This window comes from Quercus robur, chromosome 8 (assembly GCF_932294415.1).
Source record: "Quercus robur chromosome 8, dhQueRobu3.1, whole genome shotgun sequence".
NCBI lineage: Eukaryota > Viridiplantae > Streptophyta > Magnoliopsida > Fagales > Fagaceae > Quercus > Quercus robur.
Window position 1 is genome coordinate 33,400,997 of NC_065541.1, and position 71,007 is coordinate 33,472,003.

General features: G+C 35.3%; 1 protein-coding gene and 1 long non-coding RNA gene across 4 annotated transcripts in view; both read right to left on the bottom strand.

Moving 5' to 3' along the window:
• The window catches only part of LOC126695262 (uncharacterized), a 3,040-nt gene extending 2,285 nt beyond the window's left edge, over positions 1 to 755 (bottom strand). The window contains exon 1 of the long non-coding RNA XR_007646005.1: positions 429 to 755. This is a non-coding gene — a long non-coding RNA (uncharacterized LOC126695262). The remainder of the gene's footprint in view (positions 1 to 428) is intronic.
• Positions 756 to 55,690: 54,935 nt separating this feature from the next.
• LOC126695264 (zinc finger CCCH domain-containing protein 3-like) lies at positions 55,691 to 60,678 on the bottom strand. 3 transcript variants are annotated; one of them, XM_050391939.1, is made up of 7 exons: positions 60,250 to 60,678; positions 59,338 to 59,504; positions 59,083 to 59,136; positions 58,278 to 58,394; positions 57,833 to 58,153; positions 56,670 to 56,945; positions 55,691 to 56,420 (listed from the first exon to the last, which is right to left on the bottom strand). In XM_050391939.1, the coding sequence occupies exons 1-7, from the start codon at positions 60,311 to 60,313 to the stop codon at positions 56,064 to 56,066; spliced, it is 1,356 nt and encodes a 451-aa protein (XP_050247896.1). In that variant the 5' UTR covers positions 60,314 to 60,678; the 3' UTR covers positions 55,691 to 56,063. The 3 variants fall into 3 exon arrangements, with proteins under 3 accessions (XP_050247896.1, XP_050247895.1, XP_050247897.1); XM_050391938.1 differs by having other exon boundaries at positions 59,338 to 59,507; positions 60,250 to 60,676; XM_050391940.1 differs by lacking the exon at positions 59,338 to 59,504 and having other exon boundaries at positions 60,250 to 60,677.
• Between the last annotated feature and the right edge of the window lie 10,329 nt (positions 60,679 to 71,007).

The window sequence follows — 71,007 nt, forward strand, 5'->3', positions numbered from 1 at the left end:
GATGCCAAGCACTTGACTAAAATCTTATGCTGTGAAAAGTGCAATTCTTTACCAAAATACACTATATATATATATATATATATATAGACGAAACAAATAGCTTTAGAAACCCAATGTAATTCACCATCCAAGTACAACAATAAGGTTTGTCACAAAACTAAAAACCATATAAAATTACTTAATACATATTATCCATGTCTATTATTGATTCAAGTGAAAACCAAAAAATTATTTTGGCCACAGTACATGTTAATCTATTCTGTATCAGCCTCATCAGCCTGAATTGCCCGGTTACATACTGAATTATGTTTGCAAGATCAATAAAACACGTAAACATTGATGATTGATATTGTATAAATACCCACCAACCAAAATCAACAACACACAAAAAGAAAAGCAATTTGCTGATGGAAAAAACAAAAACTTACTTTGTTTGGTTTGGAGGCAGACCCTTCTGCCGATGGATGAAGAGACCGAGCGAGGTTTGGAGGCAGACCCTTTTGCTGATGGATGGAGAGAGAGAGTGACTGAGAGAGAGAAAATCAGACCCTTTTGCTGATGGATGAAGAGAGCGAGCGACTGAGAGAGAGAAATAGAGAGGCGCTTGCGAAAAGAGAGGTTTATAATGGTTTTCTTAGGTTTCGGTTTTTTTTTTTTTTTTTTTTTGGTTTTATTGTTTTATGTTTTATTATTATTTTTTTAATGTTGTGCTGACGTGGAAAATTGTGGGAGCTTCAAAAGCTTCGGTTTTATATATATATATAGATAAAGAAAATATATAGTAATAGACCAATAGTAGTACATCCTCTGGACTTGATAAAAATTGAATTTAACTTCCATTATTTTTGTCATATTTTTTTTGTGTTAAAACTTATATAATGTTTAATCTTTTAAAATTACTAATCAACCTTTTCAATGGACATCCCTATAAAAAAAAATAAGAAATAAAAACTTTTTTCATGGACATCTTATAACTTATAATCCCATGTTGACTTTAATTTTGTCCTCAAAAATCTATGAAATATAATTTAGAGGTGTCAACAAATCAGGTTTGTGCTCAACTCGCTATTAACCTAATGACATAGGGTTTCCAGTTGAAACCCACTGCCAACCTCAAAAAATCATGAGTCTAGCCGGATTGAACTCAGTTGGACGATGGTCAGGTTAGTCGAAGCCAATGAAGATGCTAGCGAAGATTGTGCTAGGTAGCAATCTGTATTTTTTTGCTGGATCTAAACAAACTGGGTAGATCCGACCTCTTTCAAAGGTTTGGTCAGTTGGATCGGGTGGCTCAAGTTTTGGAGAATGAAACCGGTCACTCGGCCCACCAACGTCAGTCATAAAACTCTAGACCTACTACCAACCGTCTCTCTGCTTGTATCGGATAGTTTCAATTCAAGTAGTTCCGAGTTGGACAGGTTCATCAGGTTTTAGTTGGATATGGACCACCCTAAAATATATATAACTAATAGTCATAGGAGAGAGAAAGAGAGAATCATGATTCCCTCCCATTAAGAAGGAATATTCATGAAAGTAGTTATTTCCTGTAACAAAAGTGCAACCAAACAATTAAATACCTATTTCATTATATTTTTAATTACTGATTGCACCATTTTCTTATAACTTAAAAGTTTTCATTAAAAAACTTTTACATAAGTTAAAATTTTCTAATTTTCTCATATTACAGTAACTTTTCCAGGTGAAAAACCTTGATAATCATGTTATTCTTTTCGACGATTATAACAAATGAACCATGGAGTTTCGACAAACACCTTATGGTTTTACAATGCTATAACAAGGATTCAAATGGGGAGGTTATGCCCTTCAACTCTACTCATTTTTTGGTACAAGTCCATGGTATCCCAATAAGATGAATCCATAGGTGGCAGCAGGGCTGCACGAAACCGTGAGATAGGTACTATGTCAACCAAAATCACCAATTGAAGACAGGAGTGGCTTTATGAGAGTGTGTGTACTTATCAACATATCACAACCTTTATGTCAAGGTTGGGTGGTTGCTTTTAAGGATAATAAGGAATAATGGGTCTACTTCAAATATGAGCGACTTCCCAACCTTTGCTACTGGTGTGGGTACCTGACACATAATGATGGAGATTGTGACTTATGGATTTATAGTGAAGGTACTTTGGAGGAAGCAGATAAATGCTATGGTCCTTGGATATGAGCTTATCCATTTACAGATTCATGCAGGGCAGTAGTTATGGTCCCAGGATTCTATGTGAAGAAAGATGTAGTTCCAAAAGATACCACCTTCGTTGGGTTTCCCTAGACCCTAGTGGCCGCAAGCGATAGGTGTACCAGCAAATGACCAAACACCCTCCCATCCCAAACAGGTAAGTACTGTGAACATGGAAGCTCCAAATTCAAATTTCAAAAATCCTTTCCTAACAAAGAATAACACAGCTGACCTTGCTCAACCAATCCCGGATTTGATGCACACTCATAAAGGCGTGGATACGTTTGAGAAATGTATTAAGGAAATAGATCGTGACTTACACAAATTTGAATTACCTGGGGAAGAAAATCACGTTGATGACACGTTGACAGGTAACAGCTTTTCCCAAAATAATCCTCTAACCACCCAGATAACCCCTTAGCCCGAAACATCCTCCCACATCCCAGATTTTGCTCATTTTAATTCTCTAAAGCCTATCCAACCAAAAAAATCTCCCCAGAAACCTAGCTTGACTCCACCTCCTACCGAAAATCCCGAAAAACCCTCTGATATTCCCAATCCAGAAAAACTTCCTAACAATACACACCCCTCAACCACGTGGAAGAGAATCCTTAGGATTGAAGGGCAAAGATATTCGACCATGGTTGAAATTCTGAGACAAAAAAAAGTAGCATCCTACCACTCACATCAATCTATGTTACCTAACAAAAAATATGTGGTTACTCAAATTGATAATGAAAACATCCATATATTAGCAGAGGCTGGTTTCAAGCCCTGCCAGAAGCAATGAGTCTACTGGTATGGAACTATTTGGGGCATGGGAACCTACATACAAATTATCAGCTCACAGACATGGTATGGGTAAAACATCCATCGATCGTGTTCATAACTGATCCATCGGTCATGTTCAATTCAAGCACATGTTTGAAGTTTCAAGAAGAAATAAGGCAAGGGATTTGGTATTTTTTCTGGAATGAAGACTTTAAGTTAGACATTGAAACCTTTTCTCCCAATCATATTGATACCACAATTACCAAGAACCAAGTTGATGAATGGAGATTTACGAATTTTTATGGTGAACCAGATACACAAAAAAGACATAAATCCTGGACCAAGTTGTGATAGTTGAAGAAAAGGGGAGTTTCACCTTGGTTGTGTGCTAGAGATTTCAACGAAATCACCCGGCAATCAGAAAACAAGGAGGAAGATCAAGACCACATACTCAAATGCAACTGTTCAGGAATATTCTAGATGAATGTGATTTCATGGACCTAGGGTTTGTGGGCTTTTCCTTTACCTGGAATAAACATTATTCTGACTATATGGGAGAGATTAGACAAAGTAGTGGCGACAAATGAGTGGTTCACAATGTTTCTGGGAACTAAAATTCACCACTTGGATACAACAACTTCTGATCATAAACCTCTGTGGATAGCTCCGGAAAGTATGGATTCTGGTTTTCAAAAACCATTCTGCTTTAAGCAAGTGTAGATGACGAATAAGGGTTGTAGTGACATGATAGAAGTAGTATGGACAGAAAAAGTGGCAAACCCATGGGATACAAGGGTGTTAAAAAAAATTGATGAGTGTGGAATTGAATTATCAAGGTGGAGTAAGAAGTCTTTTGGAAGTGTAAGAAGCGAACTTATAAAAAAAGAAAAATATTGCAACAGGCCGAGAGAGCCTTAGTTTGAATAGGTGATTCACGACGGATGAGGTTTTTGGAGTCAGAGATCAATATGCTTCTTGAAAAGGAGGCAAAGATGTGGGCACAACGATCTAAAATTATGTGGCTCAAGGATGGAGATCGAAACACTAAATTTTTTCATAACAAAGCATCTTAACGACAGCGCCATAACTATATCACCAAGCTGCATGACCAAACAAGTAGGTGGTGCACAAGGCATTCCCAGGTTAACGAGATTATTTTTAACTTTTATCAAGACCTTTTCAAATTTGCAAATCTGAATAGCTTGGCAGAGGTTTTGGAGGTTATTCCCCATATGGTCACTAATGATATGAATGAGAAGCTGATCATAGATATAACAATTGAAGAGGTTGAAACGGCCTTAAAACAAATGGCATCTTTGAAATCCCCAGGTCCCGATGCTATGCCCCCATTATTTTACTAAAGTTATTGGTCTTTGATCATATCCGATGTTTCTCAAGCCATTTACACTATCTAAACATAGGTACTCTGCCACATTCCCTTTGTCATACTTTTATAACCTTAATCCCCAAAGTAAAGAATCTGAAAAATGTGACACAATTTAGACCTATAAGCTTGAGTAATGTGTTGTATCAGAATTTTTTTTTAAAGTCTTAGCTAATAGACTGAAAGATATTATGCCTCATATTATTTCGGAACACCAGAGTGCTTTTTTATCCGATTGCTTGATTTTTGACAATATTTTGGTGGCTTCTAAAACTTTACATCATATGAGAAATCACAATAAGGGGAAAAACAAGTTTTATGGCTTTGAAACTCGACATAAGTAAGGCATATGACAGAATAGAATGGTCTTACATGGAAAAAGTTTTGGTAAAGATGGGCTTCCAAGATAGGTGGGTGAAACTCATGATGTTATGCATTACCACTGCATCTTATTCAATTCAAATCAATGGAAAGCCTCATGGTGATATTTCCCCCACTAAGGGACTTCCACAACAGGACCCCCTCTCCCCCTACTTGTTTCTCATGTGTACTGAGGGGTTACATGGCTTGATAAGAAAGGCAGCCACTAAAGGTGATATCCGAGGAGTTTCTCTTTGCCAGAATAGACCTAAACTAACTCATCTCCTTTTTGCAAATGATAATTTGATTTTTAAGTGAATGCCAAAGTTTGCTAGGTACTTTGGCGACATATGAGAGAGCATCTGAGCAACAAATTAATCAAGCGAAAACTACACTCTTCTTCAACAAGTCAACAATTGAGGATATGCAAACTTTGATAATAAAAAAATTTAAAAAAAAAAAAAATATGCTAGGAGTTACAGTTATACAGCAATATGAAAAATACTTGGGTCTCCTCTCTCTTGCTGGCAGAAATAAGAGAGTTTCACTCACATTAAATAGAAAATCTGAAAAATAAATAATAAAAGAAAAATAAAAATTACAACGATGAGAAGCAAAGCTCTTATCTCAAGCAAGATGGGAAATATTGATCAAAGCTATGGCCCAAGCCCTACCCACCTATACTATGGCATGTTTCAAGCTTCCAACTACTCTATGTCATGAGATTGAGTCTTTGATTTACTGATTTTTTTAGGGCCAAAAAGGTGAGAGTAGAAAAATTCATTGGGTGAAGTGGCAAGAGCAGTGTAAACCAAAGAATCAAGGAGGCATGGGATTCAAAGACCTTGCTTTGTTCAATGATGCACTTTTAGTGAAGCAAACGTGGCATCTTCTTCATGATACCCAACCTCTTTTTTATCAAGTGTTCAAAGCCAAGTTCTTCCATAACTCCCTGGTGATGGAAGCAAAAACTCCAGTTGGTGCATCCTATGCTTGGAAGAGTATAATCAAGGAAAGGGAAGTCATCAAGCGTGGGGCTTCATGGCATATTTTTTTGGGTAACTCTGTGCAAGTATGGGGTGATAATTGGCTACCTAAGAAAAACTGTCCAAGAAGATTTAGTTGAAAGAAGATTTAGTTTAGGGACTTCATTGATCCGATCTGTAGGACATGAAAAGAAGATTTAGTTGACAGAGTTTTTTATGACTTCGAAGCCTCAATTATCAAAAACACTCCTCTCTGCAGATCCATCCAAGAAGATGTTTTAATCTGGCCTTTTAATCCAGACGAGGAGTACTCAGTCATGTCAGGTTACAGGTTCTAGCTTGCAGGAAGCCTGTATTGCTCCACAGCCTGGCTTATCAACCTCGAATCCCTTGAAAGCTCAATGGAAAAAGCTATGGAGCCTCGACATCCCAAATAAAGCAAAAAACCTGGTATGGCAAGCATGCAAGAACTCACTCCCCACCAAGACTAATCTGGCCCATCGCAAAATCATCTTTGATGGCCTATGCGAGGTTTGCAAGCAACATGAAGAGGATGTTTTGCATGCCCTCTATCGATGCCCAAGATTGTAGAGCCTCTGGAACAAAACCCCATCGTGAAACCACAATATCCTCAAGCCTTGCTTTATTGACTTTATTGATTTTGTTTTTGCAGGTACAAAGGAACCAGAGCTCATCACCATGGTGTTGTGGAATTTGTGGAACCGCAGGAATAATCTTCGCTTAGGGAAGCCTACACTCCCTCTAGATAAGGTGCTAGAGTACTCTCGGAAGCGACGGTTTGAGTCCCCCTCCAGCCCTTCGATAGCAACAATTCCTCGGAGCAAGCAGCTAGCCACATGGTCTCCACCACTGGAACACTAGTACAAAGTCAATTTCGACAATGCCACGTTTGCGGATGAAAACACTATGGGACTAGGCGTCGTTGTTCGCAACAGCGACGGCCTTGTCATGGTGTCACTGGCGCAGAAAATCCGCCTGCCATCTTCGGTAATTGAGGTCGAGGTAGTAGCAGTAAGAAAGACACTCAAGCTTGCTATCGAACTAGGCATTGATCGCATCATACTTGAAGGAGACTCTGAAACTTTGTACATGGCTTTGAAAATAGAGGGCAGCAACTTAGCACCCTATGGACACTTAATGCGACATGTTATTTCTTAGTACACACTTCTCAGCTTTTAAAACATCTCTTGTACGTACACTTGGTAATAGTTTGGCTCATTCTTTAGAAAGGAAATCAAAATTCCTAGCTCATATGTTAGTCTGGGTGGAAGATCTACCACCAAACCCCCTATCTATATTATAAGTTGATTTCACTGGTCTCCCTTAATATTAAGCATGGACTTCTTTTTCAAAAAAAAAAAATGGTATGAGATATATTGTTATTTCAACAGAAAATGTGTAATTTTGGAAAGGTTATATATATATATATATATATATATATATATATTATATAAAATTGTAATTCTCGAAGGTATGTAATCTTTATTCTTTATTAAGCTATTTTATGAGTATTTTGTGATCTTATGATAAGATATAATTTTTTATACAAAATTCTAAATTTTTTTTCCTTGAAAATTCAAAAAGATTTATTAGCTATTCAAAATATTTATTTTAAAAGGACCCAATTGGTTAAGATTTTTTGAAAAGAATGGAACATCAAGGAAGGAAAATAGGATGAAGATCTATTTTCATCTATTTGGTATGACTGAAAGCTTAGAGAATGAAAAACATGAACATGTGGCATTTTCCATGTAGAACCATAAACTTAATCCCAAATCGGAGAGAAAAAGATAAAAGAAAATAGGGAAAGAGTATACAATTACATTTTTACCCCTCTATTTACCATATGCTTTTTTAATATACATTTTTTTAATAATTTTTTTTTTTTTTTTTTGAGAAACTTTTTAATAAAAAAATTGTTGCTTCGCTTTGGGATTACTAGTGCTTCTTTTTCTTTTTGTTACTTAACGAATATATATACATGCCTTGGTTTTGTGGAAAGTATGAAATTAAAAAAGAAATCTCCATTTATACATATAATCCAGACTACCAGTACTCTTCTTAATAAATGATGTAACTATTAACCTACCCAATAAATAAATTGATGTAATTATTATTTTATTGCACATATTTAACAACAAGTCCATTGTTAGCCTTTTGATTCTAAAAATATAAATAAATAAATGAAAAGGTATATTACACTTGATCTTAGCTAAAAGGCCGAGAAAGGTATAATGAAAAGGTATATAGTTAGCCCATGACAAAGCTTGAGCATCAATCCTAATATTCATTTTTAAGTTTTAACATTAATGAAATTAAATTTTAAATAAATGATATGAAAAATAATAAATAAATAAAAGGTTTCTTTTATAATAGGAGTGTGGGGGGACGAGGATCCAAGAATACAAACAAAGGAATTAAGGACAACGCTAAGGAAACGAACTTCGGAAGGCACCAGAAGAATGTCCTCGGAAAAATACCAATGACCTCATGCAAGTGCAAAAATATTACAATGGACAAGAACTCTGAGGATGCCAACATGCCCTCGGGAAACCGAGAACCAAGGCTAACGGTTGTCAAGTGCAAATTGAGGGCAAAGAGAAAGATTTGTTGCCAAGCAGGGAAGAAAGGAAAGAGGATAGATAAAGCATCCATCACCTCCGCATTTAATGCACTGCAACCACTTAACTGGCCGCATTAATGAGGAAATGACCTCTAAACAGTGTCCACCCAGCTCATACCTTAGTGCAGAAGCCTTTTTGTAAGGCCCTGATGGGACAAGTATTAAAGAAATCCAATCCTGACCTTCCAAATGTAGGGCTTAGATACATCTTGGCTGATTATATAAAGCCAAGAAGCCCCTGAAGCGGGGGATGGACTTCTTGAAACTTAAAAACTACTTGTAATCTCTATCTTGGACTAAACCCGAGGACCCTAATATTTTAAGACTGTTTTGTATCCAATATCATCTATCTACACTTGGATCTTTTCATCTCGTTAATGGCATTTAAGGTTGATTGAGCATCCCACCTCTTAAAAATTAATTGTGTGAGCAAGAGTAGCAAGTTTGTATCAAACATAATCCTTACTCACTTTTTGCCCACCACAAGGGGTATAATAGTCATTAACATAATATTATTATTGATTTCCTTTATTTTTCCTTCCCAAGTATATAAAGAAAGAAAAGTTATATATATTAGTAGTATATATATGTGATGCGTGGACTAATTAAAAATTATACGTAAATAAAAGAAAATTTATAAATATAATTAAAATTTTATTGATAATTAATAAGTTACTTAAAGCTTTAATAGAGTTTCATCTAGAATAAATTAGTATCTTCATAATTAATGAGACAAAATACAAATGCACATCAATTTTATAATTTGTAACACTTATAATGTACTACTTAATGTAAACAGAAAATGTAAGACTAACTTTTATTATATTATCTTCTCAAAAAAAAATTTATTATATTAAAACACATAATTATAATATATGATCAAAATAAGCAAATTAAATTGATGGTTTTTAGACCCCTTAAAACACAATTGATTTAACCTAGATAATTAGCCAAGTTGTTACTTAGTCCAATTTAACAAATCTAGGTTATCACAATCACAAAGATCATATCATGCAAAGTAGCGGAAAGATAAATAACACAAGATATGATCACCCAGGAAACCAAACCGGTAAAAACCTAGGGAGGATTTGACCTAGCTATCCTCAAGGTAAACTTGAATCCACTATCTTGAAAGAATCGAAGTTCATACAATAAGACTTACAAGCCCCCATGCTCGACTTCTTATTGCTACCAACCAGTAGAACTTACTGACACAACCACGTGCAAGCTCCAAATCCACCGACTCCTTCTTTCTTGGATTCACCACCAGATACAAGCACACCCGATTGTGCTTTCTTTAAGCTTCAATGGCAGCAACCGAGTTGATCATCAAGGTGTAGATAAATCTTCTCCTTGAAAACCCTAAGTTTGTGTAAAAGAAAGCTCCTCTAGATCTCACAAGAGATTTACACAAACCGCAATATGAACAACACTAAAACGTGGCTAGGGTTTGCCTTTTATACTTAGGACAAATTAGAAAACCCTAAAACATTTTAAACAACTAGGACTGAGTTGGAAATCTGCTAAAAAAAAAACATTCTGCCCGAGATTTGATCGATCGAGTCTAAGCTTCGATCGATCGAGTCAGGCCGAAATGCATAATTCTTTCTGCATTAGCTCGATTCCAACTTTACATAAATTACACAACTTTGAGCAAGACTAAAACACTTCTAAACACATTGTTTTGATCATGGTTTGCCAATAATACACATTAGAGTTCTAAATACATAAATACCTAAGTCTTTAGAACCTAACATAAATAATTTATTTCTTTAATATTTATTGAAAGTTCTGTAATAAAGTTCTAGTTGAAGTAAAATTATATACATGGACGGTTCAAATTTCAAAATAGAAGTGGACAAAGTGTAACATCCTAAGTCTTAAAAGAAAAATAGTGGGTGAATCCCACATTGGAAAATGAGTGTGAGTTAAAGAGGTTTAAAGCCTGTGCTGTATATTCAAGAGTTAGATCCTTTTGGATATACATTACTGTAAGTTTCTTTAAAACCTTCTCCCCTCTCCCTCTGTGTGTGTGTTAAAAATATATAGTATTCTCAAAAAAAAAAAAAAAAAAAAAGTCTTAATTTCAACATAAGCACCAATTCAACGTATTCTCTTATAAGAAACAAAAGGGGGGAAAAATACACACACATAGGGTTTCAAAAAGTAAACTAAATCCCCAATCCATGTTAATTAAACTCTAAACACAATGTGATTCCACTTTAAAATCTGACACTTACTATATTACTTTTTGGGAATATTATGTTTTACATTGTTATTTTTGAAACTTTAGGATTGAATCTATTATTTTTTGAAATATTAGAATTTAATTTTTTGATTTTAAGACGAATAGTGAACTAAAAAATTGAACCAACTCCAATTCGTCCATAAGAGTCGTCCAGATCAGAAAGGTTATCCTAGCATAAGAAGGTCATCCCTCGTAGGAGGGTCGTCCATGGGCATGATGGTCGTCCATTAGGAAAGCTCCAGGACGACCCCCAACACTTGGGAAATTTCCAAAAGAGGATTTATCTACAAAATCTTGTAAATCGAACCACGTGCTACTATTTTGAAACATGAGAAAGATCCTTATTCATCGCTATAACTTCCTACTAAATACTTAACTTCCAATGGCAGTTGTAGAAGATAATATTGAACATTCTAACTTCTATAGCAGTTGTGGAAGTTAAGTCTGAACCTTCTAACTTCCACAAATATTAGGGAAGTTACGAAACAAGTAACCACTCCAAAGCTCACTATATACGGACTCATCCACATCAAATGGAAGTAAGTTTTCACTACTAAATTTCCAAAGAAAAAACTAACTTAAGCATCGGAGGGTTTTTGGCCGATTCATTCCGGTCACCTTTGATCTTGTGTCTTTTTCTTTTCAGGCCTTCCAAGAAATCACTAGCCCATTGAAGCCTGGAGCATTCAACCTACTAATTTTCTTTGCATCATTAGAGACTATAAGGTTTAATTTGTTAAACACATAAATTAAAATGTTTAAAATATAATTTTTCCAAAAGATATTAAAAATTATAGCTGTATAATAAAAATGGTTATCGTAGATTAACATAATATATTAAAATTTTATCATATATATCTATAGAAAAGATGGTTTTTGCTTTAGAATATTTGGCCACTTTTTAATAGCGAAATATTATAGCTATTTACTATATGAGACATTTATAATGTCTATCATAAAGTATATAATTTTGTAATTGACATGTGGAGGGACAAGCCTAGAGTCAAGATGTTAGAGAAGGAGAAAATGCTAAGCATGAGAATCAGTCAAGAGGTATCGCTTCATGAAGAGTGCCACACTTAGAGAGGGAGATGGATCAAATGAGGAAGGCCATGGACGAGATGAGAGAGAATGTTAGAAAGCCGAATCCCATAGATAATTTAGTTCATCGAACTGATTCCCCTTTCATGGCTTCCATCAACAATCATCCCTTGCCTTCTAAGTTCAAGATGCCTTCCTTGGACTCATATGATGGAACACGCAACCTATGTGATCATATCGCTTCCTTTAAGATTACAATGCACCTTCAAGGGGTTCCAAACGAGATTATGTGTAGGGCCTTCCCTACCACCCTTAAAGGGCCAACATGAGTGTAGTTCAGCAAAATACCTCCAAACACTGTGGGTTCTTTCAAAGAATTGAGTAAGTTGTTTGTCAACAACTTTATCGAAGGACAAAGGCATAAGCGCTCCTCGTCTAGCTTGTTGGCCATAAAGCAAGGGGAAAATGAAAGCTTACAGTCCTTCATTACTCGCTTTAATAGGGAAGCCATAACGATAGATGAGATGGACGACAAGTTGTTATTGGCAGCCTTCTATAATGGAGTTAGTTCTGATTTGTTCATTCACAAACTCTATGACCAAGAGCCACAAACCATGGCTGAACTTGTCCATTCAGCCCAAAGCTTTATTAATGTAAAGAATACAATCTTTGCTAAGAAAAGGAAGAGTGCTGAACGAATGGAAGCATCCCATGTCATCCTGAACAGGGTACTCGTCCAAAGAAGTCCTGGATGGGAGAAAAGAAAGATCGAGACAATAGGAAGGCAAGTTCGTCTTCAGCAAGGAGTCAACACTATACACCTTTAAACACTCCTCTTGAATAAGTACTTATGCAAATCAAGGATTTGAAGTGGTCAAAAAAAATGAAGGGAGATCCCAACAAGCACAATAAGAACAAGTATTATCGCTTCCACAGAAATCATAGGCATGGCATGGACGAGTGTTTTGATTTGAAGCAGCAGATAGAGAATCTCATTAGGCAAGGAAAATTGAGAAGCTTTCTCGGACAAGATCACAAGGACGAGAAGTTGAAGGGAAAAGTAGAAGAGTCGTCTCGGCCCCACTTGGAGAAATAAGAATTATTATAGGAGAAACCTCAGCATGGCAATCTTCCAAGTCAAGGAAGATGTAACTGAAGGTAGTGCAAAATGTCCAACTCTCTGGATGACCCCCAAGGACGAGGGGGGCAGATGAGCAAGCCATTACATTCACGGACAAGGACGCCGAAAAGGTTCACCACCAACATGACAATGCAATCATCATCTCCTTGCTCATTGCTGATTATACGACTAGAAGGGTGCTGGTAGACAATAGGAGTTCAGCAAACATCTTATACTACCCTACCTTCCAACAAATAAGGCTTGGACAAGATCAACTTCGTCCAGTGAATTCGCCCTTGGTAGGATTTGGGGGGATGAAAGTGCAACCCGTGGGTACCATTACATTACCAGTGGTGGTAAAAGCATATCCACAACAGATAACCAAAGAAGTAAATTTCCTCGTTGTGGACTGTTCGTCTTCATATAATGCCATCATTGGAAGACCAACTTTAAACAGTTGGAAGGCAGTAACATCGACCTACCATTTATCTATTAAGTTCCCAACAGATTATGGAGTAGCTCAAGTGAAAGAGATCAGTTAGCCACCAGAGAATGCTATCTAGCCATGTTGGCTATGGATGAGCATGTGTAAACGATGAATATAGATGAGATAAGGGTTACTGCAAAATCCACAAAAGTGCTAGAAGATGTCCTTTTGGATGAGAATAAACCTGAAAAGTTTACAAGGATTGGAACAAGCATGGAAAAGAAGACGAAGCAAAACCTTGTCCAATTCTTAAAGAAGAGCATTGATGTGTTCGCATGGAGTCATGAGGACATGCCAAGTATTGACCTAAGTGTCATTACCCATCGTCTAAATGTGTATCCTTCCTCCAAGCCCGTACGTCAAAAGAAAAGAGCGTTCACTCCTGAGCAAGATAATGCCATTAAAGAAGAAGTCCAGAAGTTGACCACGACAAAATTTATCCGAGAAGTTTATTACCCAGACTGGTTGGCTAATATGGTCATGGTCAAGAAGGCTAATGGTAAATGGAGGATATGCGATGACTTTACCAATTTGAACAAGGCTTACCCCAAGGATAGTTATCCATTACCACACATTGACCAGATGGTGGACTCAACTGCGGGTCATAAATTGCTAAGTTTCATGGATGCCTTCTCAGGTTACAATCAAATAAGGATGGACAAGGTGGATCAAGAGAAGACATCCTTCATTACCAGTCAAGGCCTGTTTTGCTACAAGGTAATGCCCTTCGGTTTGAAAAACGAGGGGGCAACTTATCAAAGACTAGTTAACCATATGTTTCATCCACATATTGGACGAAATGTGGTAGTTTATGTAGATCATATGTTGGTAAAGAGCTTAGATGGGGAAAAGCATCTGGACGACCTTTAAAAGACCTTCGATGCACTTAGACGATATGACATGAAGTTGAATCCTAGCAAGTGTGCTTTTGGAGTTTCGTCAGGAAAATTTCTTGGGTTCATAGTTTCACATAGGGGAATTGAAGCAAATCCTGATAAGATTCAAGCGATACTGGATATGGAGCCACCAACGAATATCAAAGAAGTCCGGTCTCTTACTGGGCGAGTTGCTGCCCTTAATAGGTTCGTCTCTAAAGCTACTAGCAAGTGTTTACCATTTTTTAAGGTTCTTAAGAAGGCATTTGAATGGACGAACGAGTGTCAAAAGACCTACCAGGACCTCAAGACCTACCTCACAACAACTCCTCTGCTAAGCCCACCTATACCAGGTGAAGAATTATACTTGTATTTGGCAATTTCTTTACATGCAATGAGCTCAGCATTAATTAGATAAGAAGGGAAGATATAGAAGCCGGTTTATTATACAAGCCAAGTGCTAAGAGGAGCGGAATGACGATATCCAATGATGGAAAAGTTATCCTTTGCTTTGGTCACAGCTTCTAGGAAGTTACGACATTATTTTCAGGCTCATGTCATCAACGTCTTGACAGATCATCCACTTAAGAAGGTGATGAACGAGTTGGAAGCCACGGGATGACTAATCCAATAGGCTGTAGAACTTAGTGAGTTTGATGTCAGGTACCAACCAAAAAGTGCAATAAAAGCTCAAGTATTGACAGATTTCATTGTAGAGTTCACTCCCAACTAAGGTGAGTTAGACGAGGTCGATGGAGCTCAAAAGTGGGTTGTCTATGTGGATGGTTCATCCACATTATGTGCAGGAGGAATTGGAGTTGTGCTAAAATCCCCTGAAGGGGACAAGTTGAAACATGCATCTCATCTACAATATCAAACAACCAACAATGAAGCTGAATATGAAACTCTCTTCAAAGGGTTGGAATTGGCTAAGTCCTTAGGGGCAGAGTCAATAGTCGTCAAAGGAGATTCTCAGTTGATCATAAATCAAGTGAATGAAATATGTGAAGCTAAGGAAGACCATATGAAAAGGTATCTTCATAAGGTGAAGTGGCTTGTCAAAAAGTTCAAAGAAGCCAATTTTGTTCAAGTCCCAAGGGAGGAAAAAATGAAAGCAGATGCTTTCACAAAAGCAACTTCAACAGAGGGCGCTATGGTCGAGTATAACAAAGTCCAGTACATGCCAAGCATAGAATAGATCTTCCAGAAATACAGCAAATTGAAAGAAAATAAAATTGGATGACTCCAATAGTAGTTACCTCAAAGAAGGAAGGCTTTCGGAGGACAAGAACGAGGCTAGAAAGATGAGGATCAAAGTTGTCGAGTATGTCCTCATAGACGAGGTGTTATACAAAAGAGGCTTCTCTCAACCCTACTTAAGGTGTACAGCTCCAGACGAGTCAAACTATGTGTTGAGGGAAGTTCATGAAAAAGCATGTGGAAACCACTCAGGAGCAAAAGCACTAGTCCATAAAGTCGTCCGTGCAGGTTACTGCTAGCCATCTATCTAAGCAAATGCTAAGGCTTATGTCAAGGTGTGTGACCAATGTCAATGCTTCAATAATGTCCCTAGACAACTATCGGAGTATCTCACCCCCATGATGGCCCCATGGCCCTTTGCACAATGGGGATTGGATATCTTAGGTCCCTTTCCACTTGGAACTAGGCAGATGAAGTTTTTGTTAGAAGGGATCGATTACTTTACTAAATGGGTGGAAGCCAAACCCCCAGCAAAGATCACACAGCAGAATGTCAAAAACTTCGTTTGGAAGAGCATTGTATGCAGGTTTGGGGTACCTAGGGTACTAGTGTCAAACAATGGACGGCAATTTGACAACACACCTTTCATAGACTTTTACGAGCAATTTGGAATCAAGAATCACTATTCCTCACCCTCCCACCCACATGCAAATGGACAAGCAGAAGTCGCAAAACGATCCTTGTTGAAAATCATTAAGACTCGGCTTGAGGGGGCAAATGGAGTATGGCTAGACGAGCTACCAAAAGTTTTATGGGCTTATAGGACGACTATGAAGACCCCCACAGGGGAAACTCCTTTCAAACTAGCCTATAAAAGTGAAGCAATTATACCTAAAAATGTGCACATGGCAAACCACAGGGTGATGAAGTATTAAGACGAGGACAACGAAGAACAACTTCGTCTCAACCTTGATCTGATAGACGAGGTAAGGATGAATGCAGAGCAAAGGAAAACAAGGTATAAAAACCTTATGGCTAGATAATATGATGCAATGGTGAAACCTAGGCACTTCAACATTGGGGACCTCGTCCTAAAAAGGGTCTCTATGGCAACCAGAAACCTAGCCCATGGAAAACTGGGACCTAATTGGGAAGGACCCTATAGGTTTATTAATTGCTAGAGACAAGGATCATATTACTTAAAAGCCCTGGACAAGCATCATCCTGGACGAGCATCATCCTGGACGAGATCATCCTAGACGTTACGGTTGCCCTAGACGAGCTGAAGTTGTATGTTACTTTCTATTGCTTGCATTTACTTGTGTTTGTTATTAGTAATATATGTTGTGTTTTAATTCCCTAAAGGCATTAGCTTCTAAGCATGTGCCAGAACTTGTGGACAATGTTTTGTAAATTTGGTTTGGATTTCCGATGTATGTAAGGTTGTGTGAATTTCAAATTCTCATGTTGTTGAAGTTCTCATCAAAACTTATCCACGAGAAAGGCTAAAAGCCCAAGACGAATAAAATCTCTGGACATAGGGATGTAACGTCTATATGCTTTCCTTGAAATAAGGATAAAGCAGAGAAATAAGCTTAAGGTATATTCGTCTAACCAATGGGTGAGGCAAACCCTTAAATATCTTTATCCAACCAATGGATGAGAAAATGCATGCATAAAAAAAATTCAAAATCCATGGATAAATATAACTAGCTAAAACAATCCAATCTTTAGACGAGTAAAAACTGGAAACGTCTTGCCTAAAGATAAGTCCTATGGACGAAAAATAGAACCAGCCGTCAAATCTCTAAACGATTAAAGCTGGTAAAACCCATGCCATTCATAAGACGAGTTATACTTGCAAAATTTAAAGAATGGTGAAAATGTTGAACATGAGGAAATTATCTTAACATGAACGAGCTAAATGCCATCATGAGTGGACAGACCACACTTAAAACCCATATAATATGGATGATGTAAATAAAGAAAAATTCATCCATACAACAACAAGTTCAATAGTAAACAAAAAAGTGAATAAAAGTTTAGAAAATGGTAGACGACTACCGTCCAAAAACCTTTATAAAGTAAAGCCTAAAAGGCAACTGTTTGGAAGCTCATCCCAAAGATTATAGACAAGTAAAATGTACTTGGATAAATTCAAATGGTCCAAAACAATGAACCTCATAAAAAAAAGAAAAAAAGAAAACTAAGACAGTAAAATCTTACATTTCTACTATGGGGGGTCATCTCCAATTTTAGGCTCGTCCTAGACAAGCTGAGTGGAAGCATCGTCCTCAGTGTTAACATCTTCAAAACTCGTCTAGAGAAGAGAGCTTGTAGCTCCAAGGTTGAGCTTAATGGAGCTAAAGTCAACTTCAGGGAAGCATTCCATAGCGTCCATACGAAAATCTTCGAAGCCAGCAGCATAGTTCATGTCCAAAAGATCAGTAAATCGTTTGGAAGCTCTGAACTCCACAACAATGTCCTTTTTGGCATTCTCAAGAAGGGTGCTCAGCTCATCATTCCTTTTCTGAAGATGGTCAAGACGAGTGTCCTTTTCGACGATGTTAGCCTTAAGCTCTTCGACGAGGTTTTTCAATTCCTTGGCCTCGTCTGTAGCCTTGGCTGCCAATTCAACCCAGCCCCTGCAGTCGTCTTTAACCTCCTAGATCCTCGTCTTGTCCATCTCTGTGGCCTGCCTAGACGCTGCAATGAACTTTAACATTGCCTAAAGTTATATATATATATATATATTTTTTTTTTTTTTTTTTTTAAAAAAAGAGAGAGAAAATCTTATTAGACGAGAAAAATGTAAAATGACAAGACGAGGCAAAAGTAAAATTACAAACCTTGAAGAGATCATGGACAGTGAAATGTTCAAATTCTTTCAAGGACATGTCATAGCATGTAGCCATGTCCTCATCAATCACAGCCTTTTGAAACCGTTCCTAAGCCAAATCCTCATTTTCAACAAGATTCATAGGAACTCTTTGAGAAGGTTGAGACGAAGTAGATGCAGTGGTCATGGACGAGGTGGCTTCAATAGGCACAGACAAGTCCACATCATGGATTTGGATGGACGGCTGTTAAGAGGTAGGAGGAATAGTAAGGCCAAGCTTGACGACCCCAGGTTTGGACAACCTATGCTTCGCCCTCTTTTCCTTGCGATGACTTGGAAGATTTTCCAAATCAACCATCTTAGACAAATGTTTTCTTTTATCCCCAACAGAAAGACGAGGCTGAGACTCCATCTCTGGTAAGGTTTCCTCATTCACTACCCCCTTTCCCTTATTTTCTTTCATCATTGCCATCCCTGAAAAGAAAAATATTAGAATTTAGCTAAAGGTTAATACTCAAATAAACTCTTAAGTAAAAACTCACGTCTATGAATAGTGAGCTCGTGAGCTTCAGGAGATGGTTTAGCACCAAGTCCCCAAGTTACAAGACGATGAAAGGTGACTAAAGAATGGAAACTCATATCAACAAATAGACGAGCTCTCTGGACACATTCAAGGAAGAACCCATTCAAAGACGGTCGTCTAACAACTATAAAAAAAAAAAAAAATTAAAAAGATAAAAAGAAGGGTTAGATGATTATAAACAAAAGATTTTAAAAAAGTAAAAAATTGAATTAAAAAAATAAAAATAAAAATAAAAAATAAAACATAAACATACCTTAGGACGAAGGTTCCCTAACTCTCCAGTATAGGGGGCGAATGGATCCCTGCCAACCTTAACAGGGTGTCCAGCCCAAAAACCAGAGACAAAAAACAACTTCGTCTTCTAGTTTCTATCAAATGCTACAAGTGATTTTATTAGTCTACAATCTTTGTCCCTGGCTGTGAACTGATAAAAGCCAAGGGACTGGTTAATTTCTGAGGGTTTGTAACAATAAAGGAACTCGTCCACAGTGAGAGGACGATCCCCTTCAAACACTTCCCTCCACAAAATTTTCATAGAGACGACCAGCCTCCATGCATTGGGATTAAATTGACATACTCCTAAACCTAACCTAGTAAGTAACTCCCTAGCGAAGGCATTAAAGGGTAACCTAAGTCCCTCTAGAAGGTAAGCTTCATAAACACCTATTCCAAAACGAGAGTTACAACACCATTCCCCACGAATGGCTAACCTAGGGTTAACGTCGTCTAGAATTTGATACCAACTCCTAAATGAAGTAAGTCTCTTTTCATTCGTCTTGGAATGGACGCCTATAGCACAAAGGTATACTGTCTCTACCTTGTCTAAAGGAATGGACGGAGCAACACTCGTCGAGGTACCAGCTCGAGACCCAGAAGCTGCCCTCGTCCTAAGCTGTTCCTGAAGAACCTCTAAAGGAACACCAGACGTGTATTACTCGTCCGTGGTGTTCCCTCCACTACTACTGTTACTACTACTACTACCACTACTAGAACCATTATAACTAGTAGTGTCATGGTATTCGTCTATCTCCTTATCAACACTATTACTAGACAAAGAAACGACAATCTCAGACATTTTGAAGAAACTTGAAGGAAAACCTAAGACAAAGATTAAGAGAATACTTGGCTCTAGACAGAGGAGGACTAAAGACGTGTAAATACTTCTAGACGAGGCGCTGGACGACGAATGTCAAAGGAGAAAATTTGGGAAATGTGAAGGGTAGGAAAGGAATTCTACTATTTATAGACAGTGAAATTTGGCATCTGAAACAACGCGACCAACCAGAGAATGCCACGTGGCATTTTCCTCAAAAAGTTAAATTGACGCGACAAGGCACCAATGAGATCATGACGCATGGCACAACCTAGAATAATAAAATTCAACCATAGAAATGGTGACATGTGGCACGACACCTAACCACTAATGTAAAGGCACGCGTCCAAAAAACAACATTAAATCGTACAGTATTCTGGACGACCCTTGGACAAAGGGGCAACTGATGGTGAACTAAAAAAATTGAACCAACTCCAATTTGTCCATAAGAGTCGTCCAGATCAGAAAGGTTATCCTAGCATAAGAAGGTTGCCCCTCGTAGGAGGGTCGTCCATAAGCATGATGGTTGTCCATCAAGAAAGCTCCTAGACAACCCCCAACACTTGGGAAATTTCCAGAAAAGGATTTATCTACAAAAGCTTGTAAATCGGACCACGTGCTACTATTTTGAAACATGAGAAAGATCCTTGTTCATCGCTATAACTTCCTACTAAATACTTAACTTCCAATGGCAGTTGTAGAAGATAAGATTGAACATTCTAACTTCTATAGCAGTTGTGGAAGTTAAGTTTAAACCTTCTAACTTCCACAAATATTGGGGAAGTTACGAAACAAGTAACCACTCCAAAGCTCACTATATAAGGATTCATCCACATCAAATGAAAGTAAGTTTTCACTACCCCTAAAGTTGGAATTCTAAAATTCCAGAGAAAAAACTAACTTAAGCATCGGAGGGTTCTTGGCTGGTTGATCTTGTGTCTTTTTCTTTTCGGGCCTTCCAAGCAATAACTAGCCCATTGAAGCCCGGAACATGCAGCCTACTGATTTTCTTTGCATCATTAAAGACTATAAGGTTTAATTTGTTAAACACATAAATTAAAATGTTTAAAATATAATTTTTCCAAAAGATATTAAAAATTATAGCTGTAGAATAAAAATGGTTATCATAGATTGATGTAATATATTAAAATTTTATCATATATATATATCTATAGAAAAGATGGTTTTTGCTTTAGAATATTTGGCCACATTTTTATAGCGAAATATTATAGCTATTTACTATATGAGACATTTATAATGTCTATCATAAAGTATATAATTTTGTAATTGACATTTTTTTTCAAGATAAGTTTGTAATATCAATCTATTGCCTATATTCCAAAATTTTTAACTATTGCGTAAATTAATTTTAAGTTGGATATAATTTTGGTGGGATCAACGGGGAGATAGAAGGAAGATTCATTGGCTAAAATGGGATGAGATGACAAAATTGAAAGTGGTGGGTGGCATGGATTTCTAAGATTTGGCTACTCAATGATTCATTATTGACAAAACAATCCTGGTGACTATTGCAAAATGAAAATTCTCTATTTTATAGGGTGTTCAATGCTAGGTTCTTTCCTAATTGCTCTATCATGGAAGCTAAAAATTTTAGATCAGGTTCGTATGCATGGACTAGTATCTTAGAAGACAGGGACGCTCTTCTACAAGGTTCTTGATGGCGTATTGGGAATGGAAAATCAGTGAGTATTTGGCAAAATTATTAGCTACCAAGGAAACACCTGCCTCAAGTTATCTCCCCTCTAGTTGAATTAATGGTAGACACCACAATAGAGCTCCTGATAGATGCTTCGACTAGGAAGTGGAATCATGAGTTGATAGACAAAATTTTCATACCCGAGGAAGCTGACTTAATCAAAAAAATGCCTCTTGCAAGGTTGGAGGTTAATGATACTATCTTTTGGCCTTTAACGCAAAAGGGGGAGTTACAAGCAAGTCGGTTTCCGTTATCTAAAGGAAGAAGCTAATTTTGATCAAAGTGGGGTTCCAATGGATCAGGACAGAGACTTATGGAAAGGTATTAGGTCATTACATGTACCAAATAAAGTAAAAAAATATTATGTGGAGAGCATGCCGAGAGTCAATGACTACAAAGACAAATTTGGTGCGCAAAACTATCATCGAAAGCCCAACTTATGACCGCTACAAATAGGTGCCAGAAACAACACTGCATGCTCTATGGACGTGCCAGGAGCTTGATGTCGTGTGGTTAGATGCTGAGCTGTGGGAATTGCAAAGAATAAATACCTTCCTGGACTTCAAGGAATTGTTATCGTGGCTTATAAAAAAAAAAGGTTCACCTAGAACTTTTTTCTGTCATTGCTTGGTCAATTTGGAACCAATGGAACTTAATTCCGTTGCACTAGCCCAGCTGTAGTCCCCATCAAATTGCCTCAGTGGCAAAAGATCAACTTGCGGAATTTTTGGTTGTCCAACCTCCTCCATGACCTCAACATCCTATAATACGGGCTCAGTGGAGAACTCCACCGATTGGCTTGATAAAATAAACTTTGATAGGGCCATCTTTTCTAAGGTGAAAAATTCAAGGATTGGAGTGGTGCTTAGAAACAATCAAGGTTTGGTTATGGCTTCTCTATCGCAGCAGCTGTCCCAAGCTTGCAGTCTGGTGGAAATTGTAGCTCTGGCGGCATCTACAGCTCTTCAGTTTGCTTCGAACTTGGGGATCAACCAGGCGGTCCTAGAGAGGAATTCTCAAGTACTGATGACAGCTCTGATCAATGACAGTGCAATCTCTTCTTCCCATGGTTTGCTGATTGACAATGTAAGGTTTGGTACTAAGCTTTTTACTCGATTACGTTACTCTCATGTTAAGAGAGAAAGTAATACAGTTGCTCACAATCTAGCTATAGATACTCGATTTTGCACCCATAATTTAATCAAAGAGGATGGCTAGAATGACCATTCATATACCCAAAATTCATTATTGCATTACATGCATTAATTCATTCATTGCATTTCATAAAAATGATCTTGAAATTCAAATGATAGTGATAGTATGCACGATTTCCAAATCGGATCATCAGATTGAAAGATATCGCATGATCAAGTTTGCACGGTCTACATGTATTTTGTTTAAGTGGAACCAACCATACATGATTAATTTAAATTAATTCTGATTGGCTAGACAATTAAAATTAATTAAATAATTTTGTGATTGGTTGTTAGTTAATGTCAAAAATAAGCTTGCATGCATGGGAACAAAGAGGATAATCAGATAACAACAAAATTGTGGATAATCAAGACTTTTTGGAGTATTTATCTAGAAGATAATCATTGCTGAAAAGACTTGAAAATTATCAAAAAATGAGTTTAATTTTTAGAATATGAATTAAAAACGCGTCTAAGTGCAAGTCCCGGCTCAAAAAACCTCAAAATAAGAGTCCAAAATGGACCAAAACTCAAACGCGGGTCTGGCACCCAAGAGGGCCATTCGGCACAAGTGCCGATCGGCACAAATCGGCACTTCTCAAGTGCCAATTGGCACAAATGCGAGGCATGGCCTGAGGGCTTCTGGATTGAGATAAACCTTACCTTTTTTTATTTTTTAGAAATAAGGACACGTCCCAATTTGTATTTTGATCATTCAGCTAATTTTTCAAATCATTCAAACCTCTATAAATAGATTATGCCTCTCAAAATTCAGCACACTTTTTCACGCTTTCTGACCCCCCCCTCTTTCTGGCTTCTTTCTTCTTTTCAATTCTTTCTTACGTTAAAGACGTTCTGGAGGCTCTTGCCTTAGGAATTTCTTTTCTATAAGCAAAATATTTTAGGCTTCAAAGATTTGAATAAATTTCTTTGAATCCTAAAATATCCTTTCACTAAGAAGAGCACGCATGCAAGAGATAGTTAATTTCTTCTTCTTTTTCTAGTCTTCTTTATTAATTTTGATTGATGATGCATGAAAAGGTTTAGGATATTTTATTATTTCTGATTTTTGATATTATTTCCATGTTTTGTTCAAATTTAAAAAAAAATATATATATATATATATATATATGTTCTTAGATGATTATTTGTTATGATTTCTCTCTTAAATCTCAAAATCTGCTCTTGATCAAAGATCTCTTTAAATTAAAAATTGATCTAAATTTTTCAAATCTGATTTTTTTAACCACAAAACTGATCTGTATTTTCATTAAATGCAGATCGGATTTTTTTTACACACCAAACTAATCTGTATTTTCATTAAATGCAAATCTAATTTTTCTTACACACAAAACAAATCTGTATTTTCATTAAATACAGATCTAATTTTTTTAACACATAAAATTGATTTGTATTTTCATTAAATACAGATCTAATTTTTTTAACACATAAAACTGATCTGTATTTTCATTAAATACAAATCTGATTTTTTTTTAAGAAAATTTTCTTTGTCACAAAATAGCAGATTTTGAAATTTAAGAGAAGAAGTCAAAAGTTGAGATGATTTTTGATTGATGCATGTAACATAGATTTATCTCATGAGTGTAGTCCCTCTTCTTAAAAAAAGGTCTTTTTCTTATTTTATTCATAAAAAAACTGATCTGTTTTTTTTCCTCTACAAATCTAGATTTTCTTATTCACAAAATAGATTTGATTTTTCTTAATGAAAATCACCATTTTTAACTTCACTCCAAAACAGATCTGATATTTTTTAGTAAAAACCTTGTTCTTTCTTTATATAAAAATAGATCTGATTTTCTTTACAAAACTAATTTTTTTATCTACACAAAAAAAAAATATGGTTTCTTTTTTAATGAATCAAATCAATTTTCTTTATATACAAAAATAGATCTGAATTTTTTCTAAAAAGAGGTTACATTCATAAGATAGACTTATGTGAGTTAGTTCTGATCAAGTGTATGTCATGTATGTTTGACATATCATTCAATATCTTGCATAAAAGGGTATATTGGTCATTAGAGTCTAGAAGACTAGACTCTGTCTGGGTGGAATGGGTGCCTAACACCTTCCCATTCCATAACCTAGCCCCCAAACTCAGTTCTTTTCGATAAGTAGATCTGTACGTTGTCTTTCTTTTTATTTTTGGGTAGATTATAAATAGGACAAAAAACTATGTATTCTTTTGCATAGAATGTAACTAGGACTCAAAGCCTTGTAAGATTCAATTTACCAAGATTGTATTTATCATTATTCAATCAATGACAATGAAGTATTTTGATCATTTATTTTTTGTAATTATTTTTTCTTATTTTTTTGTATAAAAAATAAGTGGCGATTCCACAACACTTACCCAAAAAGAGAGGTGCCCTTAAAAGCACCCAAATCTCTTTTTTGAGAGCACCCCCAATTTTGGTGGTCTCTCATAGTGGCGACTCTGCTGGGGATGTCAAGGGCTAAGATTCATGTTAGACTTAAGTGACCAACAATATAACCTTCTCTTTTGCATGATATTATTGTTTGTTTGTTTGTTTATGTCTTGAGATGTATGTACAATATTTTTGTTTGTGTTACCATGTTTGTTTGTTATGAGCTTTCCCTAACTGTCATAGTGTGTGCCATCAAAACAACAAATATGTATGCACCCCTCTCAACAACATGGTGGTAGTAACTATGGATCACCAATCTTAATTAGATTTGGGTACCCAGTGGTGAACTCACCAACTCATAGCCCAAAGTCACTATATCATTTCTTGTTGATTGTAAAGGACAGACCATGCCATTCGAACCAACGTAATGTTCATTACATTACAAGTTGGGAGGTGTAATGTCCTAGCTATGGAAAACAATAAAACAACAAACACACCCTACAATGTAATGACTTAGAACCTACCACTAGGCCGGTCCATGATTAAATTGCATTGCATGTTACATGTGTTTGTGTAAGGTTTAATTTAATCAACCATTTTTTTGGTTTTATTCCGTGCCAAATTTGCTTGTATTTCAGCATTTAGTAACCCTGTATTTAGGTGGGTTTGTTGTAAGGGTAGTGAGTGAGATAGAGTGTTGAATGCTCAAGAGTGTGCAAGAAAACAGAGTCTCGCGGCTGGATCTCGCGAGTGACTCGCGGCTGTAAGCCACCAGATGCAGAACACGTGCCAAGCATGCCAGAAGGTGAACAGTCATGCTAGCTGGAGCACTACAAGACAAAATAGGACAACTGGCCATTTGGTTATCTCACGACTCAGTCAAGTCGTAAGGCCAAGCCGCGAGCCAGCCCTGTTTTGAAAAACCTGACGTTTCACATTCCTCTCTCACCCTATTATATATACCCCTTATACCCACAAAAGAAAGAGAGCTTCCAGAGAGAATTTTGAGAGAAAAACCCTAGAGTAAAACAAGATTGATTCATCTACAATCTTTACATAAGAGTCTCTTCAAATTCCTCAACTCTCTTCCTCTCCATTGTCAAACCCTTGAGAGGCATTTTACCAAAACCTTGTTCTCACCATACTCATTACTGTGAGAGGGCTGTTTGGTGTTCTAGGAAGCAGTTAGGAAGGAACCAATCTACATTGGTTGATGCTATGGTCAAGTAGCGGAATCCGGGAAGCTAGAAAAGAAATAGGTCCGGCGCAACCTCGTTGGAGCAAGAAGCTTGGAGGGCTTAGGTGCACTGGGTAAATTAGGCTTGGAGGGTCTATTGCTATCCGTGTATCCCAACTACATTTTCTAGTGGATTGTTTACCGCTTGGAGGGCGACAGAGAGGTTTTACGCCGAGAGCTTCGGTTTCCTCTTCGATAACACATCGCGTGTTGTCCTTGTGTTTGCATCTTCCTTCCCTTTTATCTTTGCCTTTTATTATCTGCTGTGGGTTGTGATTTTAATTTGGCTTAGATAGTTTTCCAATTCTGTTTTATAGCTTTTGTTCATTTTCCACACACTAGTTGTTTGACATAAAGCTTGAATTGGTTAATTTGTAAATTGGGGGTCTAAACGTTCAAGGGTGTTTTTACACTATTTGAACTTTCAGTTTGTTTGGTTGGTTGATTGATGTAGATAGGGACCTAGCTTTTATTAACCTGACCAAGCCTATTCTTAGGGAAGAATTTGGTCAAGATCCAAAGGAAGGCTGCAAAGATCCCAAGGCTGACACTCAAGCAAGTAGCTCTAGTTCCAAGCCCATCACGATACTGAAACCCATGAGCATAGAAAACACTCCACTGTTGCAACATCACAATCTCATATTCGACCTACAAGACACTTCAAGCCACAAGAAGTCTGAAGCTCCTAACACTATGGCGGAAGAGGGAGAACATCCAAAAACTAAAGAACCCATGAACATTCAAGAGCTACTCAACACCATGGTAGCTAGTCAAATCCAGTTGAGGGAGGACATGAACCTTATGGTGCAATAGTTTTAGAACCTGAAGAATAACCAAAAGGAAAACAAGGCTGGCCATAATCCACCAACTGTGGAGAGTGAGAAGAAGATCAATGAAAGGATGAACAAGAGAGCTCGTAAGATGGAGGACCTCATGGACTACCAATCCCTCTCACTTTTCCCCAATGTGAGATTGCCTCCTAATTTCAAGATGCCAACCTTGGACAAGTTCGACAGGATTGGCTGCCCAAAGTCCCATTTGAAAATGTATATAAGGGCCATGCAGCCCCTAGGTGCGACTGAAGTACTACTTGCTCAAATGTTCCAAAACACTCTAACTAGAGCCACTCTTAGATGGTTCCTCAACCTAGATGACTCTAGAGCGAAAAGTTGGGAAGACATCTGCCGTGAGTTTCATAATAAATATAAGTACAACATAGAGGTGGATATAACAAAGAGGGATCTCGAGACCACAAAGCAAGAACCGAAAGAATCTTTCTCTACCTCCATTACCAAGTAGCGGTCCAAGGCAGCATAGATGATGAATAGGCCAAGCAAAGAAGAACAGTTAGCTATGGTTGTAAAGAATTTATTACCTATATACCAGAAGTACTTGTTTGCTCAGTATTTTCCTAATTTTAAAGCTCTGATTGCTGCTGGAACCCAAATTGAGGATGCAATAAATAATGGCACTATAAAGAATGAAGACCACCGAGGTTTAAAAAGAATTTAGGATCTAGTTCTAAGACTACAAAAGTTTCTAATATATGCAAATAAATGATCCTTATCAACTTATTGCTCCTATTACCCCCGTGCAAATATCACAAAGGCCACCTCCAAGGCCTAGGAAGGAATTTCATGAGTTGTATATGCCTGTGAGTCAAGTGTTTGAGAAACTAAAATCCAAGGGGTTACTAAAGCCCTTAGATCCAAGACCAATTCCAAATCCATTACCTGCAAGATTTTATGTGACTAAGAGATGTGCCTACCACCAAAGCCATGGCCATGATACTAACAAGTGTTTTGGCCTTCATCATGCAATTCAAGACTTAATAGACAATAAGGTAATTGCACCGCCTACAAGGCCTAGCATCACTAATAATCTCTTTCCCAATCACAATTTTGGTAGAGGACCAAGGATTAATTGCTTAATGATTGAGGAGGAAAGTAAAGAAGACCCGTCTGAGTTGATTTATGACCTACCTGAATGTTTTATGATGACATAGGAAGAGTTGATAGGAATGACGTCCACTGCAGGGTCTGACAAGTGGAGTGAAGATGTAATAGAGACCACAAATTACCCGACATCTATAAATAGGGGGAGAAACTTCAAACTTGAAACCTCAATCAAATCACCCAACACCCACAAATGGGGGGAGACACTTCAAACCCCAATCAAATTACCAAGCACCAACATAAGGGGGAGACACTTCGAACCCTAATCAATCAACTCAATACCTACAAATGAAGGGAGACTCTTCGAACCCCAATCAAATGGCCCAATATCCACAAATGGGGGGAGACACTTCAAACCCCAAGATGCCGATCTAAGTGACCCAACAAAAATTGCCCACATTACAAGGGGAGAGACACTTCAAATACCCACTAAAGAGGATGAGGTTCTCAAGCAATTACAAAGGACTTAAGCCAATATATCTTTATAGGGTTTACTCATGGCCTCATACAAGCACCGTCAAAATCTAGTAGACCTTCTCAACCAAATCCAAGTCCCTACAACCACAACTTTTCAAGATCTGAAAGCTATGATTGGGTCCAAAAATAGGGAATTCACTATTTCCTACTCTGACAAAGATTTGACAAAGAAGGGGAAGCACCACAATGACCCATTGCATATTACTGTGATGGCAAAGGTAACAAGATTCCTATGGTTTTGATTGACGAAGGAAGTGCCTTAAATGTGTGTCCTTTAAAGACTGCAAGTTGCTTAGGTCTAAGTATTGAAGATTTTGTGCCTACTGATCAGCATGTGAGGGCATATGACAATAATAGAAGGGAGGTTTTGGGAACCGTGACACTAGAGCTCACTATAGGACCAATGATCAAGAAGGTGGAATTTCAAGTCTTAAACATAGCTTAATGCTTCAATATGCTCCTTCAGCGACCATGAATCTATGATACAGAGGTCGTACCTTCATCCCTATACCAAAAGGTTTGGTTTCCACATGAAGGTGCCATAGTTACCTTATATGGCAATACTTTGACCATGTCAAAGCCCATTTTTGGTATTGATTCTAAGGAGCCATTGACCTTGGATGGCTTTGAAAGAAGAGAAGAAGAAGTGGAGAGGATCCCCATGGACTTTGCTCCCTATAACAACAACAACATGGTGGCAATGATGAAGAGAATGAATTACCTTCTAGGAATGAACTTGGGGAAGACTGTGAAGAAGCCGACTGTTCAAGACCCAATAATTCCTACTGCCATACCACCTTTTGGGCTAGGCTATGAGTCCACTAATGATGACTTGTTAGAGATGGAGGTGAGAAGAATGACCTGAGCCAAAGCCAAGCAAAGGGACTTCCTTGTCCCCTGGAACCCCTAAAGCCCTATACTCCAACATTGAACGGGAAATTTGTCAAAGCTGGAGATAGTTAACGCTAGAGATAGTCAACGCTATTGGGGATTCCCTAAACTAAGATTTGGCCCTAAGACAAGAACAATGATGCCTGGGTTTAAGCTGCTATTTGACTGTAACAACAACCAATTTCCAGAACTGGAGAAGGAAGACGCAAATTGGGTCCCTACCGATTGGGCTGATTACATGGACCCTGATGCAATGACTATGCTTCTAAGAGATGTCATTTGTAATATAGAAGAAGAAGAGTATGGGGAGGCTTGCCAACATACATTAAAGAGCCCGTATGAAGCAAGAACAAGTGATGAGGATGAAGAAAGGGGAGAACCCCTAGTGATGATGATGAAAGTAGTGATAGTAGTAGTAGTGATAGTGATAATGGAGACAGTGAAGATGATAGCCATAGTGACAGTGAAAGAAACAACAGTGAAGACTATGATAGTCAATATAGTGGCAATGACTGGGCTAAACCCCCTAGAGATAGAGAAGACGAAGATGAAGGGCTTTACTATGAAGACTATTATGATGATGTAGACTACTATGATGGAGATATAGGGGATGATATTGAAGCTGAACCTATAGACATGGGAAGCGATGTTGGAAGTGATCAATATAGGCTAGTAAATTTTCTAAAGGCTGTAGGAGAAGAGATTGAAGAAGCCGATAATGTAGACTATGATGATTACCACTTAGGCGTCTCTAGGATTGGAGCTATATTACAGACGTTAGTTCAAAGTCAGGTCCTAGATATGACAAGCATGATAGAGAAATTCCTAAGTTCGGATCATTCCACAATTTAGAGCTTGGCTCACTGACCCCATACACTGAGGAAGAAGATGACATAGATGCTAGATTGGACGCTCTAGACCAAAAACTAATGGTCCACAATCTCAAAACCCTAACACTTGAGAATTATAAAGGTGATAATGAGAAGATGGAAGGGAATGAGTCAGAATACTTCCCCCAATACATCCACCCAAGCAACAAAGGAAAGCAAGATCTATTTGGTGAATGGATGGACAGCATAGAACACCTGGATACTTTTGTGACTGACAAGCCCACAAATATGGAGATTGATAGTGAAGGCTTGGATTATATGGATGAAGACCCTCTGGTACTGATGCTGAGGGAAGAAGGAACTTATTGGGAGCCATCTGCCATCATTGAAGCCACAACAGAGTTGAAGAACTGGGCATGGGAGGGAGCCGCCTACCCCATGGAGGACTCTATAAGGAAGACCAAGACCATTTAGCCAATCATTCCTGTTAAGAAGATCAAGACCATTGAGCCAGTCACTTCGGCAAAAAACATAGTTTCTATCCCTATGAAGTCTATTTCTGCTAGTATTACTATTCCTATCAAGTCTGTTCGTGATAGTATTCCTGTTGAGTTTGTTTTAGTTAAGTTTGTTGACTCTGTTGAGAACTCTTTTCCTTATAATATGATTTCTGATTCTGCTTATTTGCTGGCTTTGAATGTTTTTATTTCTGAAATTGGGAAAGAAACTCTCAATAATAAGGAATTAAAACAAGGGCATGTAGAACCTATAAAAGAAGAAACCCAACTTATTAACCTGGGACCTGATGACAAACCTAAAATGATACAAGTGGGCAATACCCTAACCATCTCTGAGAAAGAAGCATTAGTTGCCTTACTGACAGAATCAAAGAGGTATTTGCATGGTCATATGAAGACATGCCTCGGATTGATACAAAGATAGTACAGCATTGCATTCCAACAGATCCAACCATGAAGCCGGTTAAGCAGAAGTTAAGAAGAATGAAGCCAGAATAGGCTCTCAAGATCAAGGAAGAAATCGAGAAACAGTACAATGCAAGATTTCTGAGGGTGGTCAACTACCCAAAATGGTTAGCTAATGTGGTTCCAGTACCGAAGAAGGATGGGAAAGTTAGAATGTGTGTAGACTTTTGAAACCTGAATACGGCTAGCCCGAAAGATGATTTTCCCTTGCCCCACATTGATGTCTTGGTTGATAATATAGCAGGACATGCCTAGCTATCATTTATGGGTGGATTTTTAGGGTATAATCAGATAAACATGGCTCTGGAAGATATGGAGAAAACCTTCTTCATTACTCCATGGGGAACATATTGCTACAAGGTTATGTCATTTAGCCTTTAAAATGCTAGTGCTACTTACCAACATGCAGCCACTATTTTGTTACATGATTTGATCCACAAAGAAGTAGAAGTTTATGTTGATGACATGATAGTGAAGTCCAAAGATCATGAGGGGCACATACCAGCCTTACGAAAGTTCTTTAAAAGGATCCAATTCTATAAGCTACGATTGAATCCAAAGAAGTTCACTTTCGATGTAACATCTGGAAAGCTGTTGGGGTTTATGGTAAGTCAGAGGGGAATTGAAGTTGATCCAGAAAAAATCAAGGCCATTGTAGAGATGAAACCTCCAAGGACTAAAAAGGAGATCCAAGGATTTTGAGGGAGGATGCAATACATCAGCAGAGTCATAGCCCAACTCACCATAACATGTGAACCAATTTTCCAACTACTCAAGAAGGAAGTTCCAACAGTATGGAATGAACAATACCAAGAAGCTTTTGAGAAGATTAAGAATTATCTGATGAAACCACCAATATTGGTTCCATCGATACCTGAAAAGCCATTATTGTTGTATCTCACAACTACGAACACAGAAATGGGGGCTTTGCTTGCTCAATACCTAGAGAAGTCAAGGAAGGAGAATGCGATTTACTACATCAACAAGAAGATGTTACTTTATGAAGAAAAGTATTCACCACTTGAGAAGACATGTGTAGCACTTGTATGGGCAACCCGCAAACTCAGACATTATATGCTTGCTTTCAAAGTCCTTTTGATTGCAAGAGTGGATCCTTTGAAGTATTTGATGGAAAAGCTTGCGCAAGATGGGAAGACAGCTAAATGGGTTTTGCTTCTGTCAGAATTTAATATTAAATATATGACTCAGAAATCTGTGAAGGGGAGAGCGATTACTGATCACTTAGCACACTGTTCACCAGAAAAAGCTAAAGAGATCAAATGAGACTTTCCAAATGAGGATATCATGAAGATTGAGGTAGAATCATGGAAGATGTATTTTGATGGAGCAACTAATCAAAATGGAAGTGGCATTGGGGTTCTCTTAATTTCTCCAAACACATATCCCATTCTCTGGTAGGCTCAACTTTCCTACCACTAATAATGCCACTGAATATGAAGCTTGCATTATGGGGTTACAACCAGCCCTGGGTCTTGGAGTAAAAGAGTTGGAAGTATATGGTGATTCAACTTTGATAATTTCTCAGATTCAGAATAGACGAAAGATCAAGGAAGAGAGGCTGATGCCTTATCATGAATGTCTTCAGAAGTGGGCCTCGAAATTCAACAAGATCTAGTACCAATATGTGCTAAGGATGTAGAATCAAATTGCAGATGCTTTAGCAACAATGGCCTTCATGATGGATGGACCTAAGGAAGATGAAGCTAGACCCATAGTGGTGGAGAAAAAAGAAGAGCCAGCTTATTGCATGTCAATAGAAGAAGATGAAAGAACGAATGAGGAAGGTGAATGGTATTCAAACATCCTACAATATCTCAAGGATGAGACATAGCCACAGTCTGTAGATAAGAATGACCAATTAACCATCAGAAGGCTATCTACTAAATATATTATTTGTGGGGAGAGGTTTTACAGAAGATCATATGATGGAATTCACCTCCTTTGTGTGACTGCCAAGGAAACACAGTAAATAATTGAAGAGGTTCATAAGTCAAGCTATGGCACACATGAATGCACACATGTTGTCACGAAAGATAATAAGGCAAGGGTATTACTGGACTACTATGGAAGCCGTCTGTGTAGCTTATGTTCAGAAATGTCATGCCAAGTCCATAGAGATTTGAAGCACATGCCACCTATGCCATTACATACCATGACTTCACCCTAGCCATTTTCTACATGGGGAATAGATATTATTGGGAAGATTCAGCTAACAGCATCTAATGGCCATGAATTCAAAATTGTTGCTATTAATTATTTCACTAAATGGGTAGAAGCTACCTCATATAAGGTTTTGAACTCAAAGAAAGTTGCTTAGTTTATTCAAACTAATATCATTTGTAGATATGGGGTACCACATGAAATTATCTCCAACAATAGACTGCATTTCAAGGGAGAAACAGAGAAGTTGCTACGACAGTTCAATATTCAACACCACAAATCCTCACCCTACTGTCCACAAACCAATGGAGCAGTTGAGGCTGCAAACAAGAATATAGGCCGAATCTTGAAGAAGAGCACGAATAACTACAAGGATTGGCATCTACAATTACCTTATGCACTTTGGGGGTATAGGACATCAATTCAATCTTCCACAAGAGCCACTCCTTATTCATTGGTGTATGGGAAGGAAGTAGTCCTTCCCATTGAAATGGGTGTCCATTTATTAAGGATAGTACTGGAAAGTGAGCTTTTGACAAGAAGGTAAGAACCAGAGATTTGAAGTTGGGGGATTTAGTGCTAAAAGAGATTCGAGCCCCGATTCAAGAGACAAACGGATAGTTCAAGCAAAATTGGGCAGGCCCATATATTATCAAGCAGATATACTCTAGGAGAGCAGTAAGGTTGATGGACTTTGATGCAAATCCTTTCACTGAACCAACCAACATGGATTAATTGAAGAAACACCACGTCTAAAGTGGTAGTCAGAAAACACCACGTCTGAAATGGTTGTAAATTATCTTGTTTCCATTCATAGGTTTGTCAAAAAAAAAAGTGAGGGTAGGTTGAAAACCCGAAAGGGCGATCTATGCAAAAGGAGAGGAAAAAAAAAAGTGAAGGAGCCCACTAGGTTGAAAACCTGAAAGGGCGGCCTAGGAAAAAATTAAGGCAAATAAAAAATGAACTACGTGATGACCTGATCCTTCCGCCAAGGAGGTATGTAGGCAACCATACATTGGTCCGGTCACAACTTCCCCAAACCCACCATTTACTCAAAAAGCAAAAAAAAAATTATTTTCCGAAAATTCAACCATTCCATTAAATCATGCCATTACATAGAAATCATAAACCTAAACCCTAAACCAAATTAGAACCAAACCAAACCAAAAAAAAAAAAAAAAAAAAACCCTAAAAACCTGAACCTTAGACTTAACCTGTAAGTCCTAAATGATTCCTAAACATAAGAGTTTCACATCAACTTTTAAAATAAACATGTTCAAAGCCAAAAAAATAAAAAAGATCACTTTGTATTCAACCTTTTCTCTTTTTGTTGATCATTGATTTCCTTTGTGATAGGTACCATGTCATCTTTGTCTCTCCTTTTAAATTCATAATTGTCATCATCATGTCTTTCTCGATTGTCTCTAAGAAATTGTTTTCTCATAGCGACCATGTCAGCAATCTTGCCCACCAACCAGTTATAGTATTCTGTGGTCATCTTGTGAAAGTGAACCTTGACAAAAGATTGATCCACCCGATTAGCCATCTCCAAACCCAACAACATATATAGAGGTAGGATTTGTGTCCACAAGAGTGAAAGGTTTTCTTCCTTTTCCACCAGGCATTCCTTGCTCATATTGAAACTGCCTCAAGAGTCTATTTGCTTATAGAAAGTTGCCCTCCTTAATCCAACTATGAAGATGTGATTTGATCCTGAAGACCGCAGCACAGGGGGTGGACAATTCCACCAATAACAATTCCATCGAATTAAGGCACTGGATTTCTTGTTCAGAAATTTCACCCAATCACTCTCAGTTTGGCACTCAGTTTTGATGACAATCCTACTAAGAAAACTTTTGGGACCATAATTACCAATTGTAGGCCTAGCAATCATATCCAGTATTTCCATCAAACATATCTGCAAATTCAAGGGACTCTCAAGAAAGTTTTGTGACTTTCCACCATGAAATACGAAGTCCAATACTAAAAGAGTTTCTGCAAAGATCAAAGAAACAGGATTATCACCATCCTTAATTTGACTCACAACACTTATGGCTCAAGCATCCTCAAAACCATGCCTTCCAGAGCAAAGCAAAAATTCTCCCACGAAGCAGAGAGCCAAGCCAAAATTTTTCTACATGTTGTCAGTCACTCCATAAGTACGTTTGTTAATCAGTCTTGAAAAAATTGCACAAAGATCCACCATATTTCTTTTAATCATACCACTAGTTATTGAAGTAGGGAGACCTAGAGCATCAGACAAAAATTCCCTATGCCTAGGATCACAAGAAACTGCTATGGATTTCTTACTTGGATCATAACCCAGAATAGCTAAAAATTCTTCAATTGTGGGACAAAGTTTAGCAGTTTTAAACCAAAACACATGATCTTTAGGATCCCAGAACTTCACAACAGCACGGAGGAAGTCCCACTTGATTTTGACGTTCCTCAAAGCCTTGATTCCCTCTAGTTTATAGGTTGTAAAATTGGTCTTGGTACTAAAATCAAAGCTACGAACCCATCTATTGATATCATGAATGGTTGAATGAGAAAAATGTTGATTGGTAGCCATGGATAACTTTTGCTTGTGAATATTATGTCTTGCTAACCTTGATGTAGAGATTTGTTTGCAGGATAGATGCTAAAATAATCTACTTCAATCCTTAACCAGGTTTAAATAAGTTTCAAGAGTTGTAGTTGACTAGGAAGTGTTTCACGGTCACAAATGAAGGGAATATTCTTCAAAAAACTTGAAAACACAAAACACGCATTGAAAAAGCGTGAGGAGTTGGTCCACCATGGGGTAGGCTAGTCAGCACATAAAAGTGCCATTCGGCACTCTAAAAGTGCCGATCGGCACTCCTCAAGTGTCAACTAGCACTCAACTCCACCAAGGCTCACTTATCATGTTTTGTGTTTTCGGGCACTTTTCAGATCCGTTATTGACCCTATTTAACACTCAAAAAGTTTTTTTTTTTTTTTTGGTTAAAATGGGGCATTCAAACATGCTTTGTCCATTTGTTTTTTTTTTTTAAAAAAGGTCACCTGCATCACTGATTTCAAAAATAAATAAATCAAAAAAATCAAATCAAGATTTTTCAAAATCATGGGTTCATCTCTTAATCTAGGGGCATTCGGCCATGCCTTATCTCCTCTTTCTAGAACAAGTAAAAATCGCTCATTCTTTTCAAAAAAAAAAAAAAAAAAGAAAGAAAAAATAATTTTTTTTCAAAAATGAAGGGTCATCATCCACAAGTCTTTAAACTAAGGGCATTTAGCTGTGCCTCATTTAAAGTGAGAGCAAATTCCATCTGAATTGGTCAAATAAGTTTAAATTGTTACTACAAGACTTTATCAAGTGAATTCTAAACTTGTCTCTATAGACACTTGATTTTGCACCCATGACTTAATCAAGGAGAATGACTCAAATGATCATTCATGTACCCAAAAAATCATGATTGCATTACATACATCAATTTGTTTTGCATTACATGCATTAACTCATTCATTTCATATCATAAAAATGATCTTAAGATTCTAACGGTCGCAATGGTATGTTCAGTTTCCAAATCAGACCATTGGATCGAAAGATATCGAATGATCAAGTTTGCACGATCAGCATGCATTGTGTCTAGGTAGAGTTGACCACACATGATTAATTTAAATTAATTCTCATTGGTTAAATAATTAAAATTAATTAAATAATTCCGTGATTGGTTGATAATTATTGTTTAAAATAGGATTGCATGCATAGGAATAAAAGGGATGATTAGATAACAATAAAATTATAGATAATCTAAACTTTATCAAGATTTATTTTAGGAATTTATCCACAAGATAATTATTCCTAAAAAAGCCTAAATTATCCAGAAAAGAGATCAAAAAAAATCATAAACTAAAGATGAAAACACGTCTAGGTGCAAGGACCGTATCAAAAAACCCTAAAAAGAGAGTCCAAAACGCACCCGAACATGGAAGAATGTTTGGCGTCCAAGAGCACCATTCGACACTTTTGGAGTGTCGAACAGCACTTTAAAAATGCCGAATTGGCTCCTTTTGGGCTTTGGCCCAACTCCCTTCGAATGACAATGAGGCACACCCTTTTCGATCTTTTTGCAGAAGGATGCGTCCGAATTTGCATCCTAATCATCCGTGCCTATTTTTTAGAATCTTCTGGCCTTTATAAATAGAAACTGAATCTCATAATTCAGCACCTTTTTTTTTATGCTCTGAGAGGCATATGTTTTGAGGCTCTCAAATTGCTGATATTTGCTGATCCTCTCTAAGATTTGCTACTTAAATTAGGGTTTTTAGGTTTCAAAGATAATTGAATAAATTTCTTTGAACCCTAAAACATCCTCTCAAGAACAAGGAGTGCTCATGCAAGAGGTTGTTTTCAATCACCCTATCCTTTTTTATGCTTCTTGTTTATAATGATGCCTTTTTTTATAACATGATTTATTAACTATTATTTTGTTTAAAGCATGATCTGACCTACATCTTTCTTGGATGTAGATCTGAATTTTTCTTAATCAAAAACAAATCTACATCTTTCTTAGATGTAGATCTGAATGTTTCTCAATCAAAAACAGATCTGCATCTTTCTTAGATGTAGATCTGAATTTTTCTTAATCAAAAATGGATCTGCATCTTTCTTAGATGCAAATCTAAATTTTTCTCAATCAAAAAACTTATTTGTATCTTTCTTAGAAATAGATCTGATTTTTTTTTTTTAACATATGCAGATTTTGAAATAAAGAAAAAGAATAAACATGATTGTGTTTGTGTTTGTTTTAGTTAATTCATATTGCATAAATTTAAATTATGAGTGAAACTCTCTTCTTAAACAAAATTTTTCCATATTTTTTTAAATATATAAAAAAACATATCTGATTTTTCTGTCATCAAAAAACCATTTTTTTTTTATTATCACAAAACAGATCTGATTATTTTCAAAAGAAGAGACTTCATTCATAGATACACTTATGTGATTTATTTTTTGTCTCACATGTTCAACATATCATTCATAGCATGCATAAAAGTGGTACATAGGTCACAAGAGTCTAGAACACCAGACTCTGTCTAGGCAGAATGGGTGCCTAACATCTTCCTATTCCGTAACCTAGCCTCCGAATTTAGGTTTTTGGATAAGTAGATCTAAGCTTTGTCTTTATTTTATTTTGGGTAGAATGTAACTAGGACAAAAATCCATGTAATTATTTGGTAGTTTGTAACTAGGACCCAAAGCTATGTAATTTTTTCAATTTTTCAAATATGTAATTTTTTTATTCAATCAATGAAGAGAACAATTCAGTCATTTTTTTTTTCTTATTTTTTTGTATAAAAAAATAAATAAATAAGTGGCGACTCCACACCACTTACCCAAAAAGAGAAGTGTCCTAAAAAGTACCCAAATCTTTTTTTTTCAGAGCACCCCAGGTTTGAGGTCTCTTACATTCTCATTTAAAGTTTTAACAAGGTCAGAAACAATTCAAAGGACAAAGAGCTAAAAGCTGAGATTAATACAAATTTGTCTAAGAAACGTTTCTTCTTGTTCTTGCAGCCAAAAAAAAAAAAAAAAGAGTCAAGCATCATTAGGACTCCAGGTCCGCCTGCGCGAAGATCTCCTTGACCCACCTCTAGAGGAGCCACCCTCAATGTCTCCTTCCTAACTTGCATAAAACCAAGATTCTTGCTGCCGGTTCTGGAATTAAATATTTCTATTCCTTTCCTCCAAGGCTCGTGTGTTGGCATCAACCAATGCCATTCGACTCACCTAAAAAATCAACAAAGTCAAGTGTTAGATCGATTATCAGGGAAGTTCAAGCAAAGACACTCAAAAAGCATCATCTTATACCTAGCTCGCTTCATTGATCACATATAGAGAAGACTGAGTGCATGCTACTAGTTGCAAACCTTCGAGCATCTGCATGCTTTCTTCCACAAGATCAACATCAACCTAAAACACAGATCTACCAAATCATGAGCAATTCAATGAGCCAAGAAGAAATGAGAACAAGGAACTAAGGATTCAAGAACACACCGAATCAGGCCAAGGGACATTTGGAGTATGTTCTGGCCTGTCTAAAGTCATGGAGGTGTACGACCCATCAGGATTCATCACTTCATATTGCCATGCAGGAAAGTGAGGATAAGTCTCCATGAAAGAACTAGAAGAGCCACTAGCATGGCTAGGAGGGGGGTTCTCTTCTCCCTCTTCCTCTTCTTTAGAAGATGAAGCCTAAGAGTGCAACATGCAAACATTATCACAAAATGGAAATATGGGAAAGGAGCATACAAGATTAAATACAACCTGACTTCAAAAGGAAAGAGAGATACCGAGGTGACAGGAATACCAGCCAGACAACCATGTAGTTGAGTTTGAATGAAATCAAGATAAATCCCTGGTGTCCCTGAAACAACATGGCCAATTCGAGCACGAGCAATCTCTTCGTTAGTTAAAAGGTTAGCCAACCGAATAGAGGGACAAGGAGGAACCGGAATTGTCATAGAAGGATATACGTGTTGATCCTGAACCAACACCTAATCGTCAAGATACCAATATCTCCCATGGTCACACTTAAACAACACCTGGCAACCATTCAGCTCCAAAGCCCATTCACACTCAGCATACTCCTCACATCTAAGCCAAGGATTCAAAGACATCCGAAAATCACAAAGAACCCAGAATGAAAAGAAGACCAAACCACAATCAAATCACAAAAATCCTTAAACACAGAATCCCACGCACAAAAAAAAAAAAAAAAAAAAAAAAAAAAAAAAAAAAAACCTCACATCAGCAACAATTAAATTGTCAATCACCATACGCCAAACTTCCAAAGAATGCTTGGAAGGCGTTGACAAACGGTATTTAGGCAACCAACAGAGAAATCTCGGATATATGCCATCAACATCTTCCTGAACTTGACCGACCCCAAAATATTCATACATCCAAACCTGAAAAATTAACATACATCATCACAATATAGCTAAATAACTTTCCAAAACCTACACATAGCCAAAAATTTCAAACCTCACCTGTCAAACAAACGACGCACCTCCTAAGCTTGAGAGGCTACGCCTGGAAAGTTAAGTCATAAATGCAAGAGGGTTGCATAAGCCATGCCACCCCAATCATAATTCTTGATCTGGTCAATATCCCTCAAACTCCACAAATAGTGCAAGCTCACAGTACTGCTCTAGACACAAGAAAGTCCCAATGAAGAGGAGCATGAACATGCGGGTACCCATTGCCATAGTTTTACAACTCTCAATATTCTCATACAGCCACATCAAAGAGACATTTTTACTCTTCAACTTTGAAGGCTCTACGCCTAAAAGACTCTTAATCTCTTTCGAAGTAAGGAAATCATTGACCTTGATTCTTTCACCACCCAATCTTAAGCCAGTGATGACAGAGAAATCGTAAGGTGTCAACATTACTTCACCAATGCCTGGGAAATGGAATGTGCACATGGTATCCCAAAACCATTCTAACAAAGCAAGGAGCAACTGGAGATCCTTGTACTCATGAGTCTCTTGATTTAATAAGACTTCAAAGAAAGTCTTAAAGCCCACATTATTAATGATGTTCCTGATATCTGGAGACAATATTTCCCATATGCCTTTCAGCATTTGAAGGCTGCCTTGGCTTTTGAGGTTCTGCAATACAAATTTTGACCCATCATCAGGAGGTCCAAAAATTACATGCCCCAACAAAATTTTCCACAACCAAAAATTACATGCCTTAACAAAATTTTCCATGAACAAAAAGTACATGCCCTAACAAAGTTTCCCATAATCAAAATCACATGTCCAGCAAAATTATCCATGACCAAAGATCTCATACCCTACAAAAACTCTCCATTCCATAGCTACATACTCAACAAAAAATTTTCCATGACAAAAGATACATGTCCAACAAAAATTTTCAATGTCCAAAATTTCATGTCCAACACAAAAAAAAATATATATATATATATATATATATATACACAAACCCATATCCAAAAAATTTTCCATGATCATTAAACAAGACTTACACGCTCCAACCAAATTTCCGCATCCATCAAAAATGAACTTGTTCAACCAAGCCTACACAACAAATTTCCATAACTTCAATGCTCCTAAAATTCAAAGTCTAAATTCATCCAAGAATACCACATGACATACATTTCCAAAATTCATGAGCCATCAAAATTTTCCAAGTTACACCATGTAAAAAAAAAAAAAAAAAAAAAAAAAAAAAAAAAAAAAAAAAAAGAAGAAGAAGAAGAAAGAAACTCAACAATTCAACAATTCAAAATGTCCCTAAAGCCAAGATTACAACATGATCACAAGAATTTCCAAAGAAGCCATGTCCTAATTTTCAACAAAGAGCAAACAACAATCAAATGACAATGTCTCAACACCAAACTTTCAATGAAGCATGAAATCAACAAATTTCCCAACAAAGAAATAAAAAAATAAAAACTCACCTTGAAGCCCATTTTAGAGTGTGGAGCATGGGTCTTGGGGTCATGAAGGAGCCCTTCTTAATCATTCCATTCAAGAGATGGGTGGTATTTTTTTCCCATTAAAAGTGAGAAAGGAAGGCCTATTGGAAGATGATGCCATTGGTAATGCAAAGAAAAAGAAAGTTTGGAAATGAGTTTCACAAAATGGGTGTGTAGCAAAAATGGCCAAGAACACAAGGATATGAAAAGATATTGAGGGAGATGAGTGAAGGAAGGTTGAAAAGTTTCAGAAAGTAATTTTTTTAGAGAAGAAATGGTGTAGTGAAGGAGAAAATTCAAGTGGAAGAAGGAAGTGAATAGTAACAATGGAGGAAGAAGGAAGAAGGAAGAAAGAAGAGAGAAAAGCAAAAAAAAAAAAAAAAAAAAAAAAAAAAAAAAAAAAAAAAGAAAAAAAAAAAGGAAAAGACAGGGAATGGGAGCCAAAATTCAACTCCCCTTTTTGTTTTACAACCTGTGTTGCTGAGTCAACTCCCAAAAAAAATTCTTTTTTCTTTCCTTTTAAGAAAAAGAAAAATCAAGAAGGATGAATGAAAATTTTTCAAAGTTAAAAAAAATAAAAAATAAAAAATAGATGTCATCAATTACAGAAAAATTTCATGACTTTGAAGAAAAAATTCTTGGAGATGACCAAGGACAAAAGATACCATTTTTTTTAACTCTCAATTCCAAATTTTAAATTCTCAATCCCAAGTTTCAAATTCCAAATTCTAAGTTTCAAGTTTCAAATTTCAAAGATAAAAGCTTTTTCAAAGGACTAACAAAATCAATTAAAGTTTTCTTGCTAAAAATGGAAAAAATTCAAATTAAGAAAGAACAAATGAAGATCACACAGCTTAAAACGTTGGAACAACAAAGCACTCACCATCAAAAAGTCTAATTCAAAATTTTAATCTTTTGCAGGCAAAATCTCAAGTTTCGAGGTAGAGAAGCCCCTTGGACACCTTTCATCAAGATCAAGGTAGAGAAGCCCCTTGATCGCCACAACTCAGGTTCCGAGGTAGAGAAGCCCCTTGGACACCTTTCATCAAGATTGAGGTAGAAAAGCCCTTTGATCGCCACAGCTCAGGTACCGAGGTAAAGAAGCCCCATGGACACCTTTCATCAAGATCGAGGTAGAAAAGTCCATTGATCGCCACAGCTCAGGTTCCAAGGTAGAGAAGCCTCTTGGATACTTTCCATCAAGATCGAGGTAGAGAAGCCCCTTGCTTGCCACAGCCCAGGTAGAGATGCCCCTTGGATATCTTCCATTAAGATAGAGGTAAAGAAGCCCCTTGGTCGCCACAACCCAAGTTTCAAGGTAGAGAAGCCTCTTGGACACCTTTCATCAAGATCAGGGTAGAGAAGTCCCTTGATCGCCACTACTGAGGTTCCGAGATAGAGAAGCCTTTTGGACTCCTTTCATCAAGATCAAGGTAGAGAAGCCCCTTGATCGCCACAGCTCAAGTTCCAAGGTAGAGAATGTGAGAAAAATACATGTTTGTATCACATACAAAACATAGCAATGGAAAAATAACAGATCTACTTCATTCGCAATTGATAACATGTACTATGTACATTTCAAAATATAAGAACAAGAGAGTGTATCTTGGTGCGGTGAAATTCAAAACCAAAGATTAGAAGTACTTGGGAAAACTCTTAATCTTCACTCCAATTCCACTTGTGCCTAAGAAGTGTGGTCTCTCAATCAGTGTATATGTGTATGTTCAAGGGAGAATAAGAGAGTGTCCAACACTCACATACAAACCATTTCATTCTCTTACAAAATTTTGTATGTTTCTCTCCTTATAAATGATTATCTAATTGGACTAGCCTTTTAGGTAATTGCAATTGGGCTTTAGTATGTGGCTTGGAGTGGGACCAAAAGGGAATAAATAAGACTCTAGCCCCAATGGGCCTTGGGCTTTTCTGTCAACTCTTGACAAGTCCAAAATTACCATTAATTATAGGCTAAAACCCCATTTTCGTCCCTACATTTTCACATGATTCCCACTTTGGTCCCTATCTTTTATTTTCACCGCTTTTAGTCCCTATTTAGAAAAACTCGTCTCGTTTTAGTCCTTTCCGTTAGTGCCCTAACGGAAAAGTCCTACGTGGCAAACAGAACTGTTAAAATAATAATAATAAATTTTATTTTGGCATTAGAAAATGCCACGTCATTAAAAAATTAATTTATTAATTTTAACTAAATAAAAAAATTAAAAACATAAATAAAAATCAAAACTCACATGAATTGAGATCTAAGTGTGTCTTGAACAAGAACAACAAGAACTCAAACTCAGATCTAAGAACACAAAATTAAAATCCAAAAATCAAAAAACCCAGAAACACAAACACAAACCTAGCAACAGATCTTCCTTGTCAACCAAACACAAACCCAGCAACTGATTTTTCTTATCAACCAAACACAAAAACAACAAACACAAACTCAAACCCAAAACATCAGAAAGAATACAAACACAACCCAGCAATCCATCTTCAGAAAACCCAAAAAACCCAAATTCAAACACAAACCAAAATCCAAGCTAAGGCTAAGAGGCCATCGCTGGCAAGAATGGCGACGGCTTCGTCGAATGCCTTGTGGTTGGTGGGCTTTCCATGGCAGAGATGAGCGTTGTCCATACAAGGGAGATCGTCTTGGATGAGAGCCGCATCGTGGATCATCTTAATGGCACAAGCGGCGGCCATGGCCATGGATTCAGTGCTACCGACGAGCTCCAAGAAGCGATGCAAAAGAATGGGTAGACTCGCTTGCCACCGGGAAGGAGGGAATAGCGCATGGCCTTGTGGAGCTCACGGGGTTCTTTGTCTTTGAGTGAAATGGCAGCGTCCAGAGCTTCGTTGATGGATTTGATTTTCTAGGTCATGTAGGTTTCGAGACTAAAGGCTGGTTTTGACTGTGATTCTTGTTGTTTTTGTTGTTGTTTTTTGAGAGTGTTGGCAGAGTCAAAGAGAGATGAGAAGGGTTGAGATTTGGATTTGGATTTGGGTTTGTGTTTGGATTTGGGTTTTTTGGGTTTTCTGAAGATGGATTGCAAGTTTTCTGAAGATGGATTGCTGGGTTTGTGTTTGTATTCTTTTTTATGTTTTGGTTTGTGTTTTTTGTTTTTGTGTTTGGTTGACAAGAAAAATCAGTTGCTAGGTTTGTGTTTGGTTAACAAGGAAGATCTATTGCTGGGTTTGCGTTTGTGTTTCTGGGTTTGTGATTTTTAGATTTTAATTTTGTGTTCTTAGATCTGGGTTTATGTTCTTGTTGTCCTTGTTTAAGATACACTTAGATCTCAATTCAAGTGAGTTTTGGTTTTTATTTCTGTTTTTAATTTTTTTATTTAGTTAAAATTAATAAATTAATTTTTTAATGATGTGGCATTTTTTAATGCCAAAATAAAATTTATTATTATTATTTTAATAATCCTGTCTGCCACGTAGAACTTTGCCGTTAGGGTACTGATGGAAAGGACTAAAATGAGACGTGTTTTTCTAAATAGGGACTAAAAGCGGTGAAAATAAAATATAGGGACCAAAGTGAGAATCGCGTGAAAATGTAGGGACGAAAATGGATTTTTCGCCTTAATTATATTTAATATCACTATATAAATATAATTGCACTCTAGGCCTTATTAATAAATTATATCCCAAGACTTTATTATAAATACAACCCCTTCATAAAATATTCATAGTAATACAAAGTCATGTATGTAAACTGCCACTTTGAAAATTACTACATCTTAATCCTTGAATACCCGGTTTAATCCTTCAAGTTATTCATTATATATTTATGAAATCCAATTTCATAAATATATACTTTGGTAACTCCTTACTAAAGTAGTTAGGCCTAACTTTTTGAATAACTAGATCCATTAAACTTATCTCAAGGGAATTTTTTATATCTCTGTTAAAAGGTTATGAATTTCATTTTGAGAATATATGTTCCATCAACACTAAATGTGATTGCCCAACATACTGAGATTTTGATCGTAGTTTTAGATCTCACTCCTGATATATCAAAGCAACCTACACTTTATGATCAAGTCCATTATTCTCTCAGGATTAAGAGTTCATGTAAATAGTAGTCGTGAGATTTATTATTCATTTGACAATCGTTAGGAGAATAATAAATCTCACAATAGTCTAGTTCAATATGTTTTAACTCTTAAAACATATCAACATATCAACTAGAAGTCTCCACTTCCATGATCAAGACAAATCATCTTAGTTTATATGTTATAGTCTTCGCAGATGAAATGCCCAATTTCATCACTGACTACGAACTAAAATTCTGAGTTTACAAAGAACTTGTGACTTATATCTTCTGTGACTAAATCACATACTATGCATCTTATGGACTATATAATAATGTCCAAATATTCATGTTACTATTATTTTAGATAATAATAAAACAACTTTATTAATCACAACATTAAGTCATACATAATGTCATATATAGCATCATACAATAAGATTTAAGGGCTCTAATCCTAATAGAGAAGCCCCTTGGACACCTTTCATCAAATCGAGGTAAAGAAGCCCCTTGGTCGCCGTAATCTAGGTTCCAAGGTAAAAAAGCCTCTTGGTTACCTTTCATCAAAGATCGAGATAGAGAAGCCCCTTGGTTACCTTTCATCAAGATCAAGGCTGAAAAGCCCCTTGGTCGCCACAATCCAGGTTCCAAGGTAGAGAAACCCATTGGTTACCTTTCATCAAGATCAAGGTAGAGAAGGCCCTAGGTGGCCATAATCCAAGGTCCGAGGTAGAGAAGCTCCTTGGTTACCCTTCATTAAAGATCGAGGTAGAGAAGCCCCTTGGTTGCCACAATCCATGGTTCCGAGGTAGAGAAGCCCTTTAGTTACCTTTAATCAAAGATTGAGGTAGAGAAGCCCCTTAGTTACCACAACTCAGGTTCCGAGATAGAGAAGCCCCTTGGATACTTTCCATTCAGATTGAGGTAAAGAAGCCCCTTAGTTGTCACAATTCAAGATTGAGATAGAGAAGCCTCTCAATTGCCCCAGGTTCTGAGGTAGAGAAGCCCCTTGGATACCTTCCATTCAAATCGAGGTAGAAAAGCCTCTTGATCGACCACCCTAGATTCAAATTGAGATAGAGAAGCCTCTCCATCAACCCAGATTTCAAGATCCATTTCAGGTTTATCAGTTATCAATTAGGTCAAGTATTCACAATTTTCATTTTTCAAAAGAGCAAGGCACTAGTTCAATGTTCCAAGGTTTTAGGTTCTAGGACTAGGTAATCTTTGAAAAGTCAACCTCAATTAAATCATGGCTGCTAAAATCAGTGTATTTGTTTTACATTGACATTCGCTTTGCAAGCTCTATCAATGAGGGGCATTCTGTAAACACTCGATTTTACACCCATAATTTAATCAAGGAAGATGGCTAGAATGACTATTCATATACCCAAAATTCATGATTGCATTACATGCATTAATTCGTTCATTGCATATCATAAATATGATCTTGAGATTCTAACGGTCGCGACAGTATGTCTGATTTCCAAATCAGACCATCGGATTGAATGATATCGCATAATCAAGTTTGCATGATCTACATGCATTTTGTTTAGGTGGAACCAGCCACACGTGATTAATTTAAATTAATTCTAATTGGATAGACAAATAAAATTAATTAAATAATTTTGTGATTGGTTGTTAGTTAGTGTCAAAAATAGGCTTGCATCCATAGGAATAAAGAGGATGATCAGATAACAACAAAATTGTGGATGATCAAGACTTTTTGGAGTATTTATCTACAAGATAATCATTGCTAAAAAGACCTAAATTATCAGAAAAGGAGTATAATTTTTAGAATATAGATTAAAAATGCGTCTAAGTGCAAGTCCCGGCTCAAAAAACCTCAAAATAGGAGTCCAAAATGGACCAAAACTCAAACGCAGGTCTGGCACCCAAGAGGGCCATTTAGTAGTCTTGGAGTACCAATTGGCACAAATGCGAGGTACGGCTCGAGGGCTTCTCGATTGAGATAAACCTTACATCTTTCTATTTTTTAGAGATAAGGACGCGAGGAGTGCTAATCGGCAGTTTCCAAATGCCGATTGGCACTTCTCAGGTGCCGATTGGCACAAATGCGAGGCACAGCCCGAGGGCTTTTGAATTGAGATAAAACTTACCTTTTTCGATTTTTTAGAGATAAGGACGCGTTCCAGTTCATATTCTGATCATTCAGCTAATTTTTCAAAGCATTCCAACCTCTATAAATAGAGGATGCCTCTCAAAATTCAGTACACTTTTTCATGCTTTTTGACCCCCTTCTTTCTGGCTCCTGTCTTCTTTTCAATTCTCTCTTACGTTAAAGACGTTCTGGCTTGCCTTAGGAAGTTCTTTTCTGTAAGCAAAATATTTTAGGCTTCAAAGAGTTGAATAAATTTCTTTGAATCCTAAAATATCCTTTCACTAAAAAGAGCACGTATGCAAGAGGTAGTTAATTTCTTTTCTTTTTCTAGTCTTCTTTATTAATTTTGACTAATGATGCATGAGTAGGTTTAGGATATTTTATTATTTTTTATTCTTGATATAATTGCCATGCTTTGTTCAAAAAAAAATTTTAAAATATGTTCTTAGATGATTATTTGTTATGATTTCCCTCTTGAATCTCAAAATCTGCTATTGATCAAAGATCTCTTTAAATTAAAAACTAATCTGAATTTTTCGGATCTAATTTTTTTAACCACAAAACTGATCTGTATTTTCATTAAATGCAGATCTGATTTTTTTTACACACAAAACTAGTCTATATTTTCATTAAACTAATCTATATTTTCATTAAATACAGACCTGATTTTTTTTAAGAAAATTTTCTTTGTCACAAAATAGCAAATTTTGAAATTTAAGAGAAGAAGTCAAAAGTTAAGATGATTTTTGATTGATGCATGTAACATAGATTTATCTCATGAGTGTAGTCCCTCTTCTAAAAAAAAGTCTTTTTCATATTTTATTCATAAAAAAAACAGATCTAATTTTTTTTCTCTACAAATCTAGATTTTATTATTCACAAAACATATATGATTTTTCTTAATGAAAATCACCATTTTTAACTTCGCTCCAAAACAAATCTGATATTTTTTAGTAAAAACCTTGTTCTTTCTTTATATAAAAACAGATCTGATTTTCCTTACAAAACTAATTTTTTATCTACACAAAAACAGATATGGTTTCTTTTTTAATGAATCAAATCAATTTTCTTTATTTACAAAAACATATCTAATTTTTTTCTAAAAAGAGGTTACATTCATAAGATAGACTTATGTGAGTAAGTTTTGGTCAAATGTCTGTCATGTATGTTCGACATACCATTCAATATCATGCATAAAAGGATATATTGGTCATTAGAATCTAGAAGACCAGACTCTGTTTGGGCGGAATGGGTGCCTAACACCTTCTCATTCCGTAACCTAGCCTCCAAACTTAGTTCTTTTATATAGGTAGATTTGTGCTTTGTCTTTCTTTTTATTTTTGGGTAGATTGTAACTAGGACAAAAAGTTATGTATTCTTTTGCATAGAATGTAATAGTACTCAAAGTCTTGTAAGATTCAATTTACCAAGATTGTATTTATCATTATTCAATCAATGACAATGAAGTATTTTGATCATGTATTTTTTTGTATTTATTTTTTTTTTTTTTATAAAAAATAAGTAGCAACTCCACACCACTTACTCAAAAAGTGAAGTGCCCTTAAATGCACCCAAATCTCTTTTTTAAGAGAACCCCCAATTTTGGCGATCTCTCACACTAGATATATGCGTTTTACATATCTCGAATTTTGTAATGTGAATGGAGGATGTACCACCACCTTTTCATTTTGTTGTCTAAGCTGACATTGTTGATTTTTCCTAGTGAAATGCATTCTATTTTTCCTCAACAACAACAACCAAAAAAAAAAAAATTTGGATATAATTTTAGTTTTTTGTAATTTTAAAATTTATATTAAAATTACCCAATAAATATATCTTATCTTAATAATTTAGATAGTGAGGAGCTCATTGTAAAATTAATCTTCAAACTAAAATTTTATTATAAGTTTTATAATTTTAAAATGCTAATTACAAAATTATTACGATTTAAAATAACTTTTTCATTCTCATATTTATGGGATTTATTTTAAGCGGGAAAAGGGAGGAGGAAAAGTTAGGTAGTTGGTATTGTAATTGAAATTTTGTACAAAAGGACAAAAGGTACATTTGGTGGGTAGAGATTTTTCTTTTTCTTTTTCCTTTTCTTTTTCGGCCCAAAAAGATTTGCCGGTTAGTAACATGCGTTGTTTGGTAAAGGTTGTTTTTTCCTTGTTAAATCAGGCGAATCCAACGGTTGAAATGAAGAGAGAGACTGAGCTAGCGGTCTCATATTTTTAAAGTAGTGCAGTGGGGGATGATTAATTGTTCACAACACCTGTGGGGCCCTAGGTATCACTCACATATGATGTGGAAGAGAAGGCAGACCTTTACTTCAATTTAGATTTTAAATTCTACTATATTATATAATTTGGGTTTTGTTTATGTGTGAGAAAGATATTTGAAGTGGAAAATGTATGGATTTCATTTTGAACTCGCAAATATTTTAGCTCTAAAAAATCAAATTAACATGACTTCTTCACTTTTGAATTCCTTTTTTATTTATTTATGTGAGAATGTAACAAATCTCCTCTTCTTAGGGGTGAAAATAGAGAGATTGACTACCCAACAAACATTTTCTCTTGCTAAGAGTTTTATAACTTAATTGATTTTGTACTATATGGTGTTTTTAACAAAAATATTTAGGATTTAAATCCTTTTACCACTAACTATCAATGCATAAAAAAAAAATAAAAAAAAATAAAAAGAAATTGGCTTTTTCTTCCTTTTAAGCATTAGCATTGGGTCTTGCAAATGGTATATGTTGGGGATTTTAGCATCAAAGCACAAACCCATTACCCGGTCTTTTAATTGCAAAATTTTTAATAATAGTGCTATAGTATACTTCTACATTTAGGCTGTGTTTGTTTCGGCTGTAATGAAAATTGGAAAAACATTTTACATGATGGTTAGTGTTTGGTTTGGTTTGGACTGAAAATTTAGTTAACCCAAAAATTAGGATCCTTGACCGTAAAATAGGTAGGCCTGAAGTGTAAAATTGTTTACACTTCAAATTTACCTTCAAACCATTTCCATGGTCTACCCCGAACCCAAAGAGAGAGAGAGAGAGAGAGAGCACCACCAACACCTGAACTCGAGCTTCGATCCATTGTCATCCGTGGTCATGCCTATCACCGCCGATCAAGGCAAATTCAAAGCCCTCTTCCTCTCTCTCCATCCTTCTTTCTCACTCTTCCTCCCATACCGATCTTACTTCTCTCTCTCTACCCTTCTGTCCTCCCTTCCTCCCTCATCGACTGCTCTCATTGACCTCATTGCTGTGGATTTTTTTTCTTTTTTGTTTGATTGTAAATATATTTGTTTTGGGGTTTTGGAGAATTGGTGGTTGGCGTGATTTATGGGTTTCAAGGGTGGTGGGTTGTGGGTTTGATGGATGGGTTTTAATTTTGACTTTGAGATTAATGAGTTTTGATTTTGATTATGATTTTTTCAAGTTAATTGGTTATGTGGTGGTTGATGGTGGCTGGTGGTGGCCAGGTTTGTGGTGGTACTGCGGTGGCTGGGTTGATGGAAATAGGCTTTTACATGCAAAACCAAACAATGAAAGAGTTGATGACAATAATATTTTAATGAATAGATGAGATAATTAAGAAATGAGATGTTGGGTGTGTTGTAAAATGGTATAGTATAATAGATAAAACAACTTTTGATATGGTAAAATGAGATTTTTTGTAAATACCGGATGCTAATGCTATGTCTTGGATGAGATTCAATCAACCAAATGATTTTCAAAATATAAGAGAATTCATAGTCACATTCAAGGTGTTTTTTGTGATAATTTATGTTGTGATAGAAAATAGGAACATTTTGTTCCAAATAAAGATAAAAAGAATAGAAAAGCTTCCCATAATCCAAGGGTAAATACCATTTGTATAGATATCGGAAATAGGTAAAAGCTAGCATGAGCTCCAAATTTTAGCACTGAGACACAAAAAGAAAGGAAAAGTTTTTTGGTGCCAAAGTTGTAGTCCTTATTGAGGAGAAATTAGAATCTTTGATGGTAAAAGTAAAACTTGAAGAAAAAAGTTGACTGTAGGTAAGTAGTTGGACGGGATGGGCCAGTCTTGTCTGAAATTCGAACATGTTGATTATTTTCTCTAACTCAACGTGGCCACTTAAACAAATATTAGAAAACTTCTTTTGCCCATGAAAATGTCCAAAGAAAATCTTAAAGTAGAGCATTCACATCCGGATCTCATATCTCATCTTATTTTACCATCCCAAAAAACTACTTTATCACTTATACCATATCATTTTTCAATACACCCAACATTCCAACTTTTATTTTCCAATTCTACTCATTAAAATAATATTTTTACACAATAAAATAATATATCCTAAAACCCAAATAAAAACAAAAACCCAATACCCAAATAACCTCTGCTACCACCACCACGAAGAACATACCCAAACTATTGTTTTCTTGAAACCCTAGAACCACCAACCACAAACTCATGGCCATCGAAACCCAGAAACCCATAGATTAACAAAATTAAAATCAAAATCAAACCCATAGATTAACCCAGAACTCCAAACCCGCCGATCCACCACGATCCTCAGCCCTAGAGCCACCACAACCCGCCACAATCCACACCGATTCAAAAAAATCCAACTCCATTTCCAAATCAATCGAGCCAACACACACACACACAAACGATTCACAAAAATTGGGTTCATTCCCTAAAATCTAAATCAATCAACTTTCACATTAATTCACACAAATTTTTGTTTATATCAAGAATTTCCCCCAACACCTAAACCAAAATAGAAACAAAAAAAACCCACAATATTTTTGTCTCACACACCAAACAGTCAAAAGCAAAGCTTGCCACCCATGGTCAAAAAACAGTCAACACCACCACCACCACCCTCTCCGCCCATCAACACCACCAAAAAAAAAAAACACAACAACCCACAGTCAAAAACTAGACCCACCACCGCCGAAGTTCAAAGGAAGCGGATTCGCCGCTGGGAAGCTTGAAGGAAGTTGATTTTGTTGACCCATGCGGAGAAGGAAAAATGAAAGAGAGAGAGAGTTGCCGAAGAAGGAAAAAAGCGGAGACCCACCCACCGCCAATCTAGAGACCCACCACCGATCTAGAAACCTAACGCCAATCTAGAGAGTTGCCGAAGAGAGTGAAGATATTGAGAAGAATCAGAGAGCAAGAAGAAGAGAGAGCAGAAAGAAAGAGAGAAGGAAGAAAGAGAAATTGCCAGGTTAAAATGAGAGAGGAGAGAGAAATGAGAGTATTAAAAAAAAAAAAATTATGCAATTCAGCTATAGTACCATCTTACATTTGAGATGGTACTGTAGCTATATCTCAAAATAAATTTGGCCTTTTAACATTTGGCCTTCCCATTGTTGAGCAGTTTTGGGGCTTAAATGCCAAATGTTCCTAACATTTGGCATATACAAGCCCCACTGCTGATGCTCTAAATGAGCCAACTTATACTCAGGTTTCTAAAGCCTAATTTTTTACAATTCATTTTTGCCCAAATTGTTTTTTAAAGAAAATAATTAAGATAACTAAAAAGCTCAAGAAGCCAATAAAAATATGGTTGGGTTTGTGCCCACCTCAGAACCAACCTAATCATTTTGGATCTACAAGATCTAGACTCGCCGCTAACTGATAAGAAGAGTTGTTTCGAGTGGATTGGACCTCCTTAAGTAGCAGTTGATCCTCAATTAGAGCTGAGCTAGCCAAAATTCCACCGAATCTAGCGAGAGCTCATCAAAACTCGATAGATTTGACAAAAAAATGACTAAAGAACTGCTCGTATTGGCAAAGAACAACAAGATTTTGGTATATAGATTAGTTGGGTCAATTAGAATCAAGTTTTTATGAGAAGACCCGCCAACCAACCTGCGGGTCTCGGTTGCTGGAGGTAGAGACTCGCCACTGACCGTCGGGTCAATCAATTTGCGGGCCTAATTGGACATGCCTAATTCAAAGTCCAAACACAAATTGCTATTTAATGTAGACCACTAAATTTGTTGACTAAGAATTTTCATTTTTCTTTTCAAGCGATAGTAATAAAAAATAAAAAAATAAAACACTTCTATTATTAAAAATATTTTTTTTTTTTTTTTTTAAATTGACACTTTGGGTAGACGTGAATAACCAAACTAAAAAGGAAGGATGTAGATCACTAACCAAACCAAATCACCATTCAGCCTAGAGAATTTGCCTTCATGGCCCAATTCCTAGCTATGAAACACCTTTGTGCTTCCCACATTAGTGTACGTTAGCATATCGTTTATGTTCAAAAAGTAAAACTGTCTTTGCTTTAAAATCAAAATGACCCTTGTTATTTGTACAAAACAAAAAAATTACTGGCAACAGTCATGGCATAGTCTATACTCTCTACTGGCGTTATCAAGTGGTGTTCTTTCACTCACTAAATCTACTGTACTGGCATCACAAACACCAAGCATTGACTTGAGTCCTCTCATGCCCAATTCCACCAAGCAACAGCGTTCAACCACTAAGAAACATGTTGATTAGTTAATGAGAGACCATGGCATGATAACAGTAAACGTAAAGATTAAAAAGATGCCCCTCATTTTGAGGTTTTTACTGGGAAATCAACACATAATGGCTGGAGTTGTTAGAGACCTCAAAACCAAACTTCGTACTACGAGTACGCTGCGCCTTGTAGGTGTTTTTTCTTCTTCTTTTCTTTTTTTGGATAATTCAATAGTTATAATAGAATGGGAAATATTTGAATCCTAAACCTCCTTTATTGAAAATATTAATTGAGTTGTAAGACTCTCAATGCAACTAGTAGATTCATTCATGAATATGTCGAAACAAATTATTAAACGACAGTTTTTCTTAGATTTCGTACATGCACACTTCCTCAGTTCATATATGTTTCATTTTAATAAGTGGTTATCAGCTCATGCATCGTGCCATTCTTAATATTTATTTGGTTAAAATGCAAAACTTACCTTCTAAATTTCTTCAGAATTCATTTCAATCATCTAACTTAACTTTGCTTTCATTCATTTTCTCTAAGTTTCATATTTATTCAATTAAGGCCTATATTTAGTCAATTAAGGTCATTTTGTCAACTTTTGTTAAAAAATTTTGAAAAAAAAAATTCTGATAAATACATTTCAATCATTAATTGAATTTTCTTTTAATTAAAAAAATTTTAAAATTGAAAAAATTAACCACATATTTTATAACAAAAGTTGAAAAAAAAAAAAAAAAAACTTAATTGAATAAACTTGAAAATTAAAGAACTGAAATAAATTTTAGTGAAACATAAAACATGAGTTTTGCATTTTAGCCTATTTATTTAATTCATTCACATCACAAGCAAAACGGCTATTTCTCGTGTAATGGGGTTGCAGGGCTCAATAATGCTGAACATTCATACAACAACAATCAAAGCAATCCGCAAACTCTCATCAACTCAGACGAACATCATCCACCAAAAAAAAAGAAAAAAAAAACTTTGTGGGGGAGGGTTTTTTTTATAAAAAAAATAAAATAAAATACAAACTTTCACCTGCACTTTATTCACCACCAAAAAAATGCCTTCCATGCCCCCCAGCTTCTAGTCGTCGTGTTGATATCCAAACAACCTATCCCACTCCAAAGAACCGCAGGCAAAAAGGGGGGCAGGAGGTACATATAATAAATATCTCCTTAACATAAGCATCAAAATGGGATGTGACAAGAGAACAAAATAGGAGTCACTTCAACCAGAATGATCATGTAATGGCTCTGTTGAAGTTGGAATTGGGAGTGGTGAAGAAGCAGCCTGTTCAGGTGAATCCTCTGGAGTCTTTGTATCTAAATTCTCATGTTCATTGTTTGTAGCATCATGTTTCTGGACCCAATCAGGAAATTTTGATGATTTAGAAGGGGAAGTCTCAGATGAGTGGGCTGTTGACAAGCTTCTCGGATAATTAAAGAGAGGTGAATCAAGCATAGAAAGAGTTGGGAGGCTCAAAGTATAATTATAAGGAGGTGCTACAACTGGGTGATCAAATTTGCAAGTTGGGCCATACTTGCACAGTCCATACATACTATAGTATGAACATACAGCCTGCCCCTGCAAACAGCAGAACCAGGAGTCAGCCACTGATGAGGGAACATTAGAAAAATAAAGAATTGATAGAAGCAACATTTACTGATTTATTTGAAAAACAATTGAATTATTTGAATAATTAAAGTAACAGTAAACAAGTTACAAAAATATAGTGAAACTCTTTCTAATTCATGATATTCCCAATTAACCCAACAAAGACTGTTACACAGACCAATATGCATGTCACCTTGTACTAAATAGATGAAAACTTACAGGTCTCAAGGGAAGGCCAGGCTGGGTAGCAATTGATTGTGCAATTCTTTCCTTTGGGTGATGGAACTTGCAATCAGATCCATATTTGCAAGTCCCATTGTTCATAAAATATCGGCACTCCGGTTGGTCAGGCCTCTCAGGGAGAATCAGAGCAGGTGTCGATGACAAATGCACCTGCCCACTGGAACCCGACTCACCAAGATTTTTGGAGTTGTATACAAAGCTGGAACCAAGAACACTAGCAGAACTGGTAGGAGACATAGGGCTCATGTTTCCCTGAGTAATAATAATGAAAGCATGATCAAAAAAAAAACCAAATAGAGAATTTCAATTCAACTCAAAACCTTCTCCATCCCATCTAGACACCATCAAAAGAGGCAATATGAGACAGGACCATCTAAGAACATAAAAAATGCTCAACTTAAAGGAGTTTGTGTTTGTACATGTATAGGTATGTTATTTAAGTCATGATTTTCTTTTTCTTTTTCTTTTTCTTTTTTTTTGCTATGGCACCCTAATGTAGGATATGACAATGTCAACTTACAACTTTCTTTAGACTTTTTGGTTACCTCACAATAACTTTACAAATAAAAAAACAATAAGCATTTGTTATCCTTTACACTTCAGTCCCATAAAGAACACCTTATCAGTTTCAACTTTCAACAACACCACAATTTTAGTTAACCCCTAAAAGCAGGAAATAGATAACACTATAACACATAATTGCGTAGAGCAGGGGTCATGAGTCAGCCACCACATTTGGCAATTACACATGCACCTGGTGAGTCTTGAACCCACAAACAAACTCACCCTCCACCTTGAGCCATATCTCATTGGCAACCACAACAGGAAAAATCATAGATCCAGTCTCCACATTCTAATGACAAAAGACCATCCTTGCACTGGTGTCAATTATGCTTGCTGATGATTTGAAACTATCCTTGCAGCACTGCTCTAAAAGGGCGGTAAGCTAAAATCACAGCACTATTGTTCCAAAATCACTAGAAGAACTATATGCAGATGTTAAAAATGATGATAAAAATGGCCAATTCCACTACAACCAGGATCCTTGATTGCATACTAAACAAATAAAACTTTAACAATGCAGGGGTTTTTAGAACCAAAAAAAATCGATTTGTTCAATTTAAGAGATTAGTACTGACCATGTAAGTGTTATAAGTGTTCCAGCCTTGTGCAGATACGATGCCTTGAGAAGGGGAAAAAGGAACAGATGGGTAAGACTGCGGATCCTGCCAACGTGGGCTAGATACATATGGCATTCTCGGTAATGACCATGCAGGAAATCCACCTACATAAGGTAGACCTGATGAAGGCACAACTGTCGGGGCCATAGATCCAAAAGCAACATGTCCAGGTACTGGTAGAACAGGGCCAAGCGATGCAGGTGGTGGATGATGAAACTTGCATGCAACTCCAAACTTACATGATCCAGTTCGCATGTAAAAAGGACATGATTTTTCTTCCTGGAAAAGAATAAAAATAAAATAAGAATGAAAGATAAAGCTTGTAGGCTTGTAGCCTATTCTTTACATTTATCGCCAAAAAAAAGTCTGAAAATTTCAGTAAAATCACAGGTTAAGTACGGACCTGACGCATGGGGAGACCTAAAATGTTGAATGAGACTGGTCCAGCACCACGCCTGTCCCTTGGATGATGATATTTACATGTTGATCCATATTTGCAGGTCCCTGTCTTCAGAAAATACTGCAACGCATACCCAGAAGTGAGCAATCATAAAATACCAATGTTAAAAATAAAGCATGACTTCCAACACAAATCCCAAAAATTTAGCATGATCAATGCAGGGGAATCCTAATCATATTTACAAATTGGAAGTGCTAGATCACAGGTAGACGTCATTCTCCATATCTTAAAGAATTTCAAACTACGAAGAACTTCCAGCCAGATAAAGCATCATCATTCAGAAAGTATCCACCAAAAAGGAGATATGTGACAATGTAAGGATAAATATTCCACACTATACAGATAAATATGTTAAGTGAAAGGAAATTTCAATAACAGAATGAGTGTTTCCGTTCTGAAATAATTGAGAGAAGGAAACATGTCTACTAGTAGTGAAAAACCTATAAACACAAAAGCAATTGTAACTGCCCATTATAGATAAAATGATGGGAGAACACCAGGCAATAATCAGAATTCTTGTAGAGAAACCTCATCAAGAGGTTGCTGTCAGAAAGCATGGTGCTTTCCTTTATATTTAGTAGAGATTCTCACACCATTGTGTTTCCCAAAACTGTCTGCACTTACAATAATTCATTCGTTAATCTTGCATATACAATATTTAAATTAGATAATGTCCTCTACATAAATGACTCGATTTAGATTGAATCAAAAGCATATTTATCAGAAAAAAAACAGATTAAAACCATACCCCACAGTCAGGCTGTCCAACTCTTTCTGGGAGTTCTCCACTGTACAGAGCACCCTACACAATAATGTGATAGAGAGATAGGATCAGTTAAATTACCATTTAAAAATCATGCTGGAAAACTAAAAAATCAGGGGAAAAAAAAAATCAAAGATGATCCTAGTGTGAAAGGCACAACCAAAAACATTTAACTTCTACAAGAATCAAATAAAACTAAACTTACTACATCTGAACTGAAAATAATAAATGTTCTATTACCTGCAAAGCATAAGAAGGATGATTATAACGACAATTACTTCCATAACCACACAACCCAGTCCTCAAATAATATAGGCAGTTGGGTTCACCAGGTCGATCTGGATATGCAGCCGATTGGGCAGCACCACCACCCTCCTGATTATCATTAAGTTTCAACCGCCAGAATGCTTCTAAAATCATACCAAAAAATCATAGTCAAGATTGAATCCTTCAAAGCCTCAATCTGCATTTCCTCAAATCACTAACTCTCCCCAGAAACAAAACCCACATGTCAACAAACATTTTTGGACAAAAAAAAGGCCACCCCAATAAAGTTCAGGAAACTTTTCAACTTATAAATACGACAGTAACAACAAAAATAAAATCATTCAAGAAATTCACATTGCAATTTGTATTGCATCAGCTATTAAACTTCCTCAAAACCACAAACCGACATGTCATCATCAGTCATAGAAGGATAAGGCCAGCGAACTAATTCCAAACAATCTCTATATAGACTTCAAACTTAAAATACATATATTTAACCATTGATCACAACAAAACAAGATAAGTAGCCTCAACATTCATTTCAACCACATATGTTCATCAAACTCAAAACCCACAACCCGTTAAACAAGGCAAAATACCACTTAATTCATTATAACCAAAAACAAAAACCAGAATCTTCCAAACCTCAATATGCATTGTACCACGGATCAAACTTCATCAAAACAAAAACCCCCCCACTTAATACAAAACACACAACCATCTCAAACTTAAAACCATAAATACAAAAAAGAAAAGTTGACAACAGTTAAAACAAAACCACCATGATCAAAACCAAACACCAAAAACCATAAAACATATTCCTTAAAACAAAACTATAATCAGATCTCCGTACACCTCAAAGGGTGCACGAAAATTCAGTCCTACCTTCAATGTTGTTTGCGGATTGATTAGGCATAGCATTCTTCTGAACCTGCCGGTTATCTGGCATCGGTAGCTCAGAAGTTGTATGAACCCCACTTTCCAGACTTCTTTTCCAATCAAACCCAGAAAAAATCTTCAATCTTTCACATAAATCAGACCCTCAAATCACTCAGATAAAAGAAAACCCAAAAAAAAAAAAAATGGAACTCACATAAAGGTTGTGAATTTAAGAGTATATTGGTGACCAAACGCTGTGAAAATTGAAAGGAATAAAAGATACCCAAAAAAAAAAATAAGTTGTTGAAAATTATATGAGTAGTGTAAAAAAAAAAAAAAAAAAGCACCGAGAATCACAGTGAAGAATCAATGTGAGAAATGTGAGAACTATATTCCAATTCTCTTGTATTTTCTATTTTTCCTTTTCCTTTTACAGTTTGGAAATTTCTTGGATCTTTGAATATGAAACCCGTAAAACCAAAATTAAAAATATATAAATATTTTTTTTTAATATATTAAAGTAAGTTTGCGCTCGTGTACGAATAATAAATTTCATTTGTGTTATCAAAAAATACATTAAATAAATTTCATTTGTGGTGGCGAAATTACTATTTTGCCCACATCATAGTCCTGCTGGTTTGTAAACGTGGTCATTATGTCTTTAATCGACCTCTTAATTTATTGTAGTAATTTTTAATTTGGTCCATTAAGGTTTTAAACTTATCATAAACTGTCCTTTCCACTATTCATTTTCATAATTACATTCTTTTGGGCAATAATGAAACAGGAAAAAAAAAATTAAAACTGTTAATAAATTATATATTTTACCTAGGCAACTAATTTCAATTTTTATAATTTTTTTTTTTCAATTTTCTAATACTCACTCTCTTAATCTAAGTGAAAATTTCTTTATTTTGAGTTTTCTCTCTATATTATTTCTATTTAGTTGCTGCCAAATTAATTTATAAACAAATCATAAGAGAAATGCAGCTTTAATTAATAAACTTTTGGCTTTTCTTGCTCTATTATTATCCAGATTATAAATTTAATAATGGAGATAAACATATACTTCAAATTGAAATGATTTTATATTTTTGAAACTTTGATTGAAAAAATAAAATTATGGGACTTAATATAACATATTGTATTAAATTTAGACCTTTTTATGTAATTCTATTTTTCTTTTCTTTTCTTTTTTTTTTTGTTCGTAGTATATCAATTAAAAGCAAAAAAGAATATGGTGAAAATTCTTTAACTTTATCTTCGTTTTGAGGTTGGGTGGAATGTTTCATGCTTGGATGATTGCTTTTATTGGGTTACTTTATTTTTGTTACATAATTCAAACCAATATGCATAAGTTTAGAGTTGTAACTCAACTAGTTGGCATTTTTTGGTCTTTTAATTCTAGATATCCAGAATTCAAATCCCTCATCTCAACTATTAAATTATAAAATAAAATAAAATTACGGTATAAAAATGGTAGTTTATAAATATGATCAAATGAATATATATATATATATATATATTAATTTATTGACCATACTTGGGAGATAACTTCTTTCAATCTCTACTACCAATAAAATAAAAACTTTTTTCACTCTTTAAATTATTCTCTCCTAATGTAAGTGATCTTAAAGTTTTTAATTTCAGCTAAATAAGTTGTTCCCAAACAAACACTTAGAGTTTGCTTGAGAACAACTTATTTAACTAAAACTGAAATTTTTTTTTACTGAAAGTACTATAGATAAAATTAAAAATTAGCTGAAATAATACAATGAGACCCATAAATAATACCAAAATATGCAATGGGACTCCAATATGCAATGGGACTCCGAAATAGTAGTAAAAAAAAAGTTGAATAGAATAAAAAAATTGCTTTTTTCAATCAATGTCAAACACAACCTTAATATTAAAATCCATGATAATTGATAAAAGATTAAACCTATTAAATCAACTAATAAAATATTTTTCATTAAAAACACTAATCAAATATTTTAAAATAAAGAGCATGCGCACAAAGTCTGGTTTTTTTTTTTTTTTTTTTTTTTGGAGAAAAAGTTTTCATGTGTTGACTTTAATGAATTGCAAAAAAGCACGTCAATATTTGGCCGTTGATTTTGTTTTAATATATAGTTGGATGCTTTTACCGTTCATTTTGTTTTAATATATATTTGGATGCTTCTACAGTTACTTTTGTTGGCTTGGATATATTTGTAAGTCAGTTCATAGCAATATTATTATAAAATTATTTAAATAGCAAATTAGCAATCATTAGACACAAAAATAAATAAATAAAAATTATATAGTTTTATATATTCGGATTTTTTTTTTTAAGGTTTGAGGTATTATTCTTTTTATATATATATATAGAAAAAAGGCATTACTCTAAAGGATCATTTCAATTTTCAAAGTTAAAAATAAAAACAAAAACTTTATTAAAAAAAAGGAAAAAAAAAAAGAAATAAACAAACAAAAAGATACTATTCTAATAATGACCGTCAAAGTGCGTGAAGGTGAAGGTCGGTGGTGAGACTAGGGGGTTTAGACATGAATTCATAGTGGACCCACATAAAGTTTTTTTTGTCTATATTGACGATACAAATCCTTATGATAAACTATCTTTACGCTATATGAGTTGTGAAGGGCGTTTATGTCTTGTCGACTTTTTTTTTTTTTAACAAAAAATATAAAAGTATATATATAGTATATCTCTTGGATGCGTTTTAAAATGGAGAGAAATGTGAAAAATCGTCGCCGTCAAAGCGCGCGAACGTGGTTTTGGCATGTGAATGGAGGAGGTGGTGGTGACATTTGGACCATTGGATGTGAATTTATTTTCTGGAGTGTGTGGGACCCACAGTGAAGAAAACTAAGCTGTCTCGGACTCTCTCGACGTGCTACTGGGACCCACACCAAGACAAAGGTTCTCTCTAGGACATGAAACGACTACGTTTATGCATCTATTTACGTAAGAAAGAGTCAGTGATAGGTAAAAATGTATGTTGATGGAAAAACCTGTTAAAATTGTCGTGAATTTTGTGTGTGTGTGTGTGTGTGTTTGTGTTTGTAGTATTGTTTGTTACAAAAATCTCTTTCTAGCTTTTCCTTTCCAAAATTGGAGAACACTCAAATTCTCAACACAAATTGGCTAATTACCTCTATTTTATTAATTGTCAAGAGTTTTGTTATTGAATTGTCACATCTTCATATAAGGGTATGCATGGGTCAGGTTGAGAGAATTTTTCAAACATGGATTAAGTTAGGTTGGGTTGGATTGGATAGTTATTTTATTTTATTTTATTTTATTACTATTATTATGAAATTGAGCAGAAAAAAACATAACCCACTTGCTATTTAAGTTGGTAAATAAAATATACACGAACTAGAATTCCAACTCAATTATGAACAAAATATATTCAATTGAGTTGATAAACAAATTATGTATGAACTAGTATCCTAATTTTAGTTATAAACAAATATGAGTGAAGTGAGAGAGTGGGAGTGAGAGGTGGCAAAGAGAGAAATAAGATTGTTAGGGTTTGTAAGGTAATTGTATTTTATATAGGAAGAGTCGAATAGGATAAAAAATTAAATTAAAAATTATTAATTATATAATATATTTTTAAATATATATTAAATATTTAAAATTTAAAATTTAAATATATAGGTGGATCAAGTCGGATTAGGTGGGTTTGTGATTGTTATGACCCCAATCAAACCCGATTCACTATTAAAAAAATTTGCATAACTCTACCCAACCTACCAATCCCTAAAAACCAACCCAACTCGATAGGTTAGATTGGGTCGGGTCGGTTTTAGCAGGTTGGTAGGTTGGCTAGCTGCACACCCGTATCTCCATGTACAAAGTGTTTGGGAGTCTAAAGAGAAAATTGTTCAAGTTACGAGATTAGCAGCATATTATAATTATCTCTTAAAAAAAAAACCTCTATTTCATTAATTATTTAGAAAAAATGTTAAAGTTATTACAAATTTCACAAAAAAAAAAAAAAAAAACCTTACAAACTAATAATGAATGTGATTGACCATTTCAACAAGATAATAAATTATTGTTTTAATGACTTTATAATTGGTGATACATCCTATTGAATACTTTTTATTATTATTTTTTATAAATAGCTTCAACTTATAACTTTAACTCTTGATGATTTTTTTTTTTTAATCAAATATCTTATTCGACAATAAAACACTTTATTAGTTGAACTAACTAAAACTCACGGATACCTTAATTGCCATAGTTATAATCTTGGAGGAAAACATTTCATTTTTATTTATTTATTTTTTTTGGAAATATGGTTAGTTTTACAAATTATGTGTCTATAAAAAGTTTAATTCAAATATTCATTCCTTAAAGGAAAATAAATACAATTATTCGTTGGATTCTAAATTAGATATCTTGTAAATAGTTTGTCTAATCTATTTCTAAATATATAAATATTATAATTGATTATAAAAAGGATGTGTGTTAGTGATAAGAATAAAATACGTGAGTAAATTTTTTCCTATTTATAGAAAGTGTCTTTTGGTTTAGTAGCACTAAGTTTAGATTCAAGTATTCAACCCACCAGTCTCTTGTGTGTTAGTATTACCCTCTTTCCCTTTGCCCTTCATAGGCACCAAAAACAAAGTTTGAAACATCAAAAACAAAAACAAAAACCCTTTTGTAATATTCTTTTTTCTTTTTTAATCCTTTGAAGAAAATTAACTAAAAAAAACCCACCAGTCTCTTTATAAGTTGAGCTTGATTTTACTATTTAGTCAAAATTTTTAAAAATAACAAATAAATAAATTCTCTTCTCTTAAGATATTTTATAAGAAAATGAAAAACACTTACTTTGAGAATATTGGAAAATCAGGGCCCTTTTTGCCCAATAATATTGTTTGGAAAACTATTTAACTAACTTTTCCTTTGTTTCAATAGAAAACCTTATATGAAGATAGTTTTCCGCATTTTCTTATGTTTGGTAGTGTAAAAAAAGTGGATCAAGTGAAAACTATCTCTTAAATTCCCTTATTTAGCTTGACATGAGATAAAGAAGTTTTCTACTAAAGTTTTATGAAAAACAATTCTATCTCACGTGAAACTAAAAAATAAAATAACTTTATCTCATGAGAAGCTAAATAAGAGAAGTCAAGAGATTAGTTTTCCAACTTATTTTAAAGTCACTACCAAACATAGGAAAAATAAGGCAATTTTTCTAGAAAATGGTTTTTAGAGAATAATTCACTTTACAGGAAATGTTAATGTCAAAATAAACAAAGCATAAATAGCTATATTTCAAAAATACATGAGAAAATAACACTTTTTGAAACTTGACTCTTAAAAAGTTGATTTCTACTTAAAACTTTATTCTTCGATATGCAAGTTTCATTCCTCCATCAATTGACGTGGTTGCGGTTGAATTGGCATTTTAACCAAAAAAAAATTGATTGACTCCAATTCCATTCGATTTTACTAAATCTTTGAGAATCACAAATCACGTTTTGAATCTTTTTTCTCTTTCTCTCTCAAAATCCATATTGTTTAAAAACCACACCAATGAAGTTTGCAACGACTTTAAATTACCCACATTGACAACAACAATCACCAAATTTTGTCTCTTCAAGAGTTGAGATTCATTTAAAACTCGATTTTTTAAAAATCAATATCCAAGTGGATTATTATTATTTTTTAAAATCACATCAAGTCATCAATCATGCCTCTTGAAAAACCAAGTTTCAAAAAAAGACCATTTTTCGATATAAATTTAAAATGAGATCATCATATTTCTCTTTGGTAATAAGAATTAAGAAGTTAGTAAAACTTAACTAAAAACAATTTGAGAATTACAAGTACTTGTTGTTGTTGGTCTTCTTTTTTTTTTTTTTTTTTTTAAAGAGATGGTCAGTTGAGAATTACAATACTCAACTGATCAATCAAAAGAAAGTGGACCAAGGGTCAACGTTACATCATGAACCAAAAAGGTTACAGTTGTTTACAACCCAATTTCATCAGGAAATTGGTGCAGTAATTGGCTTCACAGCATAATTGTCACAACTCCAAATAGCAAAAGCATAACCGACTAATCCACAAAATGTATTCAGTGACAAGGTGAAGGCAAAAATTCTAAGACTATATAAAAAATTATAATTCTTGTTATAATTGTCTATATAGCATATTGTAAGCGAGGAAGAAAAAAAAAGTAATTGATCTATGTAAAAATAACAGAAAATTAGTCATACCTTTCACATGTAGAATAATTATATTAAAAATTGTGATATTTTATATGGTACTTAAATTAAAATTAGTGTAAAAGAAAATTTTGAGGTATGGACCAGCTCCAACAAAAGAGCAAAATTGTATAATACATGAATTTAGGTCAAGAAATCTATTTATTAAATTTTATAATTACAAAAAATCAGAAGGCTAAACTCGTCCAATCAGGATAATTTTGCCGGAAGAAATTTCTTGCTCTCTGCCGAGTTCATGTAGGAAATTAAAGTGGGTCCCAGAAAAGTGATGATCAAAGTGTCAGCCAATAGGGTAGGGTACAAAAGGCCAGCATTTTTCTCTGTCTCACCCTTCATGTTCACACTGGGAAGCCAATTTCTACGGTGAAAGAGTAGCAAAAGTAGGTGAGGTAATCCAATCAAAATCTGCCACATATCGTCATAATTTTCTTTGTGCACAAGAAATGAGCTCTTATTGGCTGAAACAATAAGGTTAAAAGCAGGTGAATCTTAGTAATTGGGCGTGTTGAGCACACAATGACATAGGGTAAACAAACACGTCAACGTATTTTCTGGTCAGAATTCTGGCAACTTGACCACTTATTTATGCTTGAGTCTTCATTCAACAAACATAGACTTCTTCTTTTTATGTGCCAAGCCACTACTACCGACCCATTGAAGAATTCATGACTTCAGCAATAAACAATTTTTTTTTGAAGAATTCGTGACTTATTGAACAAACCAGTCCTCCACTAACCAAAAAAAAAACAAACAAACAAACCAGTTCTCCACTGATTTAGAAAGATTTAAATAATTATAATAGTAATAGCGTGGGTGTCTATATCTCATGCGGCTTTTGGAGGAATCTTTATGCCTAATTTATTTTGGAAAAATTTTTATAAAAAATTAAAAAATTTATGAAAACAGTTATTAACTTTTTTTTTTTTTTTTCATAAAAAATTTCTTAAAATAATTTATTAATATATGTCTCAGAGGCACACATTAATAAAACCCAATTTTAAAAACCAATTGTTTTACTTTTTATTTTTATGTTTTTGCTAAAATTGTTTTATTATTTCAAATACATAGTAATAATCTTTTCTTCAAATTTGCGTAGATAAACTGTCAATCTTTCACAATTTCGATCAAGTAAAATGCATCTCGTTTAAACTAAATGCCTTTGCTCAAGTGAACTTTTCAGTGCTTGTTTTAGGTTTAACTTAATTGTAACTTACTTGAGCGAATTTCATTTCTTCTTAGATCCTTAATCATTTTTCATTCTTCAACTGTTAATAGTAGAATCTACTCACATATTACAACCCACGTATTTATACTTCTCTATATAACAACCATCTACTAGATTGTAATATCCATATTTAATTTATGTTGATACTTTGTCATGCTTAAAAGAAGATGTCATTCAACTTAAACCCCCTTTTAGGTTGTGTTTGGATAGTTTATTTTTTACCAACTTATTTTTCTATTCAGCTTATTTTTGCTACTATTTATGAGCTCCATTGGCCACTTCACTTATAAGTACTATTCATGGATCTTACTGTATTATTTCAGCTAACTTTTACCTTTATCTAAAGTACTTTCAGTAAAAAGTTTTCAATTTCAGTAAAATAAGCAAATCCCAAACAGACCCTTAGTGTAGTCATCTCAAAATCAAAACTTCACGAAATTAATGGTGGCTAAGCTTAAACCAAAACTGCATGTCTTCGAGCCAAAAAACACACACACACACACACACACAAATCATAATTTACATCATAAATTCACAACTTGTTTGCACTATTATGGCATTATGCTACTCTTTAAATTAATGAGCATTTACAAGTGAAAAGCCCGACTCTTGTTTAAAAGCCGCATTACCTTTATGCTTATACTAGCCTCATTGCATGCGTGCATAAGGTGCTTTTTTATTTTTTGGGTTTAATGTTATAATTTTCTATTTATCTCCATTTGAAGTTTACACGTTTGTCCATTAATATTATACATTTGCGAACAATTGATACAACCAAAAGTATCATGAGGTTAGCCACAAAAATAAACACATTCACGCACAAACATATGATTTCAATGCAATTTTGGTATTGATTTTTTGTAGCTATCCTCATGACATTTATAGTTGTATCAGTCGTTCACAAATATGTAATATCAATGGACAAACATGTAAACTTCAAATGGAGATAAATAGAAAATATGTAACATTAAACCCAAAAAATAAAAATAAAAAGCCTCATGCATGCATGGAGCGCGTGTGATGAGGCTAGTATACATATATTAGTGTAGTTCTAAATTGTTGAAACCACTTTTTATTTGAATTTCAGTTAAAACGTGGGGTGTTTCAATGAACAAATCTGGTAATGAATAAATTTAAGGAATATAGATGAAAAGTTATAGTAATGGTGCTATAGTAGGAGTGTTTTTTTTTTTTTTTTTTTTTTTTTTTCAAATTCAAAATAAAGAAAAGGAGATATTAGAAGGTAAAGCAAAAACAAAAAGGTGATATTAGGGATTAAGAAAACTGGAAATTCAAAAAAAAAAAAAAAAAAAACAAACAAACAAACAAACAAAAAAAAAATACAATAGTTTAAGGAAACTGGAAATAAAATTTAAAAAAAAAAAAAATGTTAGAACATGGTCTTGACTCTTGAGGGAAATATACAAAGTGGACTAAGAAATTTTTATTTTTTATTTTGGATAAATTTGTTTTGAAAATATGGATTAGTAGGAGAGTATCCTATTTTGTAGGCATTTTAAGTGGAGATGAAAATATATTTTTACCAGATTATCTCCAAGTTTTGTCCTTATTAAACGTAAGGCCTAGGGGTATTTTCTTAACCACATAAAAATTTAATCCAAAGAGAGAAATCTTGTTATAGATAGTATAGATAAGTGAAGTTTATATTCTTGTTACATGGACATTTCACTATAAATTGAACTTAATTGAGAGTAAAAACTCATTCTCTACAAGCGTAATAAACAACATTGTTTCCCTACCTTGTCAGCAATCCTGTAAGGTTGATTACCTATATGTTCTTCTTTTTTCTCTTAATGAATTGTAGGTTATCAAAATAAATAAATAAATAAATAAAATCACTTAAAAAAATTTTAGTGCTAAATTAGCCACTTATCAACAACTTGTTGATACCCTTTGTTGGGGAAAAAGTTGATGTTCCCAAGTATAATGTGGGGAAGCCAAGCCAAAACTCAACAATGGGCTCTTGAGATGGTGTCTAAGGGCTTTCGGTGTAGTGATAAGCCTATCCAACTGAGAAATAAAGGCTGCACCTTGACAAAACAACAACAAAGCCCAATAAAACACTTCACAATAGTTAATTAGTAGATTAGTGGTCTTGTTTCGACAACACAAGAAAAATAGATTCTCTAGCTATAGGGTGAAATTAAACTTGAAGTCCAGCAGTCAATTATTAAACAGATTTAAAAAAATGTTCACTTCTAGATTTCCTTGTATGTCTTGGTCAGGGGGGTTTATTGTACTTTCAACTATCATTACATCAATATGAAAGAAGAATTCCATTGTTACAAATACATTATATCATGTTGGAAAAATACATATTTGTATCGCATACAAGACATACGTAACGGAAAATAAACGGATTTACTTCATTCGCAATTGATAACATGTATTATGTAATTTCAGAATATAAGAACAAGAAAGTGTACCTTAGAGCGGTGAAATTCAAAACCAAAGATTAGAAGTAGTTGGGAACACTTTTAATCTTCACTCCAATTCCACTTGTGCCCAAGAAGTGTGGTCTCTCAATTAGTTTACATATATGTGTTCAAGGGAGAATAATAGAGTGTCCTACACTTACATACAAACCATTTCATTCCTATATAAAATTATGTATGTTTCTCTCCTTATAACTGTTTATCTAATTGGGCTAACCTTTTGGGCCATTCCAATTGAGTTTTAGTATGTAACTTAGAGTGGGACCAAAATGGAACAAATAAGGCACTAGCTCCAATGGACCTTGGGTTTTTCTGTCAACTCTTGATAAATCTAAAGTTACCATTAATTATATTTAATACCACTATATAAATATAATTGCACTCTAGACCTTATTAATAAATTATATCTCAAGACTTTATTATACATGCAACCTCTTTATAAAATATTCGTAGTAATACAAAGTCATGAATGTAGATTGCCACTTTGAAGATTACTACATCTTAATCCTTGAGTACCCAGTTTAATCCCTTAATTTATTAATCATATATTTATGAAATCCAATTTCATAAATAAATACTTTAGTAACTCCGCCTAACATTCTGAATAAACTCATTAAACTTATCTTAAGTGAATATTTTATATCTCTGTTAAGAGATTATGAATTCCATCCTGAGAATATATGTTCCATCAACACTAAATGTGGCTGCTCAACATACTGAGATTTTGATCGTGACTTTAGATCTCACTCCTAATATATCAAAGCAACCTACACTTTATAATCAGGTCCATTATTCTCTTAAGATTAAGAGTTGATGTAAATAGAAGTTGTGAGA

What these genes read in the sequence shown, in the direction of transcription:
- LOC126695264 (XM_050391938.1), bottom strand. Translation starts at nt 60,313, where the DNA reads ATGCCAGATAACCGGCAGGTTCAGAAGAATGCTATGCCTAATCAATCC. An exon ending in ATCCGCAAACAACATTGAAG is followed by an intron (nt 59,508 to 60,249) that starts GTAGGACTGAAT and finishes GTATGATTTTAG; the next exon opens with AAGCATTCTGGCGGTTGAAA. An exon ending in ACACTTATAACACTTACATG is followed by an intron (nt 56,946 to 57,832) that starts GTCAGTACTAAT and finishes ATTATTACTCAG; the next exon opens with GGAAACATGAGCCCTATGTC.